This window comes from Humulus lupulus, chromosome 1, assembly GCF_963169125.1.
Source record: "Humulus lupulus chromosome 1, drHumLupu1.1, whole genome shotgun sequence".
NCBI lineage: Eukaryota > Viridiplantae > Streptophyta > Magnoliopsida > Rosales > Cannabaceae > Humulus > Humulus lupulus.
Genome location: NC_084793.1, coordinates 262,210,565 through 262,272,655, shown reverse-complemented (window position 1 = coordinate 262,272,655; position 62,091 = coordinate 262,210,565). Strand labels below are relative to the sequence as shown.

General features: G+C 36.4%; 1 protein-coding gene and 2 non-coding genes across 3 annotated transcripts; all 3 read right to left on the bottom strand.

The window, feature by feature from the left end:
• Positions 1–14,440: 14,440 nt before the first annotated feature.
• On the bottom strand, positions 14,441–18,668 carry LOC133806024 (GLABRA2 expression modulator). Its single transcript, XM_062244161.1, has 4 exons — positions 18,200–18,668; positions 17,999–18,100; positions 16,318–16,589; positions 14,441–15,069 (listed from the first exon to the last, which is right to left on the bottom strand). Exons 1-4 carry the CDS (start codon positions 18,549–18,551, stop codon positions 14,881–14,883), a joined length of 915 nt encoding a protein of 304 aa, XP_062100145.1. The 5' UTR covers positions 18,552–18,668; the 3' UTR covers positions 14,441–14,880.
• A 5,848-nt stretch (positions 18,669–24,516) lies between these two features.
• On the bottom strand, positions 24,517–24,623 carry LOC133813107 (small nucleolar RNA R71). The gene has a single exon (XR_009884151.1). It is a non-coding gene; the product is annotated as a small nucleolar RNA R71 (small nucleolar RNA).
• A 31,638-nt stretch (positions 24,624–56,261) lies between these two features.
• On the bottom strand, positions 56,262–56,369 carry LOC133813697 (small nucleolar RNA R71). Its single transcript, XR_009884701.1, has one exon. It is a non-coding gene; the product is annotated as a small nucleolar RNA R71 (small nucleolar RNA).
• Positions 56,370–62,091: the final 5,722 nt, after the last annotated feature.

Below are 62,091 nucleotides of genomic sequence, written 5' to 3'. Positions count from 1 at the left end.
CTAGATGAAGTGACTTTTATAAATAAGCCTTACATGGAACAGTACCAAAAACATTAAAGAAAATTAACTATGTCAACTATTACTAATAGTATTTTTTTTAAGGTGTAGGACATTCCATGTACATGGAACTATCTCTCCATTTAACTGAGCTAGTTTAAAGGTCCCTTCTCGTAGGATTTCCACGATCTGGTATGGCCCTTCCCAGTTTGGTCCTAACACACCGTCCTTGGGATCTTTACTTGCTAAAAACACCCTCTAAAGCACTAAATCACCGAGTTCGATTCTGCGGCCCTTCACCTTCGAGTTGAAGTAACGAGTGATTCTCTGCTGATATTGGGCAAGCTGCAATTGTGACTCTTCTCATTTTTCCTCTATCAGATCCAGGGATGCGCTAAGTAGATTGTGGTTTTGATCTTGAACAAAGGTTTTCTGTCTATATGTCGTCACTAGTGCCTCAATCGGAAGCATCACCTCACTTCCAAAATTTAGAGAGAAAGGAGTGTGCCATGTGGAGTTGTGATGTGAGGTTCTATAGGCCCAAAGTACTTGTGGGAGCTGCTCGGGCCCTAATCCCTTAGCTTCATCTAATCGTTTCTTTAAGCTCACCTTTAGGGTTTTGTTTACAGCCTTGACTTGCCTGTTAGCTTGCGGGTACACTACTGACGAGAAACTCTTAGTTATGTCGTATTTCTCACAAAAGTTTGAGAAGAGATCGCTATTGAACTAATTTTCGTTGTTAGACATGATCTTCTTTGGGAGCCCAAAACAACATATAATGTTCTTTACAATGAAATCCAGGACTCTCTTAGAGTTTATGGTCGTCGGAGGCTCGACCTCGACCCACTTCGTGAAGTAGTCTATGGCAACAACTACATAACGAACTCCTCCTTTTCCTGTTGGTAAAGAACCAATCAAGTCGATTCCCCATACTGAAAATGGCCAGGGGGGTGATATCATGGTTAACTCAATGGGTACTGCCCAAGTGATGGTAGCGAAACGGGTGCACTTGTCGCATTTCTGCACGTATGAGGCCGAATCCCTTTTCAGCGTAGGCCAAAAACAGCCCTGTCTCAATATCTTTAAAGCCAAGTTTTCCCCCCAGCATGGTCTCCGCAGAATCCTTCAGGTATCTCCTACAAGATAGTATGTGCTACCTCAGGCAAAACACACCGTAGGAGAGGTAGTGAATGCCCTCATTGATATAGAGTCCCTTCAACCATAACATACCGCAGAGCTTGATATAACAATTTTCTTGTTTCCTTTCAATCGCCTGGTAGCTTACCGGTTGTGAGGTACTCCACTGTGGGGGTCATCCAGGTTGGTTTTATGTCAATCATTCTGACCTCAAGCGATTTTGCTACTATGCTTGGTTGTTCCAAGTACTCCATCATGACTACGTTCAGTGTGTCTGCCTTTTTGGTGGTGGCAAGTCAAGCTAAAGCATCTGTGTTGGAATTCTATTCACGGGGTACTTGTTCAACAGAGCAGAACTCAAATTCAGCCAACTCGCCTTTAACCTTAGCTAAGTAAGCCACCATTTTAATACCGTGAGCTTGATACTCCCCCAATATTTGATTAACCATGAGTTGGGAATCACTATAACATTGGATCGCCTTCGCCTTCAGTTCTTTCACCACCCTTATTCCTGCCAATAGAGCTTCATACTATGCCTCGTTGTTGGATGCTTCGAACCCAAACCTGAGAGTTTTATGGAATCGATGCCCTTCATGTGACACTAGAATTATCCTAGCTCCTGATCCGTTCTCGTTAAAGGATCCATCAACGAATATCTTCCACAACTCTTGCACTGGTTCTCTCATTGGCTCATCTTGAAAACATGTGCATTCAGCTACAAAGTCAGCGAGTTCTTGACTCTTGATCGTTGTGCATGGCATATACAATATCTCAAACTGGCTAAGTTCGATGGCCCACTTTAGTAGACATCCCGATGTTTCAGGATTTTACAAGACCTGCCTTAAAGGTTGATCGGTTAAAACGTGGATGGTGTGGGACTGAAAGTATGGTCTGAGCTTTCTTGATGCCAAAATCAAGCAGAACATGAGTTTTTCTATTAAAGGATATCGAGACTCAGCTCCCATAAGTCTTTTACTCATGTAGTATACCAGTTTCTGCGCCCGATTCTCCTCTCAGACTTATACGGAGCTGACTGCATTTTCTGTCACTGCCAGATATAGGAGCAAACATTCTCCAACTGTAGGTTTCAATAGCATAGGGGGTTCAGCTAGGTGAGCTTTCAAGTCGTGAAATGCTTGTTTGCATTCTACGGTCCACTCAAAATGTTTGTTTCCTCTGAGCAAGTTGTAAAATGGAAGACACTTGTCAGTGGATTTTGAAACGAAGTGGTTTAGGGCTGCCACTCTTCCGATTAAGTTATGTACTTCTTTATGTGACCTAGGTGAAGGCACTTCTAGTAATGACCTAATTTTCTCTTGGTTCGCCTCTATCCCCCTTATGCAGACTATGAAGCCCAAAAATTTCCTCGACGAAACTCCAAAAGTGCACTTCTGGGGGTTTAGCTTCATGTCATACCTCCTTAGCACGCCAAAACATTCTTCCAGGTCAAACACATGGTTACTAGCAGTCTTTGATTTAACAATCATATCATCGACATACACTTCCATGTTTTTCCTAATTTGGTTAACGAACATTTTGTTGATTAGTCGTTGGTATGTTGCATCAGCATTCTTTAACCCAGATGGCATAACTTTGTAGAAATATATGTTATGCTCAGTCATAAAGCTAGTATACTCTTGGTCTGCAGGGTTCATCGCGATCTAGTTATATCCAAAATATGTGTCCATGAAAGACATGAGCTCGTGACCGGCTGTTGCATCTACTAACTGGTCAATTCTAGGTAGTGGGATATAGTTCTTAGGACAGGCCTTGTTGAGATCAGAGAAGCCAAGGCATGTTCTCCACTTCCCATTGGGTTTCAGGACCAGAACAGGGTTAGCAACCCAGGTCAGATATTTTGCATCCCTGATAAATCCGCACTTAAGTAGGCGAGACACTTCTTCTAAAGCCTTCGATCGTTCTCTCCCCAAAGTCCTTCATTTTTGGGACTTTGCTGGCACATTCCTGTCTAAACTCAAAGTATGTATTATCACATTCGAATTGATTCCCACCATATCTTTGTGTGACTAGGCGAAGACATCCAGGTTATTTTTCAAGAATTCAACTAGCACCTTCTTCCTTTCAGCTCCAAGATTTTTCCCAGCCTTTAAAATCCTTGAAGGTATCTCTGGGTCGATACTGATTTCCTCGAGCTCTTCCACAGCTTGGAGCTCAGACCTGTCTTCACCTAATCACGGATCAATGTCCTCCTGTTGGGTGACCTCGTTATTTCCTTGGGTTCTTCCGCCCCATTGGTAACTTCCATCACCCGAGGCTCCTCATTTCCTTCAACTATGACCATTGTTTGCTACCCGGGTTGTGATTTTCCCTTCATGGAAATTTTGTAGCATTCTTTGGCACCGAGTTGGTCTCCCCTTATAGTACATATATCTGAAGCTGAGGGAAACTCCATTTCCAAGTGTTGGATCGAGGTGATGGCCTCAAAAGTCATCAATGCAGGTCGTCCCAAAATCACATTATAGGGCGCCGAAAATCGATTACAAAAAATTCAAGTATTTTAGAAACAGTTTGCATATCATATCCTAGAGTGACCACTGGCCCGATCATCCCTATGGCTGATGTTCCTTCACCTGAGAATTCATACAGTGTCATTAAGGTCACCTTAAGATCAGTTATGGATAATCCCATCTTTTCTAGGGTGGACCTAAATAACACGTTTACCGAGCTCCCATTATTAACCAATATCCTTCGTACCCTTCGATTGGCGAGCTGAATGGTTACCACCAGTGGATCATTATGTGGGAACTGAATGTGGCTAGCGTCCTCTTCCGTGAAAATGATTGGTTGTTTCTCCAACCGCTGTTGCTTTGATAACTATTGTTCTGAGATAAATTTATCACTGTTGTGGGTTTTTCAGCTTCTGTATATACCTTTTTTGGGCCCCATTGCTCGTGCCTACCAAATGGGATCCTCCGACAATAGTCCCTCCTACTATTGGAGGAGGATCGACTTGGTTCCCCTGATCTGTCTAAGCTCTAGGTTGGCCGATTGGTGTTTTCGGACCTGGATGAGCATTCTACCTAGTTGATTGATTGGGAACGACTCAGTTTTGGGCATACTGGGCTAATGGTCCAGCTCGAATAAGAGTTTCGATCTAGTCTTTCAATTGTTGACAATCATCAGTGTTATGGCCGATGTCATTATGATATCGGGAAAATTTAGAGGGATCTTTCTTCACCCTCTGGTGCCTCAATGGTTCTAGCTTCTTCCATGATATCGTGTATCGGTCAGGTTGGTGTAGGTGGCATAGATGGGTTTGAATTTTTCCTCGAGCTTGTTCTTCTTTGTGCCGCTCTAATCACCCTCGCCATTCCCTTTCCTGTTATTGTTTCCACATGGTTATTCTGGGTAACAGGTTGAGCTGTAGCTGCAACATTCGCCACCGCTCCAACGGGTTGAATAGGGACCTAGCTAGTTCTTGCGATAGCAGATTACGACTCCTCCAAATTTATCCATTCTTGAGCCCGGGCAAGAGTTCATCTACACTTTTAACTCATTTTCGTTGGGGTTCCTTCCATAAATCACCTCCTACCATGATTCCACGAGGTGATCAAATGTCTTTTGTATTTATTGAACCACTCTCTAGCTAGCCGGTTAGAATTGCGGGGAACAAAATACACCTTAGGTCAAACCCGACATTGTGGTCCATCATTAGCGTATTGAATGTCCCGAGGTGATTGGATGGATCTGAGTTTCCATCAAATGCAGGCATGGTCAGCATCTTGAAGGCAACAAGATACGGAGCTACTGTGATGTTTGGAGCGAAAGGCTCAAGCACCTCATCGGAATCAGAATCATCAATTCCTTTTCCATATAAGAGCCTCTTCATCTACTCCTCCATCAAGGCTAGCTGTTTGAAGGTTGGATCTTTGGTCTCTAGGTTAGCTAGGAGCTTATCACTAGCCCCCATCCTATTATACATGTTAGATTGGTTGTTTTCCATACAAACTTGGGCTTGGTTAGGTTGGACATTCTCATTGTCGCATACGATAGACGGATTTCCCCCGTGTTGAGTGTAACTCATATACCTTCTTTGTGAATTCAGATGATCACATAGGTCAAGATGTGGATCAGAACAAGGACTTTGTGCGGAACTAAGATGATTCCTCAGGTTGCTTTTAGACCTGCTTCCACGTTGGCTCCCCGTCCAGTAACTTCCATTAGGGAAACTTATAACTCGAGGCTGAGATCGAGGACTTGAATTATAAGTGCGAGCTCGTGGGACATAGATGTCCTCTGATGGGGGAGGATTCATCCTGCTATCCCCTCGAACTGGAGCGCTCCTCTACGGGCGCGGTGGTGTTGGATGTCTAACCGGTGATGGCGGGTGCCTTATCGGCGAGGCTATCCTCGTTCCATCGGGTCGCACTAAGTTTGCTTGTCTCGGTTCTACCCTGATCTCTCAGGTCCTCTATGCCTGAGGTTCAGATCGCGGTACAGATTAATTCTCTAGGGTGTTTTTTCTTCTTGAATTGGTCCCAGCTCTCCCTGTTGGGTTGTTGTGAACATTCCTTGGAATCTGTTCAGAAGGCATAGAGCTGGGGGTTGCAGTTCTGACTGATCGACTAACATGGGGATGATTGGTCCTATGAGGATTAGCAGGTTGAGCACTCTGTTAATTTCTCTTGGAAGTTACAGAGCTCGGAGTTACAGTACTGATAGAATGATTGGGAATGAGTCAGTTATTCCTGTGGGACCTATGGACCTACTTTGCCTCTTTCTGAAGTTAGCATCGGTTGCAAGAGGGGGTAACCGATCCAGAACCTCCTTGATCTTTCTGTTAGCCCGAGCGAGATGGATCCTTAATTGGACATTTTCCATCTCGATGGCTGTTAGATACCCCAGATTAGGATTTGGTGGGCATGATGTTGAACTCTCAATATCGTCTTGGCCAATATGTTGCTTTCTAGGGCGTTGTTGAACGTCTGCGCCTTTTCCCGCGGAAACGGCCGTGTGGTGCGTCTCTCGATCACCACGCTACTCCATTTCATTGTCGTACATAGAACAGGTGACCACCATGATGAATCTTGAGTGAAACTTCGTGTAGGGGATTAAGCACTAATGAACTCTCAATGAAAGCACCAATCTGTTGACGCGGTTTTTCGCCAACAGTGGATTAAGAAATCCGATAATAGAGAGATTAGTGCTTTGTTCTAAACCGTAATTAACAAAAATGAACAACTTCTCACACTCACACTTTTACGTGATTCAGTGGTTAAAATCCACCTAGTCCACAAGGCAATATTATTAATCTCTCACAATTTCTGTAGAGTTTTTGTATCTTAAAAGTCATCAATTTTCCTGTCCATTATCCCTGATATTTATAGTGGATATTCCTGGATAGGTTTGGGTAACCGCATGCATATATATGGTAAACAATCAATTAATATATTTTCTCATCTACATAGGGATATGATTGCCTATGTAAATTACATTCGTTATCTAGGGCAATGAATATGTAATACAGCCTGGGTATTAATGAGCGTATAAGGAACCGCCAAGTCTTTCGGGATCATTCACTGTACGTCATGACCAGGTTTCCACGAGTTGAACATCTTCCTCGAGCTAGAGATCAAAGAGTGAATGGACTTTAGTTCAGACCAAGTTCGGAGTATCCAGCAGGCGATCTAGCCATCACGTCTCAAACTAGGTTGTTGTCCTGAGGGGCGATCTTGATATTATCTGCTTATCATGTTGCCAAGTCTTAACTTGAGCTGCTGACATCAAAATTAGCCAGATGTCCTACTCGCACGCTTTCTCCACGTGTTTATTTGCCAGATGTACCCCCTAGCTGAATTATTGAATCCACGCTTATTTTGGGGTACAACAAAATTAAAATGTATATTATCATAATTTTGTAAGATAAATATTATATATTAATTACATGTACCTATTTTTTATTATAAAATTCAGGGCTAATGGCAGCAAAAATATCAAATATATGTTAATAGTTTCACTTAAGTACCAATTTTTTTATTTAGACGATAATAATATCATATTTTTATTAATAGTTGCACGTAAGTATCAATTTTTTTTAAATAATTTTTTGTTATAAATAAAATTGATTTTATATATTTTATAAAAATTATTTAAGGAATATATATGTGGCAATAATACGAAATTTCTATTAGTAGTGGCACTTAAATATAAATTCAATTTTTTCTGAATGTTTATATTTATTTAATTTTTATTAGTTTTTTTTATAAGCTTTTATAAATTAAAATTGATTTAATATATTTTTTCAAAATAATTTAAGGAATATTTACAACAATAATACTAAATCTCTACTAATATTTACACTTAAATATAAATTCAATTTTTTTTATTCTTTCTATTTTTTCCATTTAATTTTTTATATTTTAATAATTTAAAATTGATTTTATACATTTTAAAAATTATTCAAGGAATAATTGAAATAAGTATCTTTTAAAATAGAGAAATTGATGAAAATGACCTATTTTTATGATGCATTTTGCACTATGGCCTACTTTACATAGTTTTTAGTTAAATGACATATTTTATTAATGAAAATTTATTATTACCAGTTTTTCCCTTAGAATAATATAATATTAAATTAATACAAAAAAACCCTAAAACTATCTTCTTCTTCCTTACTCGTCTCACCCACCCACAACCACCCTCCCCCATCTTGCCGCCGCCGCCACCACCACCTGGGATAGTCGCCGAGGACCACTGCCATTCACAACCGCCACCACGCCTCTCCACAAATTTGGCCGACAAGGTTAGTTCTATATGAGTTTTTATTAAAAATAAGATTCGATGTTGTTTTTGTAGATTAAGTGTCAAATGATTTTTTTTAGTAGATTGAAAGTATTAGTAAGGAATCATGTTTATTTCTGGAGTTTTATGAAGCTTAAAGCTTGAAAATCTAATAATTTTAATGGTGGTTTCGACCATTTTCGGGGATAGAGAAACCCATAATTTTTCGACAACATGTCTAATTTTTGTTAGCATTTATGATATTTCAAACTAGCTGTCTAAATTTCAGACTATTCGTAGTATATTTTTGACCATCAGTCTAAATTTTAGACCACATGTCGAACTTTCAGACATCATGTCATTTATTTCGACCACTTATCGAATTTTTAGACAGACTATTGAATTTTCAAACAGGGCGTCGAATTTTCTTATGTAATATTTTAATTTATGTAATACCAATAATTTATATTTTTGTCGTATTTTTTATTCAGATGTCATCGAAAAACATTGTAATATTATGTGATGGATTATGGAAAAAGAATGAAGACTCATGGAAATGGATTTCAAATGGCTCACACTCAAGATCAAGTTTGGTACAAACTAACTTCACTTTTGAGGAGTTAGTTGAACATCTTTATAAAGTTACAGAAATCGATCGCAACCTCTTCGATATAGAATTAACTTGCAAGGTAACGACGATGGTGGAAATTGAACTAATTGCAATAAACAATAGTAGAGACGTTGTTAGTTTCTTTACATGGCAAGAGCGTGATCTGATTTCATTATGTGTGGGTTTGATAAAGAAGATGGAAAATGCACTCACTAAGGATAAACTTGTTACTAATATTGATTCTACTGCAGACCTTTCTAGGGAAGATGATTTTGATGATCCTAGTTTAAACGATGATAACGATGTTGGTTTAGAAGATGATGATGATGATGATGGTGATGATGATGATGATGATGATGATGATGATGATGATGGTGGTGGTGGTGGTGGTGGTCTTGTTGAGGTAAATTTGAATGTCCCATGTCATGAAAATCAAACTTTTGATGATTACTTTGATGGTGCATACATATGTAATGTTTCTGATTCTAGTTCTGCACCTCAAACTGTTGAAGAAAACCATGGTCTACTTCCTCATGTATAAATTATTGGTATTACTTTGATTGGAAAGTTATATAAAAAAATGAAAATCAAGTTGAAAATCTAGAAATTCGACAACCTGTCTAAAAATTAGACAACTTGTCTGATAATTCGACAATCCGTCTAAAAATTCGACAGGTGGTTGAAAATATACGACGATCTTTCTAAAAATTAGAATACTTGTCTAAATTAGACAGATGGTCTAAAATTTAGACAGGTGGTCGAAAAAAATACGACTACTGGTCTGAAATTTAGACAGCTGGTCCAAAATATCAGACTCTTTGTCGAAAAATTAGACAAGCTATCAAAAAATTATGGGTTTCTCTATCTCGAAAATGGTCAAAACCACTATTAATTTTTTCAGATTTTCAAGTTTTAACCTCCATAAAACTCCAGAAATAAACCTAAATCCTTACTTATACTTTCAATATACTAAAACAATCATTTTGCATTTTAAATAAACAAAAACAATATCAAAAATCTCATTTTTCATAAAAATATAAACCAACCTTTTGAATGGGTGGTGGCCGGATTTGTGGAGAGACGGTGGCAGCCGATGATGAGCAATGTTTGCTGGCGACAAAGGGCAGTGGTCGCCGGTGGTGGTGGTGGTGGCGGCGGGATGAGAGTGGGTGGTTGTGGATGGGTGTGGGTGGATGGATGAGAGGAAGAAGACGATAGTTTTTAGGATTTTTGTTTTAATTTATTTTAAGGGTGAAATGGGTAATACAAAAAATTTATTAAAAATAGAGGTCATTTAGCTAAAAACTATTGAAATTAGGCCAAAGTGCAAATTGCACTATAAAAAGAAGCTATTTTGCCAAGGAGCCCTTTAAAATAAGTGAATATTTGGTATTATCATCTTGACAAAAAAAAAAAAGAATTGGTACTTAAGTGATACTATTATTAAAGATTTTGTATTATTGCCACCAAAATAAAATAATTGGTACTTAAGTGAAACTATTAACAAAGATTTGGTATTTTTGCCGCCGAAAAAATTGGTATATAAGTGAAAGCATTTGAAAACATTTGGTATTTTTGTCGCCATTAACTCTAACATTAATTATAAAAAATATCTCATTTAAATTAAAATCTATATGAGTCCAATGTAAATTCTTCTTATAGTAATATCTCAACACTTTGTGGAGTGCAAAATAGTGTCTATGTATAACCCCTCTTACATCTCTTCTATATAAAAAATGTGTAGATAACAGAAATTATTGGTTTTAATGATTTATTTTGTTAATTTTAACAAAATATTACAAATATTTAACGGAATATACTTTTAAAACTAATTAAAAATAAATATTTATTAATTATATTAATATAAATTCAAATATTATAATATATCATTAGATATTTATGAATTATATTAATATAAATTCAAATGTTATAAAATATCATTATTATAATAATATATAATAAAAAATTAGATATTTAATAATTATATCAATATAAATTCAAATATTATAAATTATTATTATAATAACATATAGCATATAATATATAATCCTAATTTTTATAAAATTTTACTAGAATAAATATTTAGTAATTATATTAATATAAATTCAAATATTATAAAATATTATTATAATAATATTTATTACAAAACTAAATATTTAATAATTATATTAATATAAGTTCACATGTTATAGTTTATTATTATTACAATAATATATAATACATAATAAATACATTATATATAAATGTCTATGACTTTGTAACTAAATAAGAAATTATAATAATATTTATCTTCTATCAAGAATAAAGAAGTTTCTTCTTCAATCATTGATGTGTGATTTGAATAATATAATTAATGTTTTATGCCTTAAATAATGTAGTTTGTGATCTAAAAAGTTATCGTATTATTTAAAAAAAAAATTATAAATAATGTTTTGATTTAATTTTTCTTTTAATATGATTATCATTCTTTTATATATAATATTGTTTATTTATTTAAAATTTATATTATTCATAAAAACTTGATAAAATTAATTAATAAATTTTCTAAAAATATACGTTGTTTGTAATTAGTAGTATATATATGTGTGCGTATTTTAAGTGTGTGGAATTAATTTTATGCCAAAACCTATCTGTTTTGAAAAAAATTGGATTTTGTCAAGGCTCCCTACAATAACCACTATATAGCTCTCTTTCAAATTATTATATATAAGATAATTTAGTAGTAGCAGTTTTCTCATTTTTCTAGAATTTTCTTTTCTTCTTATCAAAATTAATAACTATTGTTTTAGGAGCATCTGATGCACCGGTTAATGCCCTACCTATCGAATTATAAATTATAAATTTATCAATTACATGGTTTTTTTTAATTTTCTTCAATCACTAAATTTATGTATTGAACATAAAATCTATAATATCATCATTTTTTAAGATAAATATTATATTTTAATTACGTATATATATATTTTTTATTATAAAATTAGTTATAAAAAATATCATATTTAAATTAAAATTTATACTATCATAATTTTTTAAGATAAATATTATATTATAATTATATTTATATATTTTTATTATAAAGTTAGATATAAAAAAATATCTCATTTAAATTGAAATCTCGATTATCATCATTTTTAAAGATAAATATTATATTTAATGTGAAAGTTCCTCTTTTATGTAATCTAAGACTGATCAATGTAAGTAATTAATTAAATTTATCTTCGTATACTTTTTTTATAGCAGTATTATTATTAGTTTAAAAAAAATATTCCGTATAGCATATATATTTGAAATTTTTTTTATAGGGGTTTTACTTTAAGCCCTATTGGTAGGGCTCTCAGTATTTCTGGACCCGTGAACAGTTTTCGGCGCGATTTTTTTTTATGAACGTGTATATTGTAGCTATTTAGAGCATCCTGCAAATTTTCAGAAAATTCTGAACAGTTTACAGTACCGAAAACTAGGTTCAAACATGTTGTTTTCCACACGCATAAAAAAAATTAGTCACGAGTGCAACAACATGTTTGAACCTAGTTTTCGGTACTGTAAACTATTCGGAATTTTCTGAAAATTTGCAGGATGCTCTAAATAGCTACAATATACACGGTCATAAAAAAAAGTCGCGCCGAAAACTGTTTACATGTGTATATATATAGGGGAATTCTTTTATAGGGGTTTCACTTTAAGCCCTACTGGTAGGGCTCTCAGTGTTCTCAACCCATGAACAGTTTTCGGCGCGACTTTTTTTTATGACCGTATATATTGTAGCTATTTAGAGCATCCTGCAAATTTTCAGAAAATTCCGAATAGTTTACAGTACCGAAAACTAGGTTCAAACATGTTGTTGCACTCGTGATTAATTTTTTTTAAGCGCGTGGAAAACAACATGTTTGAACCTAGTTTTCGGTACTGTAAACTATTCGGAATTTTCTGAAAATTTGCAAGATGCTCTAAATAGCTACAATATACATAGTCATAAAAAAAGTCGCACCGAAAACTGTTCACGGGTAACACTGATGGCCCTACCGATAGGGCTTAAAGTGAAGCCCCTATAGAATAATATATTAATATATATATATATATATTTATATATATATATAAAAGGATATTAAAAATCAAACTAATCTTTATTTTAATGAATTTTTGACAATTTGCTGGAAGTATCAACTTATATATAAGTGAAAAACAAATTAATGTATATTTTTTTTTATATATAGGGCCGTTTGGTAAAAATTTTGTTGTTTAATTTTATTTTTATTTCTTTATTTTTAAAAAATAAAAATATGTTTGGTAACTATTTTTGTTTTTTGTTTTTAAAAACAAAAAAAAATAAACGCGTTTGATAACTTTTATTTTTATTTTTTGTTTAACAATATGATGTGTTGATTTTGAAGAATTGAAGAAAAAAAAAAGGAAAATTTGAAAACTGTTTAAAAAAATTTTGAAAGTGAAAAAATTCTATTTTCAAATTTAAATAAATTTTAATTAAAATTAAAAATAATAATAAATAAAAATAGAATTACCAAACACATTTTATGTTTAATTAATTAAATAAAAAACTATTTTTTAAGTGTTACTAAACAACACCAAAATTATCTATTTATTATTGCAACTAATGAAATGCAAATTTTTGTTTGTTAATATTGTCCGAAAATTAATCAATTAACAATTTTAGTCTTTTTATTTTTCCTCTTATGCCAAGTCAAACCAATGAATTAATGTGACTCATTTAATACCCGTTTTATCAATAAAAATGAAAATGTTAGACATTGTTTATCCATTTAAAATGTATATGATATTAAAATACATATAATAAATATAAATTAATATATTTTCAAAATAAAACTAAACATTTTCACCTAATATATATTTAGGACAATTTTCCAATAAAACTTCAGTTTAAGCTAACAGTTGGACTCTTCTGTGTTGTATAATGTACTTGTTAGATCACTCTTAATGGATGAGCTAAAATGTGTTATTCTTTATAATATAGAGAAAAAATGGTTAAGTAGTCTTCCACTGGGTGATGTAAAGTTATATTTTTTTACCTAAATGAATAATATTTTTCTATATGTAGTAAAACACTATTCATCAAGCTATAAATATTTTTTTATTTTTTTATAAACTTGTGTATATATATATGAGTGTGATACTATTATATTTAATTATTTTATATCTTAAAATGAATAAAATATTTTTAAAAATATAATATATAAATGATGTAGAGAAAAAATAAAGAAGCAGATGTATGATCTAATGTAAAAGTTTGAGGTAAATTATAAAAATGTATGTTTTTGTGATATATTTTGTAATACACTTTCTCTATAATATTTAGCTAAAACTCATAAAAACATTTTCCATCAGCTTCTTTATACATATATTTATAATAGCTATGCACAAACTCCAATTAATACATTTACATATCATTTATATAATATTTTAATATATTTTTTTTATAAGCTTTCTCTCTCTATTTATTATATATTTATTATTATTTTTTAATTATTTTATTTTACTTTAAGTAATAAAATATATTTAAAGATATAATATTTAAATGATATAGAAAAATATATAAAAAACTGATGTAAGGTATAATATAAAACTTAGAGGTAAAATAAAAAAATATGTGTTTTAATGAAATATTTTAAAGAATGAAATGGAACACTCGTTGGGAGTGCTACACTCCATTATATTACATTCAAATTCAAGAGCCAAACATAACTTTAGAGATTACAACTAGTTCGTTCATGAGTCATGACTGTCCATTTTTCTATAAAATAAAAATAAATAAATAAATAATTGTCTGTTTTGCAGCCTTTGACTATCCCGCTTTCCATGAAATAAAAACTTCACAGATATTGCTAAGGAAATTTTGCATAAGAAAAACTTTACAGATATTACTTGTGCTCAATTTATATGGTAATAATATAGGTAACTCAAATGAAGATAAAAATTCCCTTTAAGAAAAAATAATTAAATAAAAATCTGACTAAAATGTGACTAATGTGCATACATTATCTTTTTTCAAGACTTCAGTAAACGACTTCAAATAAATTATTACAATAGTAAAAGAGGTAAGAATAAAAGATATTCCAAGCCACAAAAACCCCATTCGTTGAAATAGCGCCGTCATCACCAGAAAAGAGTCACCACTACTGGTTCTGCAAAATGACTAGATCCCCAGTTCATGTTTTCATGAAAGTTGCCACATGCAAAGCCCAATACATAGAATGAGAAGAAAGTTACTATTCAAAACTTGGTCCACCCAAAAATCCGATCAGTAAACTATTAAATTACTTGATAAGAATTTATTGAAGCTATATAGTATATAACTTCAGGAGTTACAACAAGGGATACAAATATGAGTGAGAAACTTCACCATAAGACAGTTTGTTTTATCAAGCAGATTGTAAAGTGCGGCCTTCTTGAGCATCTTGTAGGACTTTGACTGCCCCACTGTAGTTTAGGAAGCCCATGAACCAAAATTCATGGTTATCAATGGAGATAACCTGGATATATTTTTCAGAGGTGTTGGATCTGCTTGACGATGGATTCACTGCTTTAAGCTGGTGTAATGGGATAACCACCTATTTACAATTTTATATTGGAGATCAGAGAGTGCATATGGGTATATATACAACTTGTACAAACATGTTAATAACAATAGCTAAGAATCCTGAACATAAACATGATTGTAAATACACGACTCGCGTTTGTAAGATGAAAAGTTACACAAGAAATCAAAAGTAAATGAAAGATGCATAAATACTGGGCACTAAAGGTCCAAAGAGTAGCAGACAACTTATGCCATATAGAAAGAAATATTAGTGGCAAATGATGAATAGCGACGTTACATTCATCATTCAATATCATGGGTATATATCTGTAATTGCAATGTCTTTCTTCCCAAAACGAATTTGGAATACCAAATAACTTTTTCCGGCCTTGTTTACAAAATTAATAACAATTGGGAGAAAAAAACACTATCTACAGTATGTGGTGTTGAGAATGTTCAGAGTTAGTTACAGCTTGTAATCATTCTGTTATTGGTTTTAGATAGATGTTAGTGTTTGTTATTTTGTATAGTTGTCCTCCTAACTTCTGTATATATAGATTATTGTAAGCTATTTTCCAAGCTAATGAGAATCAGATTCTTCTTCCAATCTTTCCATTTTCCAAATAGAGAATAGATTAAAGGTAAAATAAATAGTAATATACATAGGTCAAACCAAATCTTATTAAGGTTAGAAAAGTGCACTTATCCAACAATCCTTTACACCAAAAAGATCTTCAACAAAATTAAGACCCAAATAAAAAAGAAGAATGAAAAAAAAAAAGGATTTTATACAACATTGGACTAGTTATCCAGGATTTATGTCAAAGAATTGATACTAAACACACATCACATGCGATGCTTCCTGTCAATATCTAAAAGAAAATGACAATTCTTATCCGCATTGTGTCTAGTGTCAGGACTCATAGATGCTCGGGCCTTTTTCCCAGGACAGACTTATTGAACTGGTATCCACATCAGTCATTCTTCAATACCCACAATAGATAAATAACAATAAAAGTAAAAAACTAAAAGTTTATCCTCAACTAATTTATTCTCCCTATAAATCTACAACAACCAGACAAACACAAGATTTGATCAAAACGCTGTACCAAACAGGTTTGTAATAGCTCACGAGAATTAAGATGTTAAACCATTCATTAATTATTTAGTATATCAACGTGAAACTACACCACACAGTCACATAACATAAACATGTTGAAAACTCAAATTGCAAAGTAATTTATTTTAGCTACAAGTGTAAAGGAAGGTGAAGACATACCTTATAATAGCTCCATTCAGTTTTGTCACCATTTTTATATGACAGAGGATTATCGCTACAATATGCAAGCTTTGCTGTAGATACATATAAAACACCCATAACTGGACCTGCTGATGTGGATAGGTAACATGCAAAAGAATTTTGAAGTTGCTCCTCGGGAACTGTCTCAAATGTTTGTCTAAAGATCTTCTCATAACCGCCTTCGGCTAAGACCTTTGTTCCTTGGGCAATTCTTCCCATGGCAGCATCAGCAAAACTAGGGCCCGTTTTCACTAAATTAAAGCAAAAGATCTTATTCAGTAATTAATACATCATAATCGAATAGTAATACAACACCTTTTAGGAAAGAAGCATGAACAATCAAAAACACAAACAGATTTGCAGGGGGATGGAGTGGAGAAGATATGTTGGATTGTAAATTCTTAAAACAAGAAACTTGTTTATGTAATGTAAGTAGGAATTTTTATATAATAATCTGGATTTTAGGACAAAGAGTATCTCAATATCTTTATGAATGTTGTATATTAACAGAACCTGTATCCCACCTGAGTTAAATAAACACTTATACAACCAGAAAATAGAAAGAAAACAAAAAAAGGCTTAACATTTTTTCATTGTGTGCATCATTTAAATAACTACTCTTTCCTTTTCTTTCATGATCTAGATTCTGTTATCACATGCATTGCTCGCAGCAGTAAAATAAAAGGAGAGGAGGAATTCCAATCATACCAGTGAAAGGTATTGCATTGCACCAATCTAATAAGTAATTAGCTAAGTGGGTAACATATAACCAACCATTTCGATATGGGATTATCTTAAGAAAATTCTAAATTCCCTAGTGGTATCTACCAAGGTTTCAAAGAAAGTTAAAATAAAAATAGGCTACGTGGCCATGTGTGGTAGGAGGGAATGAAAATAGCAAGGAAAAAGAGCTACACATGAAGGGAAAGGAAAAAGGAAAGAGAGCACCATACCCTTGTTGTGTTTGGTATGAGAAAAATAAAAAATAAAAACCAAAATCCTCTCTTTTTTGTTGTGGCATTGTGTAAAATGACGAAATAAGATTTTTAGAGGGCTCAATATTGACTTAAACTAATCAATTGAAATCCATTGCTAATCCATTCCTTCCCAAAATCATTCTTACCAACAACCACCGTACTCCGAATCTTTTTTCCTACCTTCCACATCTCTTTCCTACCAAACAAATTCTTAAGGAGAGAAAAAGGGCCAATAGAGGGCATCAAATAAGTAGCTATAGACCTGACAAGAAATCATCACATACAATTTGATTAAACTATTCTATAAAAAACGAATTCATTTCTCTTGTAACACGTACACAGAACAACTAGTACCTAACAAAGTAGTTTTTGCACAACACCAAAGAGAGAACTATATCTATAGACTTAAGTTATCATAAGACATCCAAAATCTCCAAGACTTGATTGATTTATAGAACCACTTTCTTTGGTTCCAAACAAAGCTAATCACTGCATGAAATTTCCAATCCATAATACTTCTATTTCAATTGCATTATCAACTTTTGCCCAAATGCTCATAGCCAAAAGCAAATTCGGGTCCAGAATCTCAAATAAAATTAGGAATTAGATTTCAAATCCCAAACTACAGATATAAGAGGAAAAACAAGCAAGTTTCCAGAGATTAACGAAAAAAAAAAGCTCACAGTGCTGCCATGTGTTTCCAGCAAAATCCTCAGCCTTCTTCGTCGCTTCCCCCACTGACTTTCCCCATCTCCCCAGAACATTTTTCACTGACGCAACCGAATCTGATCAAACAAACAAAACAACTCATCAAATTCCACATTCATACGTATATGTATGTATACATATACGCGTACGAAACACATTTCTGTATAGACGCGTACCTTTGAAAGATAAGGAAGAAGACGAAGGAGGAGCAGGGGAAGAAGCGACATAGGGATTGGATCGGTCAGGAGAAGTCGCGGCGCTATTGGTGTAAGTAGATTCGGACACCAATTCGGGGCTCCACCTGACCGATTTCTTCGACCCGGTTGGAGAGCGATTCGTCGATGGATCGGCTTGGTTTTCAGTAGGAGGCGGAGCTTGATGCTGAGATTCCGATCCCATCTCTACACTTGCCCAGCCCCCGTCGCCGTTCGGAGCATGACCTGAGTCTTTGGGATCGGGGATTGGGTGCTGATCTTGAATCGGGTTTTGAAGCTTCTTCTCCGTCTCCGCTGGCTTAGGCTCTTCCATCCTATCAACGCTTCGGATCCCGGCGGGGCGCGTGAGACGGCGCGTATATTGGTTAGCGAGGGATTTATTATTAATATTGGTATTTAAATCATAAATGAAAATTTTGGAGTTTTTTATTTAATTTTAGTATTTATGTATTCGGAATGCAACTTTTTTAATTTTGAAAATTAAAAGTGTGTTGAAATTGGAAATGTCGATGGGTTTACTGATAAGGACGGCAGTGGCTTCCATCACAATCTCTAGCGTTGTCTCATTTTTAGCGCGAAGAAGCATCCGAGAGTAGGGTCATTATCGTCATTACAGAGAACAGAGCGTCCTGTTTCTGTCTTTCGACTTTAAGTTGAAATCTCTCTCTTTCTTTCTTATTTTTTCGTAATTTAGATTGAATATTTTGTTATCTTGCTTCTCTTCATTAAAATAGCAAATATATATATATATATATATATATATATTTTTTTTAAGTCCAACGTACCTGGAAGAAAGAGAACAAACATGTTTGTTGTCTCCTACTGGGAAATTTGGCATATAATGTTTTTGTTTTTTCCATTTAGAAGAATTATTTTCCTTAAAAGTTATAATTTATTATTATGTTGTATGAATGTAATATCGATTAATAATTTGTCTGGCAAATTTTGAACAGTTTTGCTGATTATCATATGAGTATTGATACGTGCGCATAAAATCTGTAACAAAATATTACACAAGTGGAAAGACTTTTTAGTCTAGATTTGCACTTGGTTGCTCAACTTCTGAGCTCATTTCTCGGCCCATTGACGTTGAGCCATTGGGCACTCAACTTCTGGAGCATCCCTTGGGTAGGTTTGTCTTTAGCCCTTGGGCACACAACTTTTGAGGCCCCATCTTAGGCATCAATGATGTTAGGATGGATTAAAATACAAAACTCAAGTGATATTACACAAATTGGATGTAAAACCTTAATATTTTCACATAATGTAGATGTGAAATTTGACTTTTTGTTGTAGGCATATAAAAATTATAATTTTGGATCCAACATGATACATTGAGGAATCTAAAGATACACAAAAAAATTGAGAGCATTTGGAGGTGTTTAATGTCAGTTTTGAGAAGTTAGACCTACTTATATGGCGTTGCATCGCCTTCTTGTAGGTAATGCATCACCTAAAGCTTGAAATTTATGCGAGATGCAGTAGTTGATGCATCGCTTGCTAGTAGGTGACGCATCGCCTGACGCCTATAGTTAGGCGATTCATCGCCTGACTAGTTCATACAGTTACATATTTTAAGCTCCAAATAATGTATTCAAAAGCTCTAATCCTATTGGTTAGACTTAATGATGGTGCCTACAATATAAAATAGGTCTTTTAGAGTTGAGGAGTATTGATCACACTTTTCAACTCTCTCTCTCTAACCCCTCTCTCTCTCTCTAGCTCTCAAAGATCATAAATTTTCTCCAAGAAATTCATCAAAAAAAAGTGTTTGTATTGAGAATTTCAAAAGCTTGTTCAATCAAAATTTTCTTTCCTCAAGCATCTATGGTGGGCTAGGAAATAGAAAATTTGCACAACGATACTCCTCGTGTTTGAGCATTCTGGTGTTTCTCCCCAAATGTTGAATCTACAAGTGGTTTTCTTATTATCGTCATAGATTGGATTTCGATCAACGATTTGCACTTGCTTTCTTTCTGAATTTTATAGATTTCTATATTGTAAGTTTCATCTCAAATCTATATTGTAAGCTCACTCTTCCCCAACAAACACCATTCTCGAGCTTTCCTCTAGGCATTCAACTTTTATAATGCCCTTCTGGGTGCTTGGAAATAATGAAACATGATTAATCAATTTTCTTTTACATATTAACATTTCTACATGCAAATTTAAATAATAAAAAATGGTTCGGTTAATAATGATCTTTAAAAGTGTCTCAACAATGCAAAACTTTAGATTAGTAGTGCATGTTTAAAGAAAATAAACTCAGCGAAAAATTATATGTTGTCGCCCTCTAAGGATAACTTTTCGAGCATAGCTCATTCAGTCATAGTAGTGTTTCGAGCTCTTCATCTAATCTCTCCTTCAACGGTTGGTGTCCTCTTCCTTGGAGTCCTTTAAGTTGCTCACCTCGAACGTAATAGTTGTGATAGCCCCTTCAAATAAAGAGCTCGATTTCATCATTGAGGTGTCTGCAATTGATGGTATTGTGGTAGTCATATTTGTGGAACATGTAGAACCTAGTCGAATTTCAATCTCCTCTATCCTTCAGGATCATTGGAGGTTGCTAATAGGAGGTATGATGTCCAATGGTGACAGAAATTTTTAGTCAATCTTGACCAAATTGGTATAGGTGGTATAGCCGATGAGGAGGTTTGCTCCCTTTCTTCTTGTTGCCTGAATCCCCAACTTGCAAGTTATATTCTATTGCATCCTCGAGCTTCATGAATCATTCTATTCATTGTAAGAATTTCTCCATCATATTGTAGATCTTCCTCTGTAAGTTCTCTCAAAAAGAGGTCTCAGGATGTAAACTTGCAAACACGGCCATCAACTTCCCGTTGTTCCCTACTTGTCTGTCCCAGGCAGCTTTTTCTCATTGAATCTTTTAACAAATTGTTTAAGAGATTTCGTGGGACTTTGCTTCATATTGACAAAGATTTTTTTAATCTTTTGGGTAAGTTTGGGAAGCATAAAACTGCATGTTGAATTTGTCAGATAAATGTGACCAGGAGTCAATGGTGTTCAGGTAATATTTGAGGTACCATTGCTTCGCGATTCCATCTAGATTAGCTAGAAAACATCTACAACGGGCATCTTGGTAAATCTTGTACAACCCCATCATGATGTTTAAAGAACTAAGGTGTTCAACCAGGTTGAAGGTCCCATTATAGTTGTTTAGCATAGGCATCTTGTGTAGGGGAGAGTGAACTTACACCATCTATGTAAATAAATTCTTGATAAAAAATACAATATAGAGAACCCAAAGAAAAGAAGGATAAATTGAGTGCAAACCAGAAATTGAAATCAAATCATGCACATGTCGTAGAACACCAAACACTTGAGTAGAGCACCACTTGAATCTTCAAGCTTGGAGAATAATCATAAAAGGCTCATACACGAGGATTATCACTATCTAAATTCTTTATTTCCTAGCCTACCATTAATGCTTGAGGATTTTTCTAAGAGGAAATGTAATTGAGATGAACAAGCCTTTGAAATTCATAAGACAAGCACTTTCTTAATGAACTTCTTGGAGAAACTAATGATCTTAGAAAGCTAGAGAGAGAGGTTAGAGAGACAGTTAACAAGTGTGATCAAGACTTTAAAACTCTAAAAGATCCATTTTATAGGGTAGGCACTGTCATTAAGTCTAACCGAAAGGATTAGAGCTTTTGAACACATCACTTGTTGTTGGCTGATGTTACTTCCTTGTTCGCTATGTTTTATGCTGCGATTAAGGTGGTCTCAAAAGTGCTGCCTTCCATTCTCTCAAGCTTGGTCCACTAGATGGTAACTTATTGACCTACCCAGGATCTTGCTCGAGACTTCACTAATGTGGGGCTCTGCCCCATGTGAATGTAAGAGTATGATGCATCTGACTTGGTGCATTATTCCAGGCTCGGCCTTAGCCTTCCTTAGCGTCAACTTGAGCTCCCTCCTCCATTTTTCTTACGTTTTCAGTTCACCTCGTTAGTTCTTCCCCTTGGGAACTGTATCCTTTGAGGGTGTTGTTTCACACTCTATAGACCCTTTTATCCAAGAATATACAGGTCAAGTGGAAAAATGGCCAGTGGCCTGGTTGGACATCCTTTTTAGGATAGGAAGACTTGACGAAGTGATAACTCTTGAATAAATAGTTATTTCATGTGTTTTTGAACTTATAATTATGAAAAAATCATGGGTGATGTTAGTTTATTTTTAGCTTTTGTAGCTAATCTTGATTGTTTTCATTATCTTAACTAAGTTTAATTAATTTTTTTAGTTTTAATAGCTATTGGGTTAAAGATAATGATTTCATGGATAAATATTTGCACAAAGGAATGAGCTAGCATATGAATCTATTTTGATGAAATTATGTTGTTGATGGCTGAATATTCAGGTTTGCTGCAGCAAACCTGAAGCATTTTGATCAGGCAGATTTTGGGGCACATGGTACGTGTGGCAGTCAATGAGTAAGCTGGAAATTTTGGCTGAGGTGGCAATGGCAGAAAGAATTAGTCAATATATTGGAGAAAAAGACAAAAAGAGAAAGAAGGAATTGATGTTTTTGGAGAAAAAGGGGCAATATGGTACTTTTGGAAAAGAGAGGAGAAAACCTAATATACACAAAAGAAGGCTTCAGCCGTGAGGGAGAAAGCAGCAGCCATTTTTGGAAAAGAAAAGCTAGAAAAAAATAGAGGAGAAAAACTAAGAATATCAACAAGGAAGAAGGAGGACAAACAAAGAAAGCTCAAGCATCATTTTGGATTTGTTCTTTCTTCTTTTCCTAAACTTTATTTTATTAATTTCTGAGTTGGATTCTAAATCTGAATATTATGGGTTGTTTTGATTGTGAATTAATGTCTATGAACTCAGCCATGAACTAATTTTTAGGTGGCTTGAATTGTTGATGAACCCTATGTTATAGTCTATAAATTTCTTGCACTTTATTCTAGTAAAATCTCATTTGTTCATTCAAGTGTGCTTATATTAATTTCTTGTTGTTGTTTGGCCAGCAATGGCAAGTTATTTAATTATGTTTAATGCTAGAAAGATTAAATGTAATGGGAAAAACTTGGATGACACAAGTCATAATCTAGGTTAGGTTATGTTAGTAAGTGACATAGGGATATGTATTTGCCTTGTGTAACTTTTGAGAATTAAACTTTGATTTGCATTCTTAAATCTGATTTTGCATAGGAATATGTTTAATTAGGTAGAAGAATTAATGTCATAAAATTTGGGAAAGTTTTATGAGTGTTTAAATGAATTCTTGTTAACCTGGGAGTTTTGCTAGATTATTACTGCAGCAATTTGTCCGCAAGTTGTTCAGGATGAATAATATAGGGGAATTCAATAATTCAAGTCCATTTTGCAATCCATATATTTCTCTCAATTTTCTTGTTCAGTTCAGTTTTTAATTTCAGTATTTCCATTTTTTTTAATATTTTGCTTAACCTATAAACAACCTACTTGATTTTTAATTTCTTAAAATTGTTTAGTAATTGTTTTGCTTATTTTTTCTAATTTGTAATCCCTGTGGAGACGATTTACTTATCATTATATTACTTGTGTGATTGTGTGCACTTGCGTATTTAAAATCAAATATTAAATTGATCACAACAAGTTTTTGGCACCGTTGCCGGGGATTGAAATTAGAAATTCTTGTCAAATCAATTACTTGCAATTTATTTTTTTCTTTGTTGAGCTGACTTTGTTTGCTTGCTCTTGTATTTTCTCAGGTGATTTACTATATGAACGAGCAAGAAGACATTGAACTAGCTCCTATTGACCCTGAGATTAAAAGAACAATTAGAAGAAGACTAAGGGAACAACGGGCTCAAAATCGCCTTAATATGGCTGAAGAGGTTGAAGGAGTTGAGGGTGCTAATAATGTCACTAACACAATTGATATGGCTGATGATAGAGAGAGAGCCATAAGGGAGTATGCTGCCCCCATGTTTAATGAGCTCAATCCGGGCATTGTTAGGCCTGAAATTCAAGCACCCCAATTTGAGTTAAAGCCCGTTATGTTCCAAATGTTGCAAACAATGGGTCAATTTAGTGGGATGCCTACTGAGGATCCTCACCTTCATCTTCGTTCATTTTTGGAGGTGAGCGATTCTTTCAAGCTACAAGGAGTAACTGACGAGGCCCTAAGGTTGAAATTGTTCCCTTTCTCTTTGAGGGATCGAGCTAGAGCTTTGCTCAACACCCTACCTCCCGACTCGGTGACTACATGGAATGAGTTGGCTAAAAAATTCTTGATGAAGTACTTCCCTCCTACCAAAAATGCCAAGTTTCGCAATGAAATTATGTCATTTCAGCAGCTGGAAGATGAATTATTTTGTGAAGCTTGGGAGAGATTCAAGGAGTTATTGAGGAAGTGTCCACACCATGGGATCCAGCATTGTATACAAATGGAAACTTTCTACAATGGGCTAAATTCTTCCACTTGTATGGTGTTAGATGCTTCAGCTAATGGGGCTATTCTCTCTAAGTCCTACAATGAAGCCTATGAGATTTGGAGAGGATAGCTAGCAACAATTATCAATGGTCCAATGTTAGAGCCTCAACAAGTCAAAAAGTGGCTGGTATACTTGAAGTGGATGCATTGACAGCTTTGACCGCTCAAATTTCTTCAATGACTAACCTTCTCAAGAACATGAGTTTGGGGGGAATGGTACAACCAGCTGCTATGGGACAAGTTGCCGATGTATCTTGTGTTTATTGTGGAGATGGGCATGCATTTGAGAGTTGTCCTTCGAAACCCGCTTCAGTTTGTTATGTAGGGAATCAAAATGCCAACCGAAATAACCCATATTCGAACTCTTACAATCCGGGGTGGAGGCAGCATCCAAACTTCTCATTGGGGGGGGGGGGGGGGGGGGATCAAGGAGCTAGTTCAAGCGGAGCACCAATGCAAAACAAGCCTACATATCCACCGAGGTTTTCTCAACAACAACAAAGAGCTCAACCTCCTCATCCTCCAGTGTCTCAATCAAGCTCTTTGGAGAGTTTAATGAAAGAATATATGGCCAAGAATGATGATGTGATTCAGAGTCAAGCGACATCCTTGAGGAATCTAGAAACTCAATTGGGGCAGCTTGCTAATGAGCTACGGAATAGACCTCAAGGCACCTTGCCTAGTGATACAGAAAATCCAAGGAAAGATGGCAAGGAGCATTGCAAGGCGATTACCTTGAGGAGTGGTAAAAATGTGGAATTGACTAAGGATAATTATACTAGAAACAGTGAGCCCACTTCAATCCAAAGTAGTGTGGACAAAGGAGACAAAGCTGTGAAATAAAAAATTTTAAATGCTGATCCTGGAGCAATTGCTGCAACAATTCCTCCGCAAAATGCTACAGGAAAGCCTATAAACAAGCCACCTCCACCATTTCCTCAATTCTTTCAAAAGCAGCAACAAGATAGTCAATTTTGGAGATTTTTAGATGTTTTGAAACAACTTCACATCAATATACCGTTGGTGGAAGCTTTGGAGCAAATGCCCAACTATGTGAAGTTTTTGAAAGATATTTTAACTAAAAAGAGGAGGCTTGGTGAATTTGAAACAGTATTGTTGACTGAAGGTTGTAGTGCTATATTGAAGAGTAAAAATTCCTCCTAAATTGAAGGATCCGGGCAGCTTCACAATTCCTTGTTCTATTGGAGGTAGAGATGTTGGTAAAGCACTTTGTGACTTGGGAGCTAGTATCAATTTGATGCCCATGTCAATTTTCAAGAAGTTGGGGATTGGAGAAGCAAGACCAACCACAGTCACTTTGCAATTATCGGATCGTTCTATGGCACACCCGGAAGGAAAAATTGAAGATGTACTTGTGCAAGTTGATAAATTCATTTTTCCGGCTGATTTCATCATCCTTGATTATGAAGCGGATAGAGATGTTCCTATTATCTTGGGTAGGCCATTTCTAGCTACCGGGAGGACCTTGATTGATGTACAAAAAGGAGAGCTTACTATGAGGGTGAATGACCAACAAGTGACTTTCAACGTGTTCAATGCTATGAAGTTTCCGGATGAGGTTGAGGAATGCTCTAGGCTAAGTGTAATTGAGTCTATTGTCGCTGAAAAATTCCATAAGGAAGCTTGTAAAGATGGAGTGGGGGTGAGGTCACTTGAAGAGCTTGAAAACTTAAGTGAAGAGGAAGAAAGCCAAGTTACATGGGTGGAGTCAAAGCAGCCCTTTGCTAAATTTAGGAGGCCTTTTGAGTCATTGAACTTGTTGGAAGGGAATTTTAAGCCTCCTAAGCCTTCTATTCAAGAGCCACCAAAATTAGAGTTGAAGCCTTTGCCTAGTCACTTGAAGTATGCTTATTTGAGAGATAATGAGACCTTGCCTGTGATTATTTCAGCCATGTTAGGAGCCGCAAAAGAGAGTTTGTTGCTGGCTGTTTTGCAGAAATACACAAGGGCCATTGGTTGGACTATGGCGGATATCAAGGGGATAAGTCCCTCATTTTGTATGCATAAAAATCTGTTGGAGGATTGCTGTAATAATTCTGTTGAGCAGCAGCGAAGGCTTAATCCTATCATGAAGGAAGTGGTTAGAAAATAGATAATTAAGTGGCTTGATTATGGAATTGTTTACCCAATTTCAGATAGTTCTTGGGTCAGCCCAATTCAGTGTGTTCCTAAAAAAGGTGGAGTCACAGTGGTGGCTAATGAAAATAATGAGTTGATTCCCACAAGACAAGTGACGGGGTGGCGTGTTTGTATGGACTATCGGAAGTTGAATAAGGCTACTCGTAAAGACCACTTCCCGCTGCCATTCATTGACCAAATGCTTGATCAGTTGGCGGGAAAAGAGTTTTATTGTTTCCTCGATGGGTATTCAGGCTATAATCAGATTTCCATCGCGCTAGAAGACCAAGATAAGACTACCTTTACTTGTCCTTATGGCACCTTTGCCTTTAGAAGGATGCCTTTTGGGCTGTGTAATGCCCCCGCCACTTTCCAACGTTGTATGATGGCAATATTTTCAGATATGGTGGAGAAGTCTCTTGAAGTCTTCATGGATGATTTTTCAGTATTTGGGGAGTCTTTTGACACTTGTTTGGCTAACTTGGAGCATGTCTTGGCTAGATGTGAAGAAACAAACTTGGTACTCAATTGGGAAAAATGTTATTTCATGGTTCAAGAAGGCATTGTGTTGGGCCATAGAATTTCTAACAAGGGCATAGAAGTGGATAGAGCAAAGCTGGAAGTCATAGAAAAATTGCCACCACCTACTACAGTCAAGGGGATTGGAAGCTTTTTGGGGCATGCGTGCTTCGATAGGAGGTTTATAAAGGATTTTTCAAAGATTTCTAAGCCCCTTTGTTCCTTACTTGAGCAGAATCGAGCATTTGAGTTCACTAAGGAGTGTCAAGAAGCATTTGTAACTTTAAAAAAGGCTCTTATCACTGCACCTATCATTGTAGCTCCAGATTGGTCTCTCCCCTTTGAATTGATGTGCGATGCTAGAGATTTTGCTGTGGGTGTTGTACTTGGGCAGCGAAAAGAGAAGGTTTTTCATTCCATTTACTATCCAAGCAAGACATTAGCCGATACCCAATTGAACTATACTACCACCGAGAAAGAGCTTTTGGCGGTGGTGTTTGCTTTTGAAAAGTTTAGAGCTTATCTTGTGGGGACTAAAGTGGTGGTTTATACAGACCATTCAGCGATCAAGTATCTAATTGCCAAAAAGGATGCTAAGCCACGACTTATTCGATGGGTGTTGCTTCTTCAAGAATTTGACTTGGAAATTCGGGATAGAAAAGGAACGGAGAACCAAGTGGCTGACCACTTATCTAGACTTGAAGCTGGAAGTGAAAAGAAAAATGAAGGGCCTATTAAAGAGACATTCCCCGATGAGCAATTGTTGGTTGTGAACCAAACCACTACTCCATGGTATGCTGATTTTGTCAACTATTTTGTGAGTGGTTTGCATCCACCTGATTTGAATAGGCAGCAACTCAAGAAGTTGTGAGATTCTATTATTGGGATGAGCCCTATTTGTACAAACAATGTTCATATCGAATCATGAGGTGTTGTGTGCCTTAGGATGAAGTTTCTAGCATACTAGGGAATTGTCATTCAGCTCCTTATGGTGGACATTTTGGTGGGCAAAGAACAGCCGCTAAGGTTTTTCAATCGGGGTACTATTGGCCCTCTATCTTCAAGGATGCTCATGAATTTGCTAAGAGATTTGACTGCTGCCAGTGTGTTGGAAATATTTCAGCAAGGAGTGAAATGCCTTTGAATAGCATCCTTGAAGTGGAATTGTTCGATGTTTGGGGAATCGACTTCATGGGGCCATTTCCACCATCATTTGGAAATTTGTATATCTTGGTGGTTGTTGACTATGTCTCTAAGTGGGTTGAAGCAGTGGCAAGTCCTACTAATGATTCCAAGGTAGTCATGAAATTCCTACATAAGCATGTGTTCACCCGCTTTGGCACTCCAAGGGCGCTTATAAGTGATGAAGGCACCCACTTTGTGAACAAGATTTTGGCAGCTTTATTAGCCAAATATAGTGTGAAGCACAAGATTGCCACCACCTACCACCCCCAAACCAACGGTCAAGCGGAAATATCCAATAGGGAGATCAAGGGAATCCTAGAGAAAGTGGTGAATCCTAGTGGAAAGGATTGGTCTCAGCGATTGGATGATGCTCTTTGGCCTATCGAACGGCTTTCAAAACCCCTTTGGGAATGTCACCGTATCGTTTGGTTTTTGGGAAAGCTTGCCATTTTCCTATTGAGTTGGAGCATAAGGCATATTGGGCAACTAAGAAACTGAATATGGATCTCCAAGCTGCTGGAGAAGCTCGAAAGTTACAATTAAATGAGCTGGAAGAGATGAGGTTATTCTCCTATGAAAATGCTAAGTTGTACAAGGAGAAAACTAAGAGGTGGCATGATCAGAAAATTCAAGCTCGGGTCTTTGAGAAGGGGCAGAAAGTATTGCTCTTCAACTCGCGCTTGAAGTTATTTCCTGGCAAGTTAAAGTCCCGCTGGTCTGGCCCATTCACAGTGGTGCAAGTTTACCCCTTTGGAGCAGTTGAAGTTCGCGAAGATCAATCCGGGAGGGAGTTTAAAGTGAATGGGCAGTGGCTGAAACATTATTGGGGAGGTGAGGTCAACCACGAGAAGACCTCCATCCCTTTGGAGGATCCTTAAGGCTATGGTTGTTTTGGGTTGTCAAGTGATTCAAGCACTAATTTAAAGACAACCCAAAAAGAAGCAAGTGTAAATTGATATTGTATATAAAAAAAAAAGAGAGAAAACAGAAAATATATATATACATACATATGAGTGTTTTTAATTATTTTTATTTTTATTTTTTTGCAATTTTAATTTCATTTTATTGTGATGTTTTGGAGTGGTTTTATGTGTATTTTGGTGTTTCAGGTGTTAAGACAACAAGAAACAGGGTGTTTTGGAAGTAATTTTGGAGTCTGAAGGTTTTGCGAGAGTTTTGCTGCAGCAAAATGTACGCATAAATTTCCGAAAATAAATGGAGAGTTACGCCAAATTTGGGTTGCTGAAGCGAATCTTGGGCAAAATGTTAGCAATCTGGGCAGAAAAAAATCCTGGGTCGTGGTTTCATTCAGAGTCATATATATATATATTCAAAATTTTTTTTTACCATATTTAATATTATTTATAAATATTTTACTATATATATGTTAATATGTAAATATATAATTATATAAATATATACATATATATGTATTTAAAATATATATGTATATACTATAAACTATACGGAATATATATATTTTAGTAAAATTTCTATTATATCTATAAAATATATATATTTGTATATACCAAAATACCCTAATACCCTATTATCATCTTCCCCATTATCATCTTCCACCAGCCGTGCAGCCACAAACCCAAGCGCACCACCCAGTCGCGCAACCCTCTGCCCACCCTTTTGCCCAGAATCGAGCCTCAGATCCCAGGTGCCCCTGCCCTTCGCGCACCTCGACCCAGCCGAGAGACACTCCTCACCAGCCAAGCCATCTCCGAACAACCCAGACCGAGGCCCACCACCACCCATCCCTCCCCAAACCTCACCAGCAATATCCCACCCCACCCAGCCGAGAAGCTCTCTGCCCAGTACGCTAACCTCTACCACCCAGGCAAACCCAGGCCCCATCTCGCCACATTCAGGCCCCCAGCCTCACGATCCACGATCTCAGCACTCGGCATCCTAGGGGTCTCCAAGCCGAAGCCCCCACCAAAACACTCGGCCTCCCAAGCGTATCCGAGTCATTGTGCACTCCCAGTCCGAGCCTAGGTGGTTCCCAGCGAACCCAGCACCCCAGATTCAGGCGCGACTCTGTTTGTGTGCCTCCTTGGCCAGTGAGTCCACTTTGTGCACTCCTGCCCTTTGCAAGCCTTCTCCAGGTGCACCCAGGCAGCTTAGGTATCTGACTGCACCCACACTCTCGGTACCTAGGCACCAAGCTCCTCACGAGCCATAATTTGGGGTACTAATTCTTTGTTCTATTATACTCTTGTGAATCTTGCTGGGCATTGGACTTCTCTGCTAGTGTTTTCTTTTGGGGGTCAGCTATTGGCTTATTGGTTGATAGTGTTCTTTGTACTGCTCTACTGCTGTGTTGCTCTGTACCACTCTCTTTACTGATAAGCAGGATATTAGTTTGTTCGGGTGCTCCTTTTGTTGTGTGGTAGCCTTGTGATTTAGCTGTTGCCTTTTTGCCCAACATGACCATTAAAACACAAGCACAGAGAAAGAAGCCAAACACTACCCCACCATCCCCTGTCTCACCACTAGATAAACCAAAATCTACACCAATCTCTATCCCACAGACAACCAAAACAACCAAAAAGACATCCAAAACCACCATTGCCCCACTACTACTGCCTGCCCCAGTAGCTATAAATGCTCCTACCTCCACCAAAACTACCCCACCCACCACTAAACCAAACGCACCCCGACCCAAATCCAAAAGAGTCGCCCCACCAGCATTAACCGCACCCCCACCAAAGCAACAAAAGACTTCCACTACCACAAAAGCTGCCTCCCAACCAACACACACAGCTGTCCCACCTCCTAAAACCAAGAAAACACCTACCCCTTCAGGTCCTGCCACAAAATTTAATTCTGCTCAAGCCAAGGCCAAATATGAGTTTGTTAAGACAAAGAAATTGTTTCCAGAAAGAGGATTTTTGCCTACCACTATTGAGGTGCCTGCTTTTATCAGTACAGTCATTGAGCAGCACAATTGGGAACTTTTCTGTCAGAAACCAGAGCATGCCATTATTCCCTTGGTGAGAGAATTTTATGCCAACCTAGCCTCCGCTGAGAATTCTAAAGTGCTGGTTCGTGGCAAGGTTGCCTCTTTTGCTGGTGAGGCTATTAATGCCCTCTTTGGGTTAGCCAGCGTTGACTGCGCTGCTTATAATGAAATGATCTTGGCCCCGACCCCAGCTGACTTTGACAAGGTGCTGCAGCGTGTCGCAGCTCCCGGAACTCAATGGTGCATATCTTCTGTCGGTGTGCGCACTCTCTTGCACACCTCCATTTTGCCTGAAGTTGGAGTGTGGTTAAGCTTTCTGAAGTGTCACTTGCTGCCCACCATGGTGTCCAAGGAGAGGGTGCTCCTGTTATATTGTATACTGGCTGGGCTGAGTATCAATGTAGGCCAGTTAATTTCTAGGCAGCTTGCTAGCTGTGCCAGGAAGAAAAAAGGGAAGCTGTTCTTTCCCTCACTCATTACACAGTTGTGCATTAGAGCTGGGGTGCCTTTTGCTTCCACAGAGGATACACTTTTCGAGCGCCGAGGCATTGATTTCACTCTCCATGGTCAAACTTGTGCACCTGCCTCGGCTGCTAGGCCCTCCACCATGCCTCCCCAGTTCCACTCACTGACCTCATTGCTCAGCAGCAGGAGATTCTTGGCCGGTTGGTGTCTCTGGAAGCTCAACAACATGCTTACTGGAAGTATGCTAAGCAGCGGGATGCAGCCCTCATCAAGTCCTTTCAGCGAAACTTCAACAAACCAACCGCTGCATTTCCAGTATTCCCCAGCTCCATCCTGGAGGCGTGGACCGCGCCAGTTGTGCATGATGGCCCTAGTCCTTCAGATGTTGATTCCGAGGACTAGGATGAGGGAGCTTCTTTAACCCACTTTTGATTTGTAATTATTATTATTCTGTAATTAATTCCTGTCTTGAACTCTCTTGTTGTCTACCTTTATTGTCTATTGTTTTGTCTTGCTTCTGTGTGTTTTGTTGCTTGTTATGTTCCTACCTTTTTGTTTAGTTAATCTTGTAGCGATAGTCTTTGCTTTTATTCATATGTAACTAGGGGGCTCAATGATGACTTCTTTAATCAATCTACGTTGCAGCTGAATGTCTTTCTTTCTTAAATTTTAAACTTAATTCTTTGGGTGTGAATGTTGCTAGCAATTTCTTGATGAGAGTGTTTCTCTTTTTAGTTTGTGCATAGTTTGATTAAACAATTTTGAGACCCTCGAAAGAGCTAGTTTCTTATGAGAGCTTAAGTTTATAGAATTATTTAGTGATTTTCCTTGAGGCGAAATCCTAGACAATACCACACCGATGAAATGATTTAGGTCATCTTTGGACCGTTTGAGCCTTTGAAGCCTACCTTATATGCATTTTTTTTTATCACTTGTCACCCCATTGAGCTTAAGTGTCACTTTTCTTTCTTAGCCACTCACTAGCCTACCTTTACATATATATAATCATCTCTTTTCACCACACCCTTTTAGCACCTTGATCTTTATAGGATTTATTTGTTATGCATTTTGGGGGGTTTTGTTGAGTGAGTGGATGAGAAAATTGGGTGAGTGTTTTCTTTTTCTTCTTTTGCTTGTTTTCACCATTGGGGACAATGTTGATTTTAAGTTTGGGGGGAGAGTGTGTTCTCAATTTTCTTGTACTCTTGCCATCTAGTTGTTTATTTTCATAGTAAAAAAAAAAGAAGAAAAAAAAAATTAATGAGTGCACTCCCTTGCATCTAAAAAAAAAAGAAAAAAAAAGTATGTATGTTTGTAAATAAGTTTGGGGTGTACTTTTCAAATAAAAGAAAGTTGTTGTAGTTTTGTCTTTGTATGTTAGTAATAAAGGCTAATGGCAAGATTTATATTGTGTTGTGGGGTTGTCTTTGGGGGAAATTAATGTGTGCATTTATGTATTTAGGTCCTAGAAAGATTGAGGTGTTTTAGGGTGATTTGAGCCAAAATTTATCTCTCTTATCCTACCTTCACCCTAGCCTATCATTACAAGCTTGATAAAGTCCTATTGATCTTTGGTGTGGTGTTTGTCTACATTAGTGGAGAGGGAATCACTAAGTAACGTATGTAGACATTATTTAAGCTTGAGGACCAAGGTCTAGCTTGATTTTTGGTGATTGAAATTGTTTAGGAAAAGCTATGCATGCACTAAAGGGTGAAACACTTGATTCATATTTTTGGCAGCAACATTCATGCTTGAAGAATTTGGTTTAAAGCTTGTGAAAGATTGAAATTCAGCTTATCTTTTTCAAAATAAATTTCTTGAGAGCCTTCCCCTTTTTACCATTGGCATAGCAAAGTTTGTCCATTGTTGTGGTGTTTTGTCTTTGTATTTTCTTGTCTTTTGTTAGTTGTATTTTGTTTTTAGAGTCATCACTCGAAGGCGAGTAATGTTGTAACTTTGGGGGTGTGATAACTCTTGAATAAAGAGTTATTTCATGTGCTTTTGAACTTATAATTGTGAAAAAATCATGGGTGATGTTAGTTTATTTTTAGCTTTTGTAGCTAACCTTGATTGTTTTCATTATCTTAATTAAGTTTAATTAATTTTTTTAGTTTTAATAGCTATTGGGTTAAAGATAATGATTTCGTGGATAAATATTTTCACAAAGGAATGAGATAGCATATGAATCTATTTTGATGAAATTATGTTGTTGATGGCTGAATATTCAGGTTTGCTGCAGCAAACTTGAAGCATTTTGATCAGGCAGATTTTGGGGCACATGGTACGTGTGGCAGTCAATGAGTAAGCTGGAAATTTTGGCTGAGGTGGCAAGGGCAGAAAGAATTAGTCAACATATTGGAGAAAAAGACAAAAAGGGAAGGAAGGAATTGATGTTTTTGGAGAAAAAGGGGCAATATGGTACTTTTGGAAAAGAGAGGAGAAAACCTAATATACACAAAAGAAGGCTTCAGTCGTGAGGGAGAAAGTAGCAGCCATTTTTGGAAAAGAAAAACCAGAAAAAATAGAGGAGAAAAACTGAGAATATCAACAAGGAAGAAGGAGGACAAACAAAGAAAGCTCAAGCATCATTTTGGATTTGTTCTTTCTTCTTTTCCTAAACTTTATTTTATTAATTTCTGAGTTGGATTCTAAATCTGAATATTATGGGCTGTTTTGATTGTGAATTAATGTCTATGAACTCAGCCATGAACTAATTTTTAGGTGGCTTGAATTGTTGATGAACCCTATGTTATATTCTATAAATTTCTTGCACTTTATTCTAGTAAAATCTCATTTGTTCATTCAAGTGTGCTTATATTAATTTCTTGTTGTTGTTTGGCCAGCAATGACAAGTTATTTAATTATATTTAATGCTGGAAAGATTAAATGTAATGGGAAAAACTTGGATGACACAAGTCATAATCTAGGTTAGGTTATGTTAGTAAGTAACATAGGGATATGTTATTTGCCTTGTGTAACTTTTGAAAATTAAACTTTGATTTGCATTCTTAAATTTGATTTTGCATAGGAATATGTTTAATTATGTAGAAGAATTAATGTCATAAAATTTGGGAAAGTTTTATGAGTGTTTAAATGAATTCTTGTTAACCTGTGAGTTTTGCTAGATTATTTCTGCAGCAATTTGTCCGCAAGTTGTTCAGGATGAATAATATAGGGGAATTCAATAATTCAAGTCCATTTTGCAATCCATATATTTCTCTCAATTTTCTTGTTCAGTTCATTTTTTAATTTTAGTATTTCCATTTTTTTAATATTTTGCTTAGCCTATAAACAACCCACTTGATTTTTAATTTCTTAAAATTGTTTAGTAATTGTTTTGCTTATTTTTTCTAATTTGCAATCCCTGTGGAGACGATTTACTTATCATTATATTACTTGTGTGATTGCATGCACTTGCATATTTAAAATCAAATATTAAATTGATCACAACACGGAGCACGGTGAAAACCTTTTCTAAGGTTGTTACTATGGCCATCTTCTTGACTCATATATGTTGGAGCTTGTCAAGATTTTTACCAATGCCCGCTGAACTTGCTTAATACCATATGGTGGGATTAGGGTAAAATTGTTCAATTCTTGATTTTCTTGCAACATATGCCATTTTTCTGGTGTGTGCAAGGGTTCTAGGTCCCTCACACTCATCTCGGATGCAGTGGCATCGAAAATCTCCTTTGTGTTTCTAGTGGATCTTCGTAAGGTCATCACAGTAAAGCACCAAAATGTTGAAGCGAGATTTCCCCAATAAAAGATAGGGGAGAAATGATCAAAGTAAAGCATGTTGGTGTGTTTGGGAAAGTAAATATGATAATTGAAAGAAAAGGGCACACAAAGATTTTGTAGCGATTTAGCAAAAAATGTGACCTGCGTCCATTGTAGTGATATTATTACCCTCTAATGGAGTTTGTTAATGTTGGGGTTTTATGTCCTAATTAAAACTCAATTTATTTGTAATCTCATTTTATTATCAATAAAAGAATAGAAATCAATTATTGACTTGGTCAATCACTTTGCTCACATGTTTTATTTTCATGATTATGTGTTTAATATAAACTTCTATTAAATCACGAGCATATAGTTAATCATATATATAGTTACATAATCACAATGGAATATAAATATAATTATATATTAAAAAATAAGCCAGTCCTAAGATTAATCAGTGCACAGGATTTACACTGACTTGCCAATCTACGATATTTTCCACTTACACATTGTAGTGTTATGTTCTTTCCAGAACACTAGTAAAGTAGATAAGTTCAGATGTATTTGTTACATCGGACTGGACCGATATTGACAGTAGATAGGATAAGTAAACATACAGTTATTATCTATTCTAGTCATATCATATTGTTGACCATAGGTTAATTCAATCTCAATTCTGAGTGGTTAGTATTCTAATTAATTGTATTATTTGAGTTCATTGACTTGTTCATTACCAGCTTACCCTACGGACTAGCCCATACTTACATCTTGAGAACTCGGTAGTATAATTGAGTGGGAGTATTAATCATAGATATGAACACCTATAGCTTCTGATAAAGAAGTAAAATGATGGTTTCCTTTTAGTTTGGTTCGAGGTGCTAAATGATAAAGATCTCATTTCAAAAATTAATATTAGTTTACTGAAATATCATTTACAAGGAACTAAGTGTTTTAAGGATAAAATACAATGAGGGGTAAAATAGTATTTTAGTCCCATCTCATTGTAGACCGTCTATAGAGGATTGAGTGATAATTTGGTTGTAACAATGAATAACTAATAGTGTGTCTATATTTGTTATAGAGCGTTCTATGAATTCAAGAATGCAATTATGAGTCTTTAGTGGAGTCACAGGGAATTAATAAATTAGTAAATTTATTTGTTAAATTTATGATAACTTATTGGAGCTTGATTTCATAGGGTCATGGTCCCCACTGTACCTTGGATAAAATCATCTAGATAGTCTCAATTAATTTATTTAATTATCAATTAGAATTATCAAAGTTGACCAGGTCAATTCTGGATAGTTTCACAGAGTTATGCAATTTAGAGAAGAAAACAGATTTTAGGGCAGATTTATTAATTAAGACAAATTAGTGTCTAAATTAAAAAATAAGTTTAAATCAATGTTCAAATTATAAATAATTAACTTGATAAAGGATTTAAATAATTATTTAATTAATTAATCAATAGAAAATAACATGGGCCTTGATTTTAAGTCCAACGGGCTTATAATTAAATAAGAAATTTCACGGGCCTAAAGCCCATGATAATTTCGACCTAATGGTTGATATTACCTATTATTTTATTGATTTTTTTAATTTAAACGAGTGACCTAATTGAGCCCATAAAAAGGAATGATAAGTGAGATTTGAAAACAGAAGATCTGGAGATGAACAGAAGATCTAGTTTTTATGCTTTAGGGTTTTAGACTTTCTTCACAACAAAAGTCATTTTCTAAGCCTCAATATTCTCTTCTCTTCTTCTTTTTGTATCTATCTCATGTGTTGAGAATTGCCCACTCTAGTCTAGGTGATTCTAAAGATACTTTGGAAGATGTGAAGAAATTTGAAGATCGGTTTAGTTTCTTGGTGATACCGTGCGACAGAAAGGATACAAGAGTTAGAGAAACTGAAGGAATGACTTATTCATTCCGCTGCGTATAATGTAAGTGTTCTTATTATTATCTCTGTTTAAATTCAATTATAGAAGCATGTTCTGAGTTTTCTTATATTAATTTGTTTAATATATGATTTACATGAAAATAAATAAGATCTTGTATAAGTTTTCCCAACAGTTAATGCTTACAAAAATTTCTTTTATCAGGAATTCAAATTGGCACCCCCCCACATAATCAAAATCAACTTTTATTTAAATGCCCCTTAGTAACTAGGGATCTTTGACTCCTTAATTAGCATGATCATGTTGGGAATAATGCCCTTAAAGTAACTGTAGTTGACAAATGTTTTAAATGAAATAAATAATTGAATTGAATTATTATATATAGACTATGTCTGATATTATATTGATAATATTAAGTGAATATCAGAAAATTCCAAAATTTATCTATATGGTCTTAATCTCATACTGGTATGAAAGGATCGAGATTAAGATAATAAACTTAAAATAGTTCGCAGTAAAATAAAGTTATGGAATCTTTAGATTAATTACTCCTAGTACGGTTCGCTAGTATTATGAATACAAGTAACCTAGATCCGGGTCACTAGTGTAGTAGGACACTTGTGAAGGTGCTTTATATATAGTGATATATAGAACTGGACCAGATGTGATTTGTTAATACTTGTTTAAAGATCGTTTCATAGTATTAATCAAACACATTAAAGAATGATCATATACACGATGATCTTAATCCTGAGGTTGCTATGAACTCCTATATATGTCATCTAATCCTTTGATTCATGCGTTAATGTTTGTTAGAATGATCAGGCTAAGAACAATTGTTTTGGGAACTCAATGATATATATGGCTGGGGATATAGTTTAACAGATATGGAATCTATACCTTCTTATAGATTGAATAATGGTTTCTTATTGGGTTGGCTTTTGGAACTGAAAAGGTTATGAGCGCTCACGTAGGAAACTTGTTGTGACACAACCTTCACTAGTAAAGTCAATGGTACACTAGGAACAAGATATAGCTAAAATGGTAAAACGATAACTTTATTCCCTTTTAATTAGGAACCATTAATAGAGGATTAATGATGTATGACACTTTATTCTGTAATAAAGCACTCTGTAAATATATGTCCATAATTATCAAGAGTTCAATCTCATATTTATAGTGGAGTAATCACGAGATTAATAAATATGATTTTTAATCAAAGAGCTTTGATTAATAATCTAATATTTATTGGAGCTTGATATTATAGGTCTATAGGTCCTCGAGGTGGCTCTATCAACACAATATCAATGTAAGAATTGATACAAGGGTAAAACTGTAATTTGGGAATTTGAGAAGAATTTTATTCTTCGAGTCAAGTATACAATTATATGATAATTGAGGTTGAATAATTAATTTGGAATTAATTATTAATTTTTGAAAAAATATTTATTAATTTAAATATGTAAATTTTGAATTTCATGTATATAAATAAATAAATAAAATTTTGAAATTAATTATTTTATTTGAGTGGGAGAAAATAAAATTGGTAAGTCAAAAATAGTTTTTGATTTATTGAATTTTAAAAGATGATGATAATAAGGAAATAGAATAATCTCTATGCATATGATATAGAATAATAAGAAGAAAAACATAAGACAACAACACAATATAGAGACAATTCAGAATAATTCTCAGGATTTTTTGTCAGACAAAAAGTCTTTCTTCTAGCCATTCTCAGACCATAATCCAAGTTCTCATGTGTTGAGAAATACTTGTGATTCCTAAAATTGCAAACCCATGTTCTCTATGTGCCCACATACATCTTGAGGTGTAGAGAACACTCCAAAAGATCATGGTTTGAGTGCTTGAATCTTTGAATAGGAAGATCGATAAATATACGAAAAGACTCATGGACACTTGATATGCTTCAAGAGGTAAAAGTTCATGTTCTTGAATGTTTATATGTTCTTATGTTATATATAAATATATTGTATATTTATATATATGTTGCATGATTAATAATATTGTAGTTAATGTTTCTGGATGGATGTTTTCTTTGTCATATAAACTGTTTATATGATTAATGAATTTTTTTTTTGTTGTACCCAATGGGCCCACCACGCTCCTTTTACTGTGTGCTCTGAATGTTTTTCCTACAAATCAACACTAATAAAGTGACAACATTAGTGGCCATATTCTCAAGGATTGACTGATTTAGTCTTTTTATATAAATTGATTCACCATTTAATATGCGGATACAAGTGAAGGTTGTATGAGCTTCACTTGAACTTGTGAACTATCTTGTATCAAGTTGCACTTCGTCTACATTCGCCATATTCATCCAAGTTGTTCTTGCTTGTGTGGTGATTGTTCATTTATGGTATGACTTTTGTCATCTTGTTCAGTATCTTTCTTTCGTCGAGTTGATTATTGTTGGTATTATGAGTGGTTAAATAAAAAAGATAAGTGTTGTTATACAAGGTAGGCATATAACACTTAGTGAATTTTGCATAGTGAGATATGAAATTTGAGTTTCAATTGTAGACACTTTAAAACTTTGTTTTTGGGACCAAAGTGATACATGGAGGTATCAAAGGATCCCCACAAATTTTGGAAGCATTTGGAGCAATTTTAGGCCCGTTGGAGGGGTCACAAGTCAAAGGAGGTGGCAATGTGTCACCTCCTTGGAGGCGTTCCATCGCCTAGATGGAAAGGGACATAAAAGTCCCAGCAGGAGATGCATCCTCTGCTAGTAGGCGACGCATCGCCTATAGGCATGTGATGCATCACCTACAGGCAAGCGATGCGTCGTCTGACATGTCCGTATGGCCACGTGTTTTAAGCTCCAAATAACGAGATATTTAGCTCTAATCCTATTGGTTAGACCAAATGACGGTGCGTACACTATAAAAAGGTTGATAACTCTAAAAAAAGAGTTATTTTACCACATTTTTTATGCTAATTGTTGCTTAGTCTTTGAGTTTTTAAGTAACTTATTAGATTTTAAGTAATTTTGAATTTATTAGTCTTATTGTAATTTTAAAAAAATTTATATGTTTTTATAGATATTGTATTGTAATATGTTGTAGTTTAATTATCTAAAATTAGTATTGTTAAGTTAGAAGTAAAAAAATGCACTTTTGAGCTTAAATGTTAAAGCAAATAAAGTTTTAATTAGTATTTTGATGGAACTTATGTTGTATATTTTATTATTGAAAATATTTAATTTTAATTTAATTTATGTTTATTTTATAGGGAATATGTTGTATTTTTTGGCTCTTGAAAAACAAGAAAAATGAAGGAAAGAAAAAGAAGTAACACTAGAAGAAATGAAGCAAAAGTTGGTATTTTTTAGAGGGAAAAGGAGCCCAGCCGCCCAAAGACCATGACCACCTCTAGCCTTCGGCCCATGTACCTGCCCCAGCTCTTGGACCCGCCCCAGCTCCTGGACCCGCACCAGCCCACGAACCAGTCCATCTGGGCCTGCCCAGCCTTTGGCCCATGCGCCTGCCCCAGCTCCCAGGCCCACCGCCAATGCTTTAACCCAGCCACTTGAAATTTTCCTTGAGCCCACAATTGTCATCTAGTCCCAATGTCCAAAAATGTCATTTTTTACCCAACTTTTCTACTGTTGACGCAGTTTTTCGCCAACAGTGTATTAAGAAATAATACAGGTAGATTAGTGCTTAATAAACCGTAATGAAAAATAAATGAATTCACTCAAGAACACATAAATTTTACGTGGTTAAAATCCACCTAGTCCACGAGTCTATATTATTGCTGTTTCACTCTCTCTATTTTGGCAGAGTTTCGGTATTACAGAAAAAATGATCTCCTTTCCTGTCCAATATTCCCAGTATTTATAAGGGAATTTCATGGACAGGTTTGGGTAACTGCGTGAGTCAATCACACATTTACATAATTATTACATTTAATACAAATAATTCCCATTTATATTAGGATTTGATCTGATCACAAGGTAAATGTACTTCTAATATCTGAGATATTAAATATGACAACTTGGTCATAAATATACGTATAAAGGGATCTCGAGTCTCTGGGGATCCGCGGATATGCAATATACTAGTACTACCACGAGCTGGATATCTCCTCCAAGCTCGTCCTTCAACAGTTGTTTTAATATTCTAAGCTCACGCTTCACAACCTTTGTGTCTGTATCTCGGGTTAAACCCAGGACACCTAACACCACGCATGACCACATGAAATTGGAGTTGTCCACATGGATAATAAGCATATATCATTCCCTTGGTTATTTCTCCGTATATTTATTTGCCAGCTGTACCTGAGCTGAGTGAATGAACTCGGGCTCAAATTAGGGTACAACATTTGCCCCCCAAGCTCATGCTCGTGTATGGTGTCGTCACTTTTTGACCTACACAATAGGGGCTTTTAGACTTCCATTACATAAAACCACGCCTGCCCACTACTTGAGTATTGGACACGTGGTGTACCGCAATTGGCGTCTGTTCAGGTTTCGAGGACTGCAATAACTGTCTTGTCACCTTTTTGCCACCGTTTGGTCTATTTATCCTTGGGATCTTGAACTAACCCAATTGGATGGCTCAGATTAATCTACACAATTTACGTATAAATAAGATGGCCAAATTTCAAACTTCACCACCTTTCATTTAAAACTTTTCCTTTTCTGCACTTCTAAGCCTCTCTTCTCTCCCAAAAATCCCAAAAAATCGCCAATTGTGCCTAGTCACTCAGAAGCTTTCCAAGAGCTTCCCATTGTTGAGTATACATCTTACCGTCGACGAACACACTTCTTGTAAGTATCTCATTCTTTGGTTTGAAAAGTTTTTTTTTTTTTTAAATGGAATTTATGTTCTTCACCATGTTCATCAACACTTATTGTAGTCATTGGTAGGCTATTTCTAAATGTTCTTAGGTTCAATGGGTGAGTCCAAAAATGTCTTAGAAATAAAACGTTCATAAAACCGGGAAATTTCTGGGTAAATCTGGGTAATCCTAATGGTGCATTAATTCAAAGAATACCCATTCGAGGTAAAGGAAATGGATGGTTTTTAGGTTTAGAACCAGATAGCTTAGAGGTTACATTTTCTTGTGTGGTTTTGCACTAAACTGCCTCCCAAGGAAAGTAGTGGTATGACATTCTAACACACGGATCCCTAAATATTAGGGGTTTGTTAGGAAACCGAGGCGCGTAGCTTAGGGTATTGCATGGCAACACGCGATGGGGCTGAGGCTAACCTTAGCTTGTGTATCAAAAGTAAATTGTTTCCTTCATACTTTAACGTCATAGTTTTAGATCCTATTAGGTCGCCTGCTAACTAGGTCATTTTGTCGTTAGGAGATCTGATGGATCCTCAAAAGAAGAACGCCCCAAAGAAGAATGCTTCGAGCTCGTCCTCTCAACAGAAGAACAAAAGGAAGCAGATCACCCCAAAATCTCCCATCCCGCACTTCAGTCTGGTGGTGGAGAAGGAGATCATGGTCGATCCCAATGCATACTTCGAGGCTGAGTGTATCATTTCAAAGATCACGACTCAGGGGAGAGTGAACAAGATCATGTTGAGCCACAATATAGAGGTCGGAACTGGAACTCTCCTCGTCCGACCTGTGTTCGAAGGGGATTGGAGCTGCTCCTCTCTCCAAGACGACTTTGCGGCTTGGAGCGATGAGCATCTGAAGGCTGGGGCCTTCCTCCCTCTTGACCAGTACTTCACAGATTTTTTAAATTACGTGAAGCTGGCTCCATTTCAGCTCCCCCCAATTTCATACAGACTTTTGGTGGGGCTGAAGTATTTGTTCTTGAAACACGAGTGGGAGGTCCCCACTCCGGTAGGCATTTTGTATTTCTTCTGCCTTAAGGTAAGCCCTGACCAGAGGGGACGCGGTGATGGATTCTACTACCTCACGCGATTTCCTAACTCGGCCTCTATCACCGAGCTTCCCAATCATCCAAATGACTATAAAGACTTGTTCTTTATGTCAAATGGATTCCGAAATTGCGAACATCGCTACTTCAACCAACCTCATAAGTCTTTCATACTTGTGACTTCAACTCGTGAATTTTCATTTAAGATATATATATATTTTGTCTTAACTTAGTTTGTTTCTTGTGCAGCCATATTTGCGAGGACGGGAAAGTCTGTGACTCTCGGGGGTCAGTATGAGAAGTTGTCTAAGCTTCCCCTCAGTGAGAAGGACTACTGCCAGGTCGTGAATGACGTCACGATGCTGGCTTACAAGTTGATCGGCGAAGGTCAAACACTGGCCTTGAGGAGCTGGGCTGCCCTTCCAGTGATCCCCGAGCTTCCATACTCTCAAGAGACCTTGCCAGTTATTGAGGACGAGGAGGATGAAGAGGACGAGGTGCCTCTAGTGCAAAAAAGGCGGGCTTCCGAGGCTGTCTGAGAACCCGATCTAGAACGAGTTGCGTCAGGGGCAGCAATTGGCCCCTCTGGCCAAGGTAACTCATACCCCTTTAGGGAATTAGATAGGGTTGTTGCTGATTTTAGGTTAGTTTATTTTAATCTGTACTAGCTTATCCATCGTCATCCCTATAAACAAGATCAAAATATAACCCTGCTCCAGTGCGTAGACCACCTAGTGGTACGCCATGACAGCAGTTATCCTAAGGGCACAGTCGTAGTTGATAACACTTTAAACTTTAGATCTGCCATTTTGAGTAGTATGGGACCAATTGTAGGACCTGACCTTCTCTGCTCCAGTGTGCATTTGCCCCTGGATTTAGACAGTATGTAGATGAATCCAGCCCCAAGGAAGGACCTGATCCTTAACCCCTTAGGATCCCATGAATATTAACTATAGACTCCCCTTCTCCTCCATGTTTTCCAAGGCCGGAGGTCATGCCTATCCAGCTGAAACACCCGAGCTGGTGATAATAGACTCCTCCCCCAGCTCAGAGGGTAGGATCTTTGTTTTCTTTCTTTCTTTATAAATGCTTTTTGAAACATTATTTTTGTGAACTAACTCTTTTTGTTCTTTTCAGGCAAGGAGATGGAACAACCAGGAGCCCCCGATCTCCGAACTGCTTTCTAGACTAAGAAAGTTGGCTCGGGCCCCGTTGTGAAGAGGCCTAGGTTTACGAAGAAGGCCACCTATGCAACGGGAAACACCTCAAAATCCCCCTCAAAAAATAAGGAGACAAGCTCGACTCGGGAGTCAGCTCCGGTGGCTATGGTCACTACCAAGCAACTTCCTCCTCGCCCGCCTCACTTCGTGCCTCCCCAGGCTCAAGTGATACAAACCGAGCCCCCAGCTCCCACCGTCCCAGCTCCCACCGTCCGAATACTAGTAGATCCTCAGGACCTGGAGAAGATCCCTGAAGCCTTTCGAGGTATCATTTACGAAACTGTGAGCCATATGGTGGGGCACGCCTATAAGGCCAACTCGAGGGATCTGAGGACCATCGAGGAGCGCAGCCCGGAGAATGTCATGGAATCAGCTATGGGGATGAACCTCACTATAAGTTCTCTTTCCTTACTTGGTGAAAATTTTCTTTTTATTGTGACCAAGGGTATATCTCTGACTTGTTTTGTTCTTTTGCAGTTTGCCCTGGCCCAGTTTCGCATCATAGCCCGTGCTAGGGCTACAAATGATGAGCTCCGGGCTGAAATGAACGCTGCCCAAACTATTATGATTGCAGCTTAAGAAGGCGAGCAAGTCGCCAAAGCTGCCTTAGCGACTGCTCAGAAGAATGAGCTTGATGCCAAGGCTGCTATCGCCTCGTCCAAAGAAAGCGAACAGGTTGCAAAGACTGCATTGTTTGCCTCCCAGGCTCAAACGACACAACTTCAAGCTGAGGTTGATGAAGCCAAAGAAAAATTGCTCGAGGCCGAGGCCGCAGTCAAAGAAGAAAAGGCAGCCTCATCGTCGACCATGGAAGAGATGTTGTACCACTGCTGAGCCTTCAATCCTGATGGGAACTTCTCTTTCATGGGACCCGGGCTGTGGGATTCGTACCTTGCAAAATTTAAGGCTCGACTCTTGCAAGAACTGTCGGAGATTGGCGGTGCATCTGGAATGGCGGAGGGAGATGGCGAGGAGGTCACATCTTCAGGGCGAGCTGATGGAACCCACTGATCTCCTTTGTATTTGTTTTTCTTTGTAATTATTTAACAATTTTTTTTTGTATTAAACAATTGCCTTCGAGCTCAGTTCTAGGTGTTTTCTCCTCATGATAATTTGCTTGCTTTATTTAAATATACATCTTTTTGATCCATTTATCAATCCTTTACTATCTCTCATGTTTATGAATCCTTAGACTTGTACATTCGATATTTTAGGAATCGATTTTTAGATCGGGATAGATTTTATCGCGCTTGGTTATATCCAACTTTTGCGCTTGGTTATATCCAACTTTTGTTTGGTTATTTGTACCCTACCTGTCAAGAATCAGGCCTCAAACATGGTCATATCAAGGGTTTTTAATGTTTTAAACTTAGTTCGCGTTAGGTTGATTGAAACTCGAGCTTTAAGAAGCCGTTGAATAATCAATTTTTTCTAAACTTCTAAGTTTTGGACCTAGTTACGTCCAGGATTTTAAATGATTTTAAATTTAGTTCGCACTAGGTTTATTGAAAATTCGAACTTTAAAAAGCCATTGAATAATCAATATTTCCAAGCTTCTAAATTTCAGACCTGGTTACGTCCAGGATTTTAAATGATTTAAACTTAGTTCTCGCTAGGTTTACTGAAAACTCGAGCTCTTAAAAAGCCATAGAATAATCAATTTTTCCAAGCTCTAAGTTTGTTAATCTTATCGAGCAGGCTTAATTTTGCCAACCTCGGGTTATGTGACCCCTAAGTAACCAGAATGTAGAAACTTTCTTGGTTGCTTTTACAAACATTAGAACACGAACTAATACAATCTAAAAAAAATTATTTAATAATCCATCTATTATTTAATTAAATGGCTTTTATAAATTCATTTTTTTTCTTTTTCATAGTTAAAAAAAAAGTAATAAGAATGAGAGGTGTTAATCACGTCGAGGTACTGCAGAAGAAAAAACTGCAAAATCCGAGCCTTACATTGATGGTGGTACTACTGATAATATTTTTTCAAATGTGGTGCGTTCCAGGTCCGTGGGACTACTTCCCCATTCAGCCGAGCTATCTTCAAAGTTCCTTCATGCAAAACCTCAATGACCTGATATGGTCCCTTCCAATTCGGGCCTAAAACATCGTCTTTGGGATCCTTATTTGCTAGAAATACCCTTCGGAGAACCAGATCGCCCAATCCAAATCTACGCGTCTTGACTTTAGAATTAAAACAGCGAGTGATTTTTTGTTGATAATCGGCGAGTTGTAAGTGAGACTCTTCTCGTTTTTCTTCAATCAGATCGAGGGATGCGTTAAGTAGTCCATCATTCTGCTCTTGGTTGAATGTCCTTTTCCTGTGAGTGGCTACCATGGCATCAACTGGAAGCATGACCTCGCTTCCAAAAGTTAAGGAAAAAGGAGTATGCCCTGTTGAGGTTCTGTGAGAAGTTCAATAGGCCCACAGTACTTGCAAGAGCTGTTCGGGCCATAGTCCTTTGGCTTCATCTAACCTCTTCTTCAGGCTTGCCTTTAAGGTTTTGTTCACACCCTCGACCTACCCGTTGGCCTGTGGATATGCTACTGAGTATAAACTCTTCATAATGCCATATTTTTCACAGAAATCAGTAAAGAGATCGCTGTCGAATTGTGTCCCACTGTCTGACACGATCTTTTCAGGAAGCCCAAATCGACATATAATACTCTTCACCATGAAGTCTAGGACTCTTTTTGAAGTGATGGTTGCCAGAGGTTCGGCTTCTACCCACTTCATGAAATAGTTGATCACCACCACCACGTAACGAACTCCTCCCTTTCCCATAGGTAGGGACCCTATTAGGACGATTCCCCATACTGCGAATGGCCACGGGGATGAGATCATCGTTAGCTCAACTGGAGCATCTCGGGAAACTATGGCGAAACGCTGACATTTGTCGCACTTCTGAACATACGAGATTGAGTCTTTGTTAGAGTGGGCCAAAAATATCCCCGCCTCAGTATTTTCAATGCTAGGTTTTGCCCCGAGCATGATCTCCACAAAAACCTTCGTGCACTTCTTGCAAAATGGTTTTAGCTTCCTCGGGCAGAACACACGTAGGAGAGGCAATGAATGACCACGTCGGTACAAGGTCCCATCCACTATCACATACCGCGAAGCTTGATAAAGTATTTTTCTTACATCCTTTCTATCGTCAGGCAGCCTTCCTATTGTGAGGTATTCCATTATGGGAGTCATCCAGGTTGGTCTTGTGTCGATCATTTCGACTTCTATAATTTCTGTCACACTCGGATTCTCCAAGAACTCTACTGCCACTACATTCAATGTCTCAGCTTCTTTTGTGGTGGCAAGTCATGCCAAGGCGTCAGCATTTGAACTTTGCTCGCGAGGTATCTGCTCAATAGAACTGTACTCAAATTCAGACAGTTCTCCCTTCACCTTAGCTAGGTAAGCCACCATCTTCGTACCTCGAGCTTGGTAGTCTCCCAATACCTAATTGATCACGAGCTGAGAATCACTATAGCATTAGACGACTTTTGCCTTGAGCTCCCTTGCCACTCTCAGTCTAGCTAGTAAAGCCTCATATTCGGCTTCTTTGTTGGATGCCTTAAATCTGCATCTCAGAGCTCTATGAAATCGATGCCCTTCTGGGGAGATTAAGATGATCCCAGCTCTCGATCCGTTCTCGTTTGATGATCCATCCACGAAGATTTTCCATAACTCATGCACTGGTTCCTTCAAGATCTCCTCTTGAAATCCGGTGCATTTAGCCACAAAATCACCAAGGGCCTGACTTTTGATTGAGGTCTGTTGCACGTACAATATCTCAAAATGGCTAAGCTCGATAGCCCATTTTAAAAGACGTCCCGACGTTTCAGGTTTTTGCAATACCTGCCTTAAAGTTTGGTCGGTCATGACGTTGATTAAATGGGACTGGAAATATGGCTGGAGCTTCCTGGAAGCCAATATCAAATAGAATGTTAGCTTCTCTATCAGTGGGTATCATGACTCAGCTCTGAGAAGTCACTTGCTTATATAATATACTGGTTTTTGAGCACGGTTTTCTTCTCGGACTAACACGACACTGACTGCATTTTTTTTCATGGCCAAATAAAGGAACAGAGGTTCTCCAGACATAGGCTTAGATAACACTGGGGCTCAGCCAGATGCATTTTTAGGTCGAGTAATGCCTGTTCGCACTCCTCAGTCCACTCAAATTTTTTGTTTCCCTGAGCAAGTTGTAGAATGGCAGGCACTTGTCAGTAGATTTTGAAATAAAATGATTGAAAGATGCCACATTTCCAGTCAGGCTTTAAACTTCTTTACGCGACCTAGGCGAGGGCATTTCTAACAACGACCTGATTTTCTCGGGATTTTCCTCTATTCCCCTCGTGTTGACTATGAAACCCAGAAATTTTCCAAATGCCATCCTGAACGTGCACTTATGAGGATTCAGCTTCATGTCATACCTCCTTAAGATTCCAAAACATCCTTTTAGATCGGATACATGGTTATCGACAATCTTTGATTTGAAAAGCATATCATCGACATACACTTCCATACTTCTCCCGATCTGATTAGCGAACATTTTGTTGACTAAGCATTGATATGTAGCTCTGACATTCTTCTGCCCAAAGGGCATGACTTTATAACAATATACATTATTTGGGATCATGAAGCTAGTATGTTCTTGGTCCGCAGGATTCATCGCGGTCTGGTTATATCCAGAATACGCATCCATGAAGGACATGAGCTCGTGACCTACCGTGGCATCTACCAACTGATCAATCCTTGGTAGTGGAAAACAATCCTTGGGACAAGCTTTGTTCAAGTCAGAGAACTCGATGCAGGTCCTCCATTTCCCATTTGGCTTTGGGACCAACGCGGGATTGGCAAGGCAGATCGGGTATTTTGCTTCACTGATAAACCTGTACTTTAGTAGTCGAGCTACTTCTTCTTCAAGAGCCTCAGCTCGGACTGTTCCCAAGTGCCTCCGTTTTTGGGATTTTACAGGCACGTTCCTTTCCAAATTTAAAGTGTGCATGATTACACTCAGGCTTATTCCCACCATATCTTCATGTGACCAAGAAAAAACGTCTAGATTCTCTTGTAAGAAATTGACCAACTCCTTCCTTTTATCATTAAGATTCTTCCCAATCTTTACGACTCTTGAAGCTTCATTAAGCTCAATGTTTACCTCCTTGAGCTCCTCTAGAGCTTGGAGTTCTGACTTGTCTTCGCCTATCTGTGGGTCAATGTCATCACATTGGGCATTGTCACTGTCCTCTTTTTGGTGAGGTTCTTCGGTCCCGCAAGTAACTTCTACTTCCCAAGACTCCTCGCCTCCGTCATTTATGACCATAGCTTGCTTCCCGGGTTGTGATTTTCCCTTCATAGAAATGCTATAGCATTTTCTGGCAACGAGCTGATCACCTCTGACGGTGCATATTCCCGCAGATGAGGGGAGTTTTATTGCTAGGTGGCAGATAGAGGTTATGGCTTCAAATGCCATCAACGCAGGCAGCACAAAATCGCATTGTATGAGCTGGATAGTTGATTACCATGAACTCAAGTAACTTGGAGACAGTTCGTGAGCCTTCTCCCAATGTTACCACTAATTCGATCGTCCCGATGGCTGCTGACCCTTCCCCAGAAAACCCATACAGAGTCATTGAGGTCGCCTTCAATTCTGTTACAGACAACCCCATTTTTTCCAAGGTGGACCTAAAAAGTAGATTCACATAACTCCCGTCATCTACTAGTGTCCTCCAGACCCTCCAGTTGGCGAGCTTAACGGTTATGACCAAGGGATCGTTATGTGGGAATTGGACGTGGCTAGCATCCTCTTCTGTAAGAATGATTGGTTGTTTTTCCAATCGTTGTTGTTTTGATAATCGCTATTCCGGAATGAACTCCACTCCGTTATGGGATTTCAGTTTGTTAATGTACTTCTTCTGGGCCCCGCTGCTTGTGCCTGCCAGATGAAGTCCTCCCGAAATGGTGGCTATATCTCCCCCTATTATTGGAGGAGGGTCGTCTGATTCGCTTGAGCTCTAGTTTGACTTACTGGAGCTTTGGGGACTGACGGAGGGTTTGGCCCAGCAGGCTGATTAGGGACCACCCGATTTCTGGCGTACTGGGCCAAAGGTATCGATCTAATGAGAGATTCGATCTCATCCTTCAGCTGTCGATAGTCATCAGTGTTATGACTGATATCATTATGGAATCGACAGAACTTTGAAGAATCTCTCTTCGCCCTCTGGTTCTTCAACGGTTCTGGCTTCTTCCACGAAAGGCGAGCATAATTTGTTAGGAAGATGTGCTCCCTAGTGTCTGTTAGGTCGGTATAAGTAGCATAAACAAGTTTGAATTTCTCCCCAGACTTATTTTTCTTCATTCCTCTCTGGTCACCCTCACCATTTCCCTTCCTTTTGTTATTCCCCCCTTGGTTATTCTGGGTAACGGTTTGAGTCGTAGCTACAACGTCCGTTACTACTCCAATGGGCTGGACAGGGAGCTGCTGGTTCCTGCGAAGGAAGGTCACGCCTCTTCTAGGTTAATCCATTCTTTAACTCAGGCCAAGAATTCATCCACACTTGTAACTCCTTTCCTTTGGAGTTCTTGCCACAGGTCGTCCTTGACGAGGAATCCTGTCCTTAGTGCCATGAGCTTGGAGCTATCATCAACATCCTTAGATCGTGCAACAACATTGGCAAACTGACTTAAATATGCCTTCAATGTTTCACCAGGTTGTTGCTTTACATTGGCCAATGAATCAGCCTCAACTCGAGTTGCTTTTGAAGCTCAGAATGCTTTTTTGAACTCGGAGGAAAACTTTTTCCACGAACTTATGGAGTGTCTCTTGTACTGCTTAAACCACTGCCTAGTTGGCCCAACCAGAGTTGCAGGGAATAAAATACACCTTAGATCGAGTCCAACATTGTGGGCCATCATCATGGTGTTAAACATTCTAAGGTGGTCTGACGGATCTCCATCTCCATCAAATTTTGACAAGTGTGGCATTATGAAGCCTACTAGATATGTGGCCACCGCAATATTAGGAGCGAAAGGCTCGAGCTCATCCTCTAAGTCGCAATCGTCTTTATCTTTTCCAGATAAAAGTCTTTTCATTTGCTCTTCCATCAGAGCTAGCCCCTCGAGTGTTCGGTCTCTAGTCCCTAGGTTACCTGGGGGCTGTTCGATAGCTGCCATCTTATCGTATGCATTTGATGGGTTATTTTCCCTCCATGCTCGAGCTTGATTTGTTGGGGCATTCCCATTATTACGTACTATGGACGGACCTCCCTCTTGTTGAGTATAACTAACATCTTCATTCCGAGCTGGATTCCTTCTCTGGGAATTTAGGCGATCACGCAAATCTGGTTGCGACTTGTACCGAGGGCTTTGCAGTGAACTCAACTTATTTCTTAGGTCGCCCTCGGACCTACCACTACGACGACTTTTGGTACAGTAACTCCCATTTGCGAAGCTTACAGCTCGCGGTTGGGGTCGAGCATCTGGATTTTCAACATGTGTCCGTGGGATGTAAGTATTGGCAGATGGGGGAGGGTTTCTCCTACTGTCTCCATAAGCTGGAATGTCCCATGCAGGACGAGGTGGTGTCGAATGTCTTATAGGTGACGGGGGATGCCTTATTGGTGAGGCAATCCGGGTCCCATCAGGGCGAACTAGATTAGCCTGCCTCTATTCTACCCCATTGTCTCTAGCTCTCTGCGCCTGACGTTCCAATCGCGACGCGGGAGGATTTGCTGGAACATTTTGTCTCTGTGAGCCTGTCCCAGCCCCTCCCTGTGGATTTCCATGGGTATTCCTAGGGACCTATGAAAGAGGCACCAAACTTGGGGTTACGGTTCTAACCGACTGACTGACATGCTGATGATCCCTCTGAGGGCCACTAGGTTGAGCATTCTGGCGATCATGCCTTGTAGGTACAAAACTTGGGGTGGCAATCCTAACTGGTCGACTTGGTTTGGATCGATTATTTCTGTGGGACTTGTGCGACCCACTTTGCATCTTTTTGACATTAACGTCGGTAACCAAGCCAAAATTTCCTCAATCTGCTTGTTTGCCTTAGCAAGATGGCTTCTTAATTGCATATTTTCCAATTCAACGCCAGTTAGGTAGTCTGGATTTGGATTCAGTGGCAATGACGCAGAACTCCCAGTGTCGCCATGACTCGCTGGTTGTTTTCCTGGATGCTGCTGGATCTCAGAGCCATGTTCGTTCGAAACAGCGGTATGATGGGCCTCCTTCCCACCAGGTTGTTCAATCTCATTATCATGCATTGAGCGAGTGAGCACCATGATGAGAATAGACTGGGATCTTGATGAAACACTAATTTCCCTCTCAATGAAAGCACCAAATTGTTGACGCGGTTTTTCGCCAACAATATATTAAGAAATAATACAGGTGGATTAGTGCTTAATAAACCTAATGACAAATAAATGAATTCACTCAAGAACACAGAATTTTTATGTGGTTCAGTGGTTAAAATCCACCTAGTCCACGAGTCTATATTATTGCTGTTTCACTCTCTCTATTTTGGCAGAGTTTCGGTATTACAGAAAAAATGATCTCCTTTCCTGTCCAATATTCCCAGTATTTATAAGGGAATTTCATGGACAGGTTTGGGTAACTGCGTGAGTCAATCATGCATTTACATAATTATTACATTTAATACAAATAATTCCCATTTATATTAGGATATGATCTGATCACAAGGTAAATGTACTTCTAATATCTGAGATATTAAATATGACAACTTGGTCATAAATATACGTATAAAGGGATCCCGAGTCTCTGGGGATCCGCGGATATGCAGTATACTAGAACTACCACGAGCTGGATATCTCCTCCAAGCTCGTGCTTCAACAGCTGTTTTAATATTCTGAGCTCGCGCTTCACAGCCTTCGTGTCCATAGCTCGGGTTAAACCCAGGATGCCTAACACCATGCGTGACCACATGAAATTGGAGTTGTCCACGTGGATAATAAGCAATTATCATTCCCTTGGTTATTTCTCCGTATAATTATTTTCCTGCTGTACCTGAGTTGAGTGAATGAACTCGGGCTAAAATTAGGGTACAACATCTACATATTTCACCACAAAATCATCATTACACCCTAGACTTTACCTCTACATGCCCTACTTTATTTAATTAATTTAAATTGATTATTTTAATACTCTCATTTTGGCTATAAATAGGGAATTTCAAGACCATTTTTAGGGTGTTTAATTTTTGGTTACTATCATCTTGTCTACACTTTGTTTCTACATTTTCTCTCTTCCTTTTGGAAGACCATTTTGTGCCAAGTCTGTATTTCTTTTGTAATATATATTTTGGATTCTAGTTATGTGTTTCTAATTATTTTCATAAGATTATTAAAATCATGATGAAGCAACTTATAACTAGATATTATTTATTGTTGTATGTTGATTTCCCTTGTAATGCAACAAAGTTTATTGAATTTTCTTCTCCATATATGTCTTTCATCTCTAATATCTTGTATTTTGGATTGTTAGATAATATTACACTTTGTTCTTCATTTTGCAAAACATAATATTCTTTGTGAAACATGTGTCATTAAATTGTACACATCCAATGCTTAGAACAAAAATATTATGTTTTTCCTTATAAATTATGTTATTTGATTTTTTGTTGTGTCATTAGGTTGATTCACATTAAATACTTTGAAATTATAATTTTTTTTTAAAAGTGAAGAAAATCCTATCTTTTTATAAATAATTTGTGCTTCAATTATAAATCTATTTGGAAAATGATAGTTTGAATTATTTTAACTATCAGTAAAATTTGGGAATCAATATACTAATAAATATTATTAAACTTACATTTTGTGGATTCTAGTACCTTAATAATCTTTCTTTTACAACTTATTTACAAATCATAATTGATTTATTTTTCTTCTCTTAAATAGCTTTATTTTCAATATTTTATTTTATTTTCTTGTCATTAAATCTTATCAATATTTGGAGTTAGGTTAGAATTTATTTAATTTTGGTTTAAGATAGTTTATTATTTATTTTAGTCAATTCCTTTGGGTTCGACATCGTGCTTACATGAACACTATACTCCATATACTATATTCGTGCGCTTGCGAATTATAAATATTTAAAACGTACCTATTTTGGGTGTATTAAGTTTTTGACGCTGTTGCCGGGGAGTTGCAAGAAAAGAAACAAACTTTTTCTCAAGGTTAGTGAATTCTTCTACTAGTTATTTTAATTTTTGCACTATATAATATATATATATATATAAAATTATAAAACTACAAAAATATATAAAAAAAATTGGGACGGTTCTACCACCCATTTATACTCATGCTTTCTATTTTTTTTAGTTGACGACACTTGTGCCTCCTGATTTTTTTTTTAATTTTACTTTTGTTGTAATATTTTTCTTTTTGCTACATTTTTGTTAGTTGACGACACTTGTGCCTCCTAACCTTTGTTGTAAATTTCTTTATTTATTTTTGTTGTTATATTTTTGTGCATATTTACTAGTTGATGGAAATTTTTGCCTCCTAGTTTTTGCTTTATTTTCTTTATGGTTGATGGCATGCTATGCCTCCCAACTCTTTTCTTTAGTTGATGACACTTGTGCCTCCTAGTTTTTTTTTTACCTTATTTACTAGTTGATGGCAATTTTGCCTCCTAATTTTTAATTTATTTTTGTTATGGTTGATGGCATGCTATGCCTCTCAACTCTTGTTCAATTTTAGTTAACATTATCTATTTTGTTCTATTTTATTTCTCTCATCATATTATTGTGTAATTGTGAAAAATACTTGGAAAAAAAAAACTAAATCTTTTCCTTTTACCACAAGCAATTTTTGCTTAAAGGAAATTTGAACAAAATTCTTAATCTGCCTCTACTAATTAACCTCGGGGAGTTGTTAGTAGTGTACGAGTAAGTGTAATCAAATAGGTTTGGGGACAAGTAAACCATAAAAATTATATTGTTGTGAAATCTCTAAAAATTCCAAGTATGCTCTGTGGTTGCGGGTTTAACTGATCTTCCACATCAGAAAATTGTTTATTTGAGATTATCTTCGTTGCCTTGTTTGTGAAAATTGTATGCATAATTGGGAACGTAACTCTAAAAATCATTTGGTAAAAGGATGTTTATCTTTATTTGAAACTGAGAGTGTTAGTAAAAATTTGAGCCTCATGGAATCAATTGCTAATATTAATAGAAATCCTGTTGATGAAAATGTTATGCCTGAAAAAACTTTGCTTGAATATTTTGCACCTATTTCATCTAATGCTCTTTCATGTATTGATTTTCCTACCACTTATGCTACTCATTTTGAGCTTAAACCATCAATCATTCAATTTTTTCCATCTTATATGGGTTAGATAGAGAGGATCCTTACATGCATGTCAAATATTTCTTAGAAATTTGCTCAACATTTAGATTTCAAATTTTTTTTGATGAGTTTGTCAAACTAAGATTATTCTATTTTTCATTAAAAGACAAATCAAAAGCTTGGTTAAATTCCCTTCCCACAGGGTCTATAACTACATGGGATCAACTTTATAATAAAATCTTGCTTAAATTTTTTCCTATGTCTAAAACTGATAGTCTAAGGAGAGAAATCTCTAAGTTTTTTTCGAAAAGATAATGAAAAGTTTTATGAATGTTGGCAAAGATTTAAAGATTTATTATTAAAATGTCCTCATCATGGTTTTGAAAAATCGAGACCTGTAAAATATTGTTATGATGGTTTGACTCCCTCTAATCGTCAAATGATTCAATCTATGCATACATAATTTTTTTTTAAAATTTCAAGGGCAAGAGGCTTGAGATGCCCTTGAAGATTTGTCTGCCAATTCACAACAATGGAATTATTTTGATCCTAGGTGTAGGTAAACTAATTCACCAAAAAGAGGAGGAAGGTATTAAGTAAAAGATGAATTAGACTTAAGAACATCCTTAGACAAATTAGCGAGAAAAGTAGAAGCTTTAGCCATAAGCCAAACTATCAATTCTCTAATACAACCAAGAATAGATGTTTGTTCTATATGTTATAGTCCTTGCCATAATGCCCAATCATGTCCTTCCTACCAAGAGGCATTTTTTGAGGAGTCCAATGCTATTCATACTTATGGGAAACCAAATGATAGCACGTTTTCATCCACTTATAATCCAAATTGGAGAAACCATCCAAACTTTTCATGGAGACAAAACCAACCGGCCAATGAATCAAGGGCACCAATACAACACGGAAAACCAAACTCATGCCCCACAAAATCAACCATATTCTCAACAAAGGAAACCTACCTTATAAGATACTTTACAACAATTTATGCAATCCACTCAACAAATCCTACAAAACCAGTCTCAATCAATTACCAAACTTGAGACACAAGTAGGGCAACTTGCTACTGCTTTAGCTGATAGAGAAAAATGAACATTTCCTAGTCAACTTATCCCAAATACAAAAGATCAATATGAGATAGGAAAGTCTAGTAATAATGGGGAAGCCAAATTAACTTCAACTCTTAGGTCTGGAAAGAACATTTTCAAACCCGATTACATACCCGAGGTTGAAAAAGAAAAAGAAAAGAGCCATCCTTCTAGTTCTAATGCCAATGACTCTTCAAAGGAGGATACTCCAATCCAGCCTTTCATTCCAAAAGTCTCATTCCCACAAATATTACTTCCAATTAAAAAATGCGGCCAATATAATGACATCTTAGAAGTTTTTAAGCAAGTTAGTATTAATATCCCTTTCTTAGATGTCATTAAACAAATTTCCGCCTACTCTAAATTTTTGAAGGATCTTTGTACTGTAAAAAGAAACACTAATGTTCCTACAAATGCGTTTTTAACTGAACAAGCTAGTTCCATTATTCAATATAAGAGTTTTGTTAAATATAAAGATCCTGGGTGTCCCACAATTTCATGCATTATTGGTGATCATTTTATTAACAAGGTTTTACTTGATTTGGGTGCTAGTGTGAATTTATTGCCTTATTCTGTTTATAAGCAACTTGGTCTTGGTGAACTGAAACCTACTTCTATAACTCTTCAATTAGCCTATCGTTCTGTGAAAATTCCTAGAGACATTATAGAAGATGTTTTGATAAAATTTGATAAATTTTACTTTCCTGTTGACCTCATTGTTTTTGATACTCAACTTGTGGAAAATGTGCATGCTCAAATTCCTATCATTTTAGGTAGACCATTCTTAGCTACATCTAATGCAATCATTAATTGTCGTAATGGCGTTTTGAAATTATCTTTTGGAAATATGACTATTGAATTGAATGTATTTAATGTTGCTAAATCTATTAAGTGTGAGGAAGTGCATGAAGTTAACATGATTGAGAATATTTTTGAAGATGATGGAAATGACTTGCTTGACTTTTGTGAAAAATATTTTTGTATGAGCTTACATGTTGATGATTCCATGAATGATGTGAATTCTTTGTTAGAGTCTATGCCCTTAAATGATACCATAACTGAACTTTTTTCTCCTCTAGAGCATATTCAATCAATTTCTGAGTCTCCAAAGTTAGACCTAAAACCTCTGCCAGAAAATTAAAAAATATGCTTTTCTAGGAGAGACTGAAACCTTACCTGTTATCATAGCATCCACCTTAGATAAAGAACAAGAAGATAAATTGTTAGATGTCCTTAGAAAAAAATAAAGAAGCCATAGGTTGGACCATTGGAGACATTAAAGGAATTAGCCCATCCATATTTATGCATAGAGTCCATCTAGAAGAGAACTCTAAAACCTCTCAGGAATGTCAAAGAAGGCTAAATCCAAATGTGAAAGAAGTAGTTAGAGAAGAGGTCATTAAACTATTAGATGTAGGTATCATTTGCCCTATTTCTGATAGTCAATGGGTTAGTCCAATTCAAGTTGTGCCTAAGAAGTCTGGGATCACAGATGTTGAAAACGAAAAAAATGAATTAATCCCTACTAGTGTAGAAACATGGTGGAGAATGTGCATAGAATATAGAAAGCTAAATAATGTTACTAGAAAAGACCACTTTCCATTACCATTTATTGATCAAATGCTTGAACGTTTAACTGGCCATGCATATTATTGCTTTCTTGATGGGTATTCGGGATATAACCAAATACCCATTGCCCCAGAAGATCAAGAAAAGACTACATTTACATGCCCTTTTGGATATCATTTACTTTTGCCTATCGTCGCATGTCTTTTGGATTATGCAATGTACCTGTGACTTTTCAAAGGTGTATGATATCATTTTTTTCTAATATGGTTGAAAGATTCCTTGAAGTATTTATGGATGCTTTTTCTGTATTTGGATCTTCCTTTGATGAATGTTTGCACTATCTTTCTCTTGTCTTGATTCGTTGTAAAGAGAAAAATATTGTGCTTAATTGGGAAAAATGTCATTTTATGGTTTTGGGACATGTGATTTCGTCTGAGGGAATAGAAGTTGATAAAGCTAAAGTTGATCTTATTTCAAAACTTCCCCCACCTAAAATTGTGAAAGAAATTAGATCATTCTTAGGGCATGTCGATTTCTATAGAAGATTTATAAAATATTTTAGCAAAATTTCTCGGCCTTAATGCCATTTACTTTGAAAAGAAAATGTTCTTGTCTTTGATAATGATTGTCATGTTGCCTTTGATAAATTGAAAAATATTTTGACTACTACACCCATTATTCGACCTCCTGATTGGAAAATACCTTTTGAAATAATGTATGATGCTTCTGATTATGCTATAGGTGTTGTCTTAGGACAAAGACTTGAAAAAATACCTCACGTAATTTACTATGCTAGCAAAACTTTGAATGATGCTCAACTAAATTACTCCACAACCGAGAAAGAGTTGTTTGTTGTTGTTTTGCATTGGAGAAATTTAGGTCTTATTTGTTAGGTTCTAAAATTATTATTTATTCTGATCATGCTGCATTAAAACACCTCTTGTCGAAAAAAGATGCTAAGTCTCTTTGATCCATTGGATCCTGCTTTTACAAGAATTTGACATAGAAATACGTGATAAAAAAGGGTATGAAAATATTGTTGTTGATCATTTGTTTAGGCTAGTTGTTGAAAATACTCATGAATGCACTCCTATCACTGAAACATTTCCTGATTAACAATTGATGCATGTTTCTTCCTTGTCGTGGTATGCTGATATTGTTAATTATTTGGTCACTAATGAAATACCATCTCATTGGTCTAAGCATGATAAATCTAAATTTTATTCTAAGGTGAAAAAATTTATTTGGGATGATACTTACTTGTTTAAATATTGTCCTAATCAAATAATCAAAATATGCATTCCAAATTGTGACCAACCTAAAATCATATATTTTTGTCATGATCATGCATGTGGAGGACATTTTAGTGGTAAGAAAACAATTGCTAAAGTTTTACAATGTGGTTTCTATTGGCCTACTATCTTTCGTGATACATATATTTATCGTAAAGCTTGTGAGCGTTGTCAAAAATTAGGAAGTGGGACTAAAAGAAACATGATGCCTTTGAATCCTATTCTTATTATTGTTATATTTGATGTTTGGGGCATTGATTTTATGGGACCATTTCCTAACTCTTTTGGTAATCTTTATATTCTTGTTGGAGTTGATTATGTGTCTAAATGGGTTGAAGCTATTGCATGCCACACTAATGACCACAAAGTTGTGCTTCGATTTTTGAAAGAAAATATATTTTCCCATTTTGGTTCACCATTCGCTATCATTAGTGATAACGGTACACACTTTTGTAATAAACCATTTGAACATTTAATGAAACAATATGGCATTACACATAAAGTCTCAACACCATATCACACACAAACTAGTGGTCAAGTTGACGTGTCTAATACGGAATTTAAGCATGTTTTAGAGAAACTTGTTAATCTAACTAGGAAAGATTGGTCCTTAAGACTCACTTATGCATTATGGGCATATCGTAGCGCGTACAAAATGTCCATTGGCATGTCACGCTACAGACTTGTGTATGGGAAGGTGTGCCACTTACCTGTTGAGTTAGAACATAGAGCCTTTTAGGCTATTAAGCAGTTAGATTTTTCTTTAGACAAGGCAAGTGAGAAAAGAAAGCTTCAACCAAATGAACTAGAAGAATTAGGAATGATGCACCATGATAAAAATATTTTGAGAGAAGATTTTTCTCCAGGTCAGAAAGTCCTTTTATACAACTCTCGGTTGCATTTATTTCCAAGAAAATTACGTTCTAGGTGGATCGGTCCCTATATTGTTCGAGTCATTTTTCAACATGGGGCTATCGAAATTGAAAATCCTAACAATGGTGATATTTTTAAAGTTAATGGACAAAAATTAAAACGATTTTTAGAATTCCTCATTTAGGATCCTATTTACCAAGTTATTTGATTGCTTGCAATTACTCTTGGTAACTTTTGTTTTATTTGTTTTGTGTGGTTATTTTGTGTGCTTGTTTTCGTGTTTACTTTTGTGTGTTATACTTGTTAAGTATTTCTTGTTCTCTTGATGATGCACCACGATGAGGTGCGACCATTCTAAACTCTAACCTCTTATAAATTTTAATTTATATTTTGACACATTGAAGACAATGCTTAAATTAAGTTTGGGGGTAGTGAGTTTAATGGTTGTTTACTATTCATTATGTTGAATATGAGGGTAGAATTGTGTTAAGTTTGTTTTGAATTTTTTTTTTATTGTGTTTCGTATTGTTTAATTTAAAAAAAAAAAGTTTTGGTGATATCTTTTAATTCCAATGATAAGAACCTTGATTGAGTGTGATTCTAGTTCTCTTGAAAATATGAATATTTCTTAAGCTTTATTTCTAATTATTGGGTCAATTTTGCTTAAATTATATATATAGTTTTCATAATAGAACACTTCTAATTTTTATAAGTTTAAATGAAATAATTGTTCATAAAAATATAATTTAGAAAGCAAGATTGGCTATTTGATTAAATACACAAGCATAATTTATATTCATAAGTTTTTTTTAGAGTTATTATCATTGTGCAATTTTTGAGGAATTACTTAAGATATCACCAATTAAAAAAAATTGCGTGTTTAAATTTTCTTTTGCTTGAGGACTAGCAAAAATTTAAGTTTGTGGGTGTGATAACTCTACAAAATAGAGTTATTTTACCGCATTTTTTAAGCTAATTGTTGCTTAGTCTTTAAGTTTTTAAGTAACTTATTAAGTTTTAAAGTAATTTTTTAGATTTTTATATATTTTTATAGATATTTTATTGTAATATGTTGTAGTTTAATTATTTGAAATTAGTATTGTTAAGTTAGAAGTAAAAAAATGCACTTTTGAGCTTAAATGTTAAAGTAAATTAATTTTTAATTAGTATTTTCATGGAACTTATGTTGTATATTTTATTATTGAAAATATTTAGTTTTAATTTAATTTATATTTATTTTATAAGGAATATGTTGTATTTTTGGGCTAT

Coding starts and splice junctions, on each gene's coding strand:
- LOC133806024 (XM_062244161.1), bottom strand. CDS start 18,551: ATGGAAGAGCCTAAGCCAGCGGAGACGGAGAAGAAGCTTCAAAACCCG. Junction 18,101..18,199: donor TTCTTCCTTATCTTTCAAAG/GTACGCGTCTAT, acceptor TTGTTTGATCAG/ATTCGGTTGCGTCAGTGAAA. Junction 15,070..16,317: donor CTGAATGGAGCTATTATAAG/GTATGTCTTCAC, acceptor AATTGTAAATAG/GTGGTTATCCCATTACACCA.